Source organism: Acinonyx jubatus, chromosome C2, assembly GCF_027475565.1.
Source record: "Acinonyx jubatus isolate Ajub_Pintada_27869175 chromosome C2, VMU_Ajub_asm_v1.0, whole genome shotgun sequence".
Lineage (NCBI taxonomy): Eukaryota > Metazoa > Chordata > Mammalia > Carnivora > Felidae > Acinonyx > Acinonyx jubatus.
This window is the reverse complement of record NC_069384.1, coordinates 45,550,416-45,622,504: the sequence shown is the minus strand read 5'-3', so window position 1 is coordinate 45,622,504 and position 72,089 is coordinate 45,550,416. Positions and strand designations below refer to the sequence as shown.

Genomic DNA, 72,089 nt, shown 5'->3' with positions numbered 1-72,089 from the left:
AAACAATAATGTCCTCTTTATTTTATTTTTTTTCCAATATATGAAGTTTATTGTTAAATTGGTTTCCATACAACACCCAGTGCTCATCCCAAAAGGTGCCCTCCTCAATACCCATCACCCACCCTCCCCTCTCTCCAACCCCCATCAACCCTCAGTTTGTACTCAGCTTTTAAGAGTCTCTTATGCTTTGGCTCTCTTCCACTCTAACCTCTTTTTTTTTTCCTTCCCCTCCCCCATGGGTTTCTGTTTAGTTTCTCAGGATGCACATAAGAGTGAAACCATATGGTATCTGTCTTTCTCTGTATGGCTTATTTCACTTAGCATAACACTCTCCAGTTCCATCCACGTTGCTACAAAGGGCCATATTTCATTCTTTCTCATTGCCACGTTGTACTCCATTGTGTATATAAACCACAATTTCTTTATCCATTCATCAGTTGATGGACATTTAGGCTCTTTCCATAATTTGGCTATTGTTGAGAGTGCTGCTGTAAACATTGGGGTGCAGGTGCCCCTATGCATCAGTACTCCTGTATCCCTTGTGTAAATTCCTAGCAGTGCTATTGCTGGGTCATAGGGTAGGTGTATTTTTAATTTTTTGAGGAACCTCCACACTGTTTTCCAGAGTGGCTGTACCAATTTGCATTCCCACCAACAGTGCAAGAGGGTTCCCGTTTCTCCACATCCTCTCCAGCATCTATAGTCTCCTGATTTGTTCATTTTGGCCACTCTGACTGGCGTGAGGTGATATCTGAGTGTGGTTTTGATTTGTATTTCCCTGATGAGGAGCGATGTTGAGCATCTTTTCATGTGCCTGTTGGCCATCCGGATGTCTTCTTTACAGAAGTGTCTAGTCATGTTTTCTGCCCATTTCTTCACTGGGTTATTTGTTTTTTGGGTGTGGAGTTTGGTGAGCTCTTTATAGATTTTGGATACTAGCCCTTTGTCCGATATGTCATTTGCAAATATCTTTTCCCATTCCGTTGGTTGCCTTTTAGTTTTGTTGGTTGTTTCCTTTGCTGTGCAGAAGCTTTTTATCTTCATAAGGTCCCAGTAGTTCATTTTTGCTTTTAATTCCCTTGCCTTTGGAGATGTGTGAAGTAAGAAATTGCTATGGCTGAGGTCAGAGAGGTCTTTTCCTGCTTTCTCCTCTAGGGTTTTGATGGTTTCCTGTCTCACATTCAGGTCCTTTATGCATTTTGAGTTTATTTTTGTGAATGGTGTGAGAAAGTGGTCTAGTTTCAATCTTCTGCATGTTGCTGTCCAGTTCTCCCAGCACCATTTGTTAAAGAGACTGTCTTTTTTTCCATTGAATGTTATTTCCTGCTTTGTCAAAGGTTAGTTGGCCATACGTTTGTGGGTCTAGTTCTGGGGTTTCTTTTCTATTCCATTGGTCTATGTGTCTGTTTTTGTGCCATGGATTAAAGATTTAAATGTAAGACCTGAAACTGCAAAAGTCCTAGAAGAATACACAAAGAAAAAGTTTCTTGACATTGGTATTGCCAATGATTTTTTTGGATGGCAGCAAAAGCACAAACAACAAAAGTAAAGTAACTGGGACTATATCAAACTAACAACTCAGTAAAAGAAATAATCAACAAAATTAAAGGAAATCTGTGGAATAGGAGAAAATATTTGCTAACTATATGTCTGATGATGTTAATATCCAAAGTATATGAGGAACTCCTAGAACTTAATAGCAAAAACAAATAATCTGATTTAAAAATGGACAGAAGACTTGAATAGGCACATTTTCCAAAGAAGATGTAGAAATGGCCAACATGTACAAAAGGTATTCAACATAAGGGATGTTGCAAATGAAATGCATCAGGGAAATGCAGATCAAAACCTCAATGAGTCATTGCCTAATACCTGTTAGAATGGCAATTATAGAAAAGATGAGACAACAAGTATTGGTGAAGATGTGGAGAAATTGCACTATTGATAAAAATCTAAGTTGGTTATAGCTACTGTAGAAAACACTAAAGCCATTAAAGAAAATGTGACACACACACACACACACACACACACACACACACACACACACACTGGAATATTATTTAGCCTAAAATAAAGGAATTTCTGCCATCTGCAATAACATGTATGGAGCTTGAAGGCATTATGCTAAGTGAAATAAGTCATACAGAAAAAACTGATATGATCTCACTGATACGGGAAATCTAAAACAAAACAACAAAACCCAAACTCATTGATAAAGAGAACAGATTGGTGGATAACTTGGGTGAGGAGTTGGACAAAATGAGTGAAGGCAGTCAAAAGGTAAAAATTTCCAGTTATAAAATGAATAAATCATGGAGATGTAATATATAGCATGGTGACTATAATTAATAATACTATATTGCATATTTGAAAGTAACTAGGAGAGTGGATCTTGCAAGTTCTCACCATGAGAAAAAAAATTGTAACTATACATGGTGATGGATGTTAACTGGACTCACTGTGCATCACTCTGAAATGTACACAAATGTTACATAATTACATTTTATACCTTAAATTTACATGATGCTATATATCAGTTATATATCAATAAAGCTGGGATAGAAAAAAGAATAAATTTGTCTACTAATTGAGCAAAATGCCATCTAAATAAAAAATAGTGCCCTGACATTCTAGAATGCTGTGAAAGAACCTATTCATTCACATTGGAAAATGACCAGAACATTCAATGTATACATGTAATGAAAGATTCCACATGGTCAAGTACATTTGTTGTGATCCTGTTCTTTGATCTGAAATAGATGCATACACCTAATTCTATGACTTCAATTTTGCCAAGACTATTATAATATTCTAAGTAGCATTTGTTAGGTTCTTTCTATGTGCCAGATTCTGTGTTAAATACAATAATTACTCTTATAAATATTTACAGCTAATCTCTACAGCCAAAGATGTCATTTTCACCAGTTTCCCCTAATTTACAAATGAGGAAACGGAGGCACAGAGTTTGTGACTTAGTCATGGCTCTATGGCTAGTAAGTGGTAAGGCCAAACTTTAGAACCCAGGGTCCAAATTTAGAGTTTATGAACTTTATCACTCTATTTTTCCATCATTAATAATTGAGTATACTGCTCCCTTCATTTCGGCCAGTATCCAATTTCTTCTATATGAATAGTTCAAGGAGATTGGGCAGGGGGTGGGGGTGGAAATATAGTTGACCCCTGAACAACATGGATTTGAACAGCATAGGTCCATTTATATGTGGATTATTTTACAACTACTTTAGAGCACTGCAAATACATTTTCTCTTATGATTTTAGTACCGTTTTATCTAGCTTTATTGTAAGAATACAATATATAATACATGTAACATACAAAATATGTTAGTATATCAGTAAGACTTTCAGTCAACAGTAGGCTATTAGTAGTTTAGTTTCAGGGAAGTCAATAGATAAATGTGCATTTTTGACTATGTGGGGGCTCAGTTCCCCTAACATTCACATTTTTCAAGAGCCAATGTGCTAATGAACTCCTGATGCATATTTCTATTACTGTAATCTGGGGCCAGTTTTGAATTAAGATTAGGAAAAGGAGACAATTTCTTTGGAGTATCTAAGACCCAGAACTACCAAATCTGAGGAATTCCCAAAGGGAATGGAGAATGTAGTTAGAGGGAAAAAGAATTGGTGCTGAATGAGCAGAAAGATGGGTTACAAGAAATTTCAGAGAGCAGTCATTACCATTAGCATCTTGCGCTAATGAGTTAACCTCAGCTTAATAGCAAGTGAGAGGTGGGGAGATGTGCAGTCAGTTTGGCTTTAGGACCAGAGCAGAGAAAAAATATCTGTCCTTAATTGCCAACATTGACTTTTAGGTTTTATCGATGTAATGTAAGCACACTTATAATATCAATATTATATAAAATGAAAATTATGTTTTCTTATTTGATGACACCAGTGTCATCAAAATCCCTATTGATTCCCTAATAATGTCCTCTGAATGTTGCACGTGAATTACAGATACATGTTTGCAATTACATAAATTTCCCTAGTCCCGGTCCCTAAGCATCAAACTTTTAATAGAGTCTCTAGAGAACAGTCTCTGATTCACTATATATCTTCAACAGAGAATATTAATTGCCTAGGTATGTCATCAGGTAACAAGTGAATGAGAGCATTAACCAGAGTACTATCCCCAGTGATTCTTTTTCAAAATGAAAAAGAATTGAATTATTTTTCAAAGACTAAGGGAAATATGTTTGTCATTTCTGAAAAATAGTGAAGAATCCCATCTCCTTTGTTTCATAATAAAATGAGAGAAGAATCTTTGGATTTTCTGTATTAGGTTTGTTGAAGCTGTTATTTTATATTGGTAATGCACAAAAAATCAGTATAAATCTTGGAGTCTAGTCTAATGGTAAACTTTGAGATAATGAACAAAGGGGAAGAAACTCCAGTTTCTTTTGGAAAGTCTTAAATTCATCCATTTTTAATGACATAGATAGTTGTAATGGGTATAAAACATTATGGATTGGCTTCCACTTCTCTTTTCTTCCCTTCTAAATTCTTTCTTTTCCCTTTCCCAAGCTCTAGATATGCATTTATCACTTGTCTTGACCTAAATATTTCTCATCTTCCCCCATTTTTTCTCTCTCCATCTTTTTTCTTGGTTTCTTTTCTTGTACCTCCTATTCTTCTTCTTTGTTCTGCTGACTCATCTCCAGGTGTGGGAGTAGGACTAGGAGGATTCTTTAGTCTTGGTATTCTGCTCAACTCATTCAATCTATATATTGAGCTCTGTGCTGGGTGTTTCATAATTTTTTTTCAAGGACAGAGCTAGCTGTTGTGGATTTGTCTTGGATAAAATCAGATCATCTCTGAAGGGAGGTTGGTCTAGCTTAAGAGAGAGGAGTAGAAACTCTCTATCTCTCTTTTTTTTTTTCAAAACAAAGTTTTGTGCCAGGGAAAACTAAAGCTAGTTCTTCAGTTATAAACTGTCAAATTCATCATGTTGTATATCCAGCTTCCTCCTTGACATTTCTGTGTGTTTGTTAAGCATTTCAAATTTATTATGGCCAACCCTGAGCTTCTTTATTACTATCAATCTCTAATTTTGTTTCTCCTGTGTCATATCTATTTTAGAAAATGGTGACTCCAGTTTTTCAGTTACTCAGGCAAAAAATATGATTAGCCATCAAAAAATGATAGCACTACTATCAAAATATATTCACAATTCAATGTTTTTTACCATCCTAATGCAAACCACTATTTCATACATATTAATGCAAAAGTAATCTAACAAATTTCTCTGCTTTTACCCATGCATCTTACAGTCTTATCTCAGATGAGCATCAAGAGTTATAAGTTTATATAAAGCCACTCTGCTCAAAAACTTCAGTAGATTCCCATTTTACTTAGTGTAAAGGCCAATTGGCTCTGCCCATTTTTCATTAAGAGACTTGTTTTTCTCTAAGTGTATTGGAGGAGCTTTTTATATTTACTTTGTTTACCTTTCTTTTTTCAGATATCATTTTACAAATATTCTCTCTCAGTTTTTGGTCTACCTATTCATTTTATTGATGGTAACTTTTCACGAATAGAAATTTTCATTTTGATGGTCTAATTTATCATTTTAAAAATGGTATTGCTCTCTATGTCCTTTATAAGCACCATTACCTAATCACAATTCTTGAATATAATTTTGTTTTCTCTTAGAAGTTTAACTTTTAGGTCTATGATTAGTCTTGAATTGGTTATTATGTATGATGAGGTTTATTATTTTTTTATAATAGGTATATAGTTTCTCAAGCATAATGTATTGAAAAGACTTTCTTTCTTCATTGGAATGCTTTCAAGTCTTTGTTAAAAATCAGTTTTTTCATGTGTGATCCTATCGCTGTGCTCCGTCTTCCACAGAACTACTTGTATAGTCTTATTTCCATATAAAACTGTATTAACTAGGACAGCTTTATAATTAGTACTGAAATCAGACAGTAAGTCCTTCAATCTTTTTTTTTCAAAAATTGCTTTGGATATTCTAGGATTTTTACATTTTTGGTTAAATTTCAGAATCAGCTTGTAAATTTCTACCCAGGATCACAATATTTTGATTGGAATTGCATTGAACGTATAAATTTGGGAAGAATTAACATTCTAATGATATTGAATGTTTCAATCTATGAACATAGTTTATTTTTTTTATATTCAGATTTCCTTTAATGTCTCATAGCAATGCTGTAAGTATTCAGAATACAGGTCTTCTATACCAAGTTAAAATGTATTTCTTAGTAATTTATAATTTTTATAATACTGTAATAGGAGGCTACTTTTTATTTCATTTTCTAAGTATGTATATATGTGTAATAACCCTTTATACTACAACCTTACTAGGTTAATCTATTAGTTTAGTTACCACTATTTTATGAATTCCTTAAAATTTTCCATATAAACAATAATGTCCTCTTTATTTTATTTTTTTTCCAATATATGAAGTTTATTGTTAAATTGGTTTCCATACAACACCCAGTGCTCATCCCAAAAGGTGCCCTCCTCAATACCCATCACCCACCCTCCCCTCTCTCCAACCCCCATCAACCCTCAGTTTGTACTCAGCTTTTAAGAGTCTCTTATGCTTTGGCTCTCTTCCACTCTAACCTCTTTTTTTTTTCCTTCCCCTCCCCCATGGGTTTCTGTTTAGTTTCTCAGGATGCACATAAGAGTGAAACCATATGGTATCTGTCTTTCTCTGTATGGCTTATTTCACTTAGCATAACACTCTCCAGTTCCATCCACGTTGCTACAAAGGGCCATATTTCATTCTTTCTCATTGCCACGTTGTACTCCATTGTGTATATAAACCACAATTTCTTTATCCATTCATCAGTTGATGGACATTTAGGCTCTTTCCATAATTTGGCTATTGTTGAGAGTGCTGCTGTAAACATTGGGGTGCAGGTGCCCCTATGCATCAGTACTCCTGTATCCCTTGTGTAAATTCCTAGCAGTGCTATTGCTGGGTCATAGGGTAGGTGTATTTTTAATTTTTTGAGGAACCTCCACACTGTTTTCCAGAGTGGCTGTACCAATTTGCATTCCCACCAACAGTGCAAGAGGGTTCCCGTTTCTCCACATCCTCTCCAGCATCTATAGTCTCCTGATTTGTTCATTTTGGCCACTCTGACTGGCGTGAGGTGATATCTGAGTGTGGTTTTGATTTGTATTTCCCTGATGAGGAGCGATGTTGAGCATCTTTTCATGTGCCTGTTGGCCATCCGGATGTCTTCTTTACAGAAGTGTCTAGTCATGTTTTCTGCCCATTTCTTCACTGGGTTATTTGTTTTTTGGGTGTGGAGTTTGGTGAGCTCTTTATAGATTTTGGATACTAGCCCTTTGTCCGATATGTCATTTGCAAATATCTTTTCCCATTCCGTTGGTTGCCTTTTAGTTTTGTTGGTTGTTTCCTTTGCTGTGCAGAAGCTTTTTATCTTCATAAGGTCCCAGTAGTTCATTTTTGCTTTTAATTCCCTTGCCTTTGGAGATGTGTGAAGTAAGAAATTGCTATGGCTGAGGTCAGAGAGGTCTTTTCCTGCTTTCTCCTCTAGGGTTTTGATGGTTTCCTGTCTCACATTCAGGTCCTTTATGCATTTTGAGTTTATTTTTGTGAATGGTGTGAGAAAGTGGTCTAGTTTCAATCTTCTGCATGTTGCTGTCCAGTTCTCCCAGCACCATTTGTTAAAGAGACTGTCTTTTTTCCATTGGATATTCTTTCCTGCTTTGTCAAAGATGAGTTGGCCATATGTTTGTGGGTCTAGTTCTGGGGTTTCTATTCTATTCCATTGGTCTATGTGTCTGTTTTTGTGCCAATACCATGCTGTCTTGATGATTACGGCTTTGTAGTAGAGGCTAAAGTCTGGGATTGTGATGCCTCCCACTTTGGTCTTCTTCTTCAAAATTACTTTGGCTATTCAGGGCCTTTTGTGGTTCCATATGAATTTTAGGATTGCCTGTCTTAGTTTCGAGAAGAATGCTGGTGCAATTTTGATTGGGATTGCATTGAATGTGTAGATAGCTTTGGGTAGTATTGACATTTTGACAATATTTATTCTTCCAATCCATGAGCATGGAATGTTTTTCTATTTCTTTATATCTTCTTCAATTTCCTTCATAAGCTTTCTATAGTTTTCAGCATACAGATCTTGTACATCTTTGGTTAGATTTATTCCTAGGTATTTTATGCTTCTTGGTGCAATAGTGAATGGGATCAGTTTCTTTATTTGTCTTTCTGTTGCTTCATTATTAGTGTATAAGAATGCAACTGATTTCTGTACATTGATTTTGTATCCTGCAACTTTGCTAAATTCATGTATCAGTTCTAGCAGACTTTTGGTGGAGTCTATCAGATTTTCCATGTATAATATCATGTCATATGCAAAAAGTGAAAACTTAACTTCATCTTTGCCAATTTGATGCCTTTGATTTCCTTTTGTTGTCTGATTGGTGATGCTAGCACTTCCAACACTATGTTAAACAACAGCGGTGAGAGTGGAAATCCCTGTCATGTTCCTGATCTGAGGGAAAAAGCTCTCAGCTTTTCCCCATTGAGGATGATGTTAGCTGTGGGCCTTTCATAAATGGCTTTTATGATCTTTAAGTATGTTCCTTCTATCCCCACTTTCTCAAGTGTTTTTATTAAGAAAGGTTGCTGAATTTTGTCAAAGGCCTTTTCTGCATCGATTGACAGGATCATATGGTTCTTATCTTTTCTTTTATTAATGTGATGTACCACATTGATTGATTTGCAAATGTTGAACCAGCCCTGCATCCCAGGAATGAATCCCACTTGATCATGGGGAATAATTCTTTTTATATGCCGTTGAATTCGATTTGCTAGTATCTTATTGAGAATTTTTGCATCCATATTCATCAGGGATATTGACCTGTAGTTCTCTTTTTTTACTGGGTCTCTGTCTGGTTTAGGAATCGAAGTAATACTGGCTTCATAGAATGAGTCTGGAAGTTTCCCTTCCCTTTCAATTTTTTGGAATAGCTTGAGAAGGGTACGTATTATTTCTACTTTAAACGTCTGGTAGAACTCCCCTGGGAAGCCATCTGGTCCTGGGCTCTTATTTGTTGGGAGATTTTTGATGACTGATTCAATTTCTTCGCTGGTTATGGGTCTGTTCAAGCTTTCTGTTTCGTCCTGATTGAGTTTTAGAAGCGTGTGGGTGTTTAGGACTTTGTCCATTTCTTCCAGGTTGTCCAGTTTGTTGGCATATAGTTTTTCATATTATCCCCTGATAATTGCTTGTATCTCTGAGGGATTGGTTGTAATAATTCCATTTTCATTCATGATTTTATCTATTTGGGTCATCTCCCTTTTCTTTTTGAGAAGCCTGGCTAGAGGTTTATCAATTCTGTTTATTTTTTCAAAAAACCAACTCTTGGTTTCATTGATCTGCTCTACAGTTTTTTTAGATTCTATATTGTTTATTTCTGCTCTGATCTTTATTATTTCTCTTCCTCTGCTGGATTTAGGCTGTCTTTGCTGTTCTGCTTCTATTTCCTTTAGATGTGCTGTTAGATTTTGTATTTGGGATTTCTTGTTTCTTGAGATAGGCCTGGATTGCAATGTATTTTCCTCTCAGGACTGCCTTCGCTGCATCCCATAGCATTTGGATTGTTGTATTTTCATTTTCATTTGTTTCCATATATATTTTAATTTCTTCTCTAATTGCCTGGTTTACTCATTCATTCTTCAGTAGTGTGTTCTTTAACCTCCATGCTTTTGGAGGTTTTCTAGACTTTTTCCTGTGGTTGATTTCAAGCTTCATAGCATTGTGGTCTGAAAGTATGCATGGTATGATTTCAATTCTTGTATACTTATGAAGGGCTGTTTTGTGACCCAGTATGTGATCTATCTTGGAGAATGTTCCATGTGCACTCGAGAAGAAAGTATATTCTGTGGCTTTGGGATGTGGAGTTCTAAATATATCTGTCAAGTCCATCTGATCCAATGTCTCATTCAGGGCCCTTGTTTCTTTATTGACCGTGTGTCTAGATGATCTATCCATTTCTGTAAGTGGAGTATTAAAGTCCCCTGCAATGACCACATTCTTATCAATAAGGTTGCTTATGTTTGTGAGTAATTGTTTTATATATTTGGGGGCTCCTGTATTTGGTCCATAGACATTTATAATTGTTAGCTCTTCCTGATGGATAGACCCTGTGATTATTATATAATGCCCTTCTTCCTCTCTTGTTACAGCCTTTAATTTATAGTCTAGTTTGTCTGATATAAGTATGGCTACTCCAGCTTTCTATTGACTTCCAGTGGCATGATAAATAGTTCTCCATCCCCTCACTCTCAATCTGAAATTGTCCTCAGGTCTAAAATGAGTCTCTTGTAGATAGTGAATAGATGAGTCTTGTTTTTTTATCCATTCTGATACCCTATGTCTTTTGATTGGTGCATTTAGTACATTTACATTCAGTGTTATTATAGAAAGATACGGGTTTAGAGTCATTGTGATGTCTGTATGTTTCATGCTTGTAGCGATGTCTCTGGTACTTTGTCTCCCAGGATCCCCCTTAGGATCTCTTGTAGGGCTGGTTTAGTGGTGGCGAATTCCTTCAGTTTTTGTTTGTTTGGGAAGACCTTTATCTCTCCTTCTATTCTAAATGACAGACTTGCTGGATAAAGGATTCTCGGCTGCATATTTTTTTCTGTTCATCACATTGAAGATCTCCTGCCATTCCTTTCTGGCCTGCCAAGGTTCAGTAGAGAGATTGGTCATGAGTCTTATAGGTCTCCCTGTATATGTTAGAGCACCTTTATCTCTAGCTGCTTTCAGAATTTTCTCTTTATCCTTGTATTTTGCCAGTTTCACTATGATATGTCATGCAGAAGATCGATTCAAGTTACATCTGAAGGGAGTTCTCTGTGCCTCTTGGATTTCAGTGTCTTTTTCCTTCCCCAGATCCGGGAAGTTCTCAGCTATTATTTCTTCAAGTACACCTTCAGCACCTTTCCCTCTCTCTTCCTCTTCTGGAATACCAATTATGCGTATATTATTTCTCTTCAGTGCATCACTTAGTTCTCTAATTTTCCCCTCATACTCCTGGATTTTTCTATCTCTCTTTTTCTCAGCTTCTTCTTTTTCCATAATTTTATCTTCTAGTTCACCTATTCTCTCCTCTGCCTCTTCAATCCGAGCCGTGGTTGTGTCCATTTTATTTTGCAGCTCATTGATAGCATTTTTTAGCTCCTCCTGGCTGTTCCTTAGTCCCTTGATCTCTGTAGCAATAGATTCTCTGCTGTCCTTTATACTGTTTTCAAGCCCAGCGATTAATTTTATGACTATTATTCTAAATTCACTTTCTGTTACATTGTTTAAATCATTTTTGATCAGTTTGTTAGCTGTTGTTATTTCCTGTTGTTATTTTCCTGTTATTTTCTGAGGGGATTTCTTCCATTTCGTCATTTTGGATCGTCCCTGGAGTGGTGCAGAACTGCGGGGAACTTCCCCTGTGCTGTCTTGAATAACTTGTGTTGGTGGGCGGGGCCGCAGTCAGACCTGATGTCTGCCCCCAGCGCACTGCTGGGGCCACAGTCATACTGGTGTGTGCCTTCTCTTCCCTTCTCCTAGGGGCTGGATTCACTGTGGGGTGGCGTGGCCCGTCTGGGCTACCTGCACACTGCCAGGCTTGTGGTGCTGGGGATCTGGCGTATTAGCTGGGGTGGATAGGCAATGTGCACGGGGGCGGGAGGGGCAGGCTCAGCTCGCTTTTCCTTTGGAGATCCACTTCGGGAGGGGCCCTGTGGCACCAGGAGGGAGTCAGACTCGCCGGAGGGACGGAACCGCAGAAGCACAGCTTTGGGTGTTTGCGCGGTGCAAGCAAGTTCCCTGGCAGGAACTGGTTCCCTTTGGGATTTTGGCTGGGGGATGGGTGAGGGAGATGGCGCTGGCGAGCACCTTTGTTCCCCGCCAAGCTGAGCTCTGTCGTCTGGGGCTCAACAACTCTCCCTCCTGTTGTCCTCAAGCCCTCCCATTCTCTGAGCAGAGCTGTTAGCTTATAACCTTCCAGATGTCAAGTCCTGCTTGCTGTTAGAACACACTCCATCCGGCCCCTCCGCTTTTGCCAGCCAGACTTGGGGGCTCTGCTTGGCCAGCGGGCCGCCCCTCCGCCCCGGCTACCTCCCACCAGTCCATGCAGTGCGCACTGCCTCTCCGCCCTTCCTACCCTCTTCAGTGGGCCTCTCGTCTGCGCTTGGCTCTGGAGACTCCATTCTGCTAGTCTTCTGGTGGTTTTCTGGGTTATTTAGGTAGGTGTAGGTGGAATCTAAGTGATCAGCAGGATGCGCGGTGAACCCGGGGTTCTCCTAAGCCGCCATCTTCCAAATACCAATCATGTCCTGTTTAAATAGAGAGAATTTTGCTCCTTTTTTTTTTCCTTTATGCCTTTTATTTCTTTATCTCCATTATTATGATGACTAGGACCTCCTATAAAATATTGAATAGGAGTGGTAGAGTAAACATTCTTCTAATATTCTGAGACTCCAAGCATGTCATTGCAAATGGCAAGATTTCATTTTTTTAGTGGCTGAATAATAATCCATTTTGTGTGTGTGTGTGTGTGTGTGTGTGTGTGTGTGTGTGTGTATTACATTTTCTTTATCCATTCATCAATCGATAGACACGGGCTGTTTCCATAATTTGGCTATTGTAGATAATTCTGCTATAAACACCAGGGTGCATGTATCCCTCTGAATTAGTATTTTTTCATTCTTTGGGTAAATACCTAGAAGTGCAATTGATGGATTGTAAGGTAGTTTTATTTTCAACTTTTTGAGCTTTAGTTTTTTTATCTTGTGACAGTTTGAAGAAGTTGTATTTTTCAAAGAATTTATCCATTTATCTAAGTATTCTAATATTTTGACGTAAAATTGTTTATATTTTTCCTATTACAGTAAAATCTTGGATTGCGAATAACTTGTTCTGTGAGTATTCCACAAGACAAGCAAAGATTTCTAATAAATTTTAACTTGATAAATGAATACTATCTTGTAATATGAGTAGTATGTGATGGCAAACATCACATGATCACAAGTGAGCCAATGGTTCTTCTCTCTCTCTCTCTCTCTCTCTCTCTCTCTCTCTCACTGTGGGATTGTTGGTGATCATCTTCCATGCTTGATTGCTCAGTCTCAGGCTGCAGTGTTTGGCAGAAATCAGTGATTTTTCAGAATGTTGGAAGGTGCCCACCACACCTGCCACTAGTGTTTTGTGGGGTTTTTTTTGTCACTTCAAAGCCCCTGTGGATATTTGCTTTCTATACAAGAGTAAGCTTAGGAATGCTTTGCTTCATTCTAAGTCAGACTGCCTACAGATAGAGACTATTTCCTCTGCTGCCTTATTGTCAGTTACATTAAATACAGTATATGACAAGAGTTTATTAGTACTGTACTGTAGTCAACATCCATGTGAGATATACAGTGGCCCCTATGTAGAAAAAGGTTGAAAAGGAAGGTGGTAAAAAGGAGATGATTGCAGTCGAAGTCAAGAAGGCAATCATTGAGAAGTATGAATGAGCTACACGAGTGCCTGAAATTGCAAGATTTTATGAGAAGTCTATGTCTGCATCTCATATGCAGAGGAGGAGAAAAAGGTGGAAGAATCCCTAACTTCAAATGAGATTAGGGAGATATGGGAAAAATGTGGGAAGCTCAAAATTTTGTAGAAAAGCACCACCAAAATAAGGCTGTAGCAGTGTGAGCAATGAATGTTTCCAACAATCATGTCACATTTCCATGAAATCCTCAAAAGGAGGCAAAACCAAGTGTCATTGGATAGGTTCCTTATTAAAGTTGCATGAAAAGAAAAAGATTCCATTGCGCCAGTAGATAGTGATTCCATTAGTGACAGTGAAAGTCATCCTATACAATAACCCTCCTCTCCCTTGTCTCTCTCACACCAGCTACAAAGATTTTCCAAGGTAAGTACAGGTTAATTTGTTTATTTCTCTTTCTTTTTTTTAAAGTTTATTTTTGAGAGAGAGACAGAACACGAGTGGGGGAGGGCAGAGAGAGTGAGGGACACACAGATTTTGAAGCAGGCTCTAGGCTCTGAGCTGTCAGCACAGAGCCCGATGCAGGGCTTGAACCCACAATCCATGAGATTATGATCTGAGCTGAAGTCGGATGCTTAACCAACTGAGCCATCCAGGCGCCCCTGTTTATTTTTCTTTCTATTTTGTATTTTCTTTAATATTTTGTATTGTAGTATTCTATTATTTTTATTTATTTTAATTTTTTTAACGTTTATTTTTGAGACACAGAGAGACAGAGCGTGAATGGGGGAAGGGAATAGAGAGTGGGAGACACAGAATCTGAAGCAGGCTCCAGGCTCTGATCTGTCAGCACAGAGCCTGACATGGGGCTCAAACTCCCAAACTGCGAGATCATGACCTGAGCCACAGTTGTATGCTTAACCAACTGATCCACCCAGGTGCCCCATAAATTACAGTATTGTAGACATTTTTATATGAATATTTTTGGGTTGTGAAACGAATCATTTGAGTTTCCATTATCTCTTATGGGGAAATTTGCTTTCATATACAAGTCCTTTGGATTACAAGCATGTTTCTGGAATGAATTACACTTGCTAACCAAAGTTTTACTGTATTTTAATACTATAGAACCTATAGTAATAGTCCCTTCCATTTCTTATGTTGATGATTTGTGTTTACTCACCACATCTATTTAATTCTCACTAGAGCTGTATCCAGAAAAAGCTGTATCAATATTATTGGTATTTTCAATGATCTAATTTTTAGTTCTGTCCATTTTCTCTATTGTATGACTATTATATGTTTTTAAAAAAAATTTCCTCTCTTTATTATTTTTTCCTTCCATTTACTTTGGGTTTATTTTACCTCTCTTTAAGTTTTTAAGGTGAAAGTTAAGATACTTGATTTTAGACCTATCTTCTTTCCTGATATAAGTATTTAAAGCTATACATTTTCCTCCTCACATTGATGGATTATTTAGAAGTGCCTTTTTTGATTTACAAGTATTCACAATATGTCTACATATCTTATTGATTTATTTTTTAAAAATATTTATTTATTTTTGAGAGAGAGAGAGAAACAGTGTGAGAGGGGGAGGGGCAGTGAGAAAGGGAGACACAGAATCTGAAGCAGGCTCCAGGCTCTGAGTTGTCAGCACAGAGCCCCACACAGGGGCTGCGAGACCATGACCTGAGCCGAAGTCAGATGCATGAGCGACTAAGCCATCGAGGTGCTACTCTTATTATTGATTTCTAATTTAATTTCACTGTGGTGAAGGAAAATATCCTGTATAATTTTACTTCTCTTGAACTTAAGAAGACATTATAATGGTCCAGCATATGATTATCCCAGTGATACAGGATACATACACTTGAATATATTTTCTGTACATATTGGTTGTATTGTTCTCTGGGTATCAGCAACATCAGAAATGTTGATAATGTTTTTCAGATTTTATCTCAACTAAAGTTTTATCTAGCCGTTCTATCACTTGTTGAAAGAAGGGTGCTAAAATCTTCAACAAAGAGGATTGGTTTATTTATTTCTCTTTCATTATGTCAGTTTTACTCCATTATTCTGAATCTCTATTATTAAGGTCAGACACACTAAGGACTATTACGTCTTTTTGACAAATTGACCCCTATATTACTATGAAATGTCCTTTTTTGTTTCTGGTAATATTTTTTGTCTTATTATCTATTCTACTGATAGTAATGTAGTCACTCCAGTTTTCTTGTGGTTACTTAGTACCTGGTATGTTTTTTTTCCCCCTTTTTTACATTTAACCTATATCTATCTGTATATTTATAGTACATTTCTTGTAGAAAACATGGTTGTATCTTCTTTTTTTTTCCTTTTAAAAATCACTTTTATTGAAATATAATTTATATATAACAAAATGCACCCATTTTAAGTATACATACAGTTCAACTAATTTTGGCAAATTTTGACCCCTGTAACTGTCAGCAAAATCAAGATACAGAAAATTTGCATCACCTTGAAATTTCCTCCTACCCCTTCCCAGTCATTCTGGCTTTCCTACCACTATATGTAAATTTGTCTTTTTTAGGATTTCACACAAATAAAATGATACAGTACATAATTTTTTTGTCTGGCTTCTTCACTCACCATAACTGTTTGGAGAATCATTCATGGTATTGTATGAGTCATAATTCATTTCTTTTTATTACTGAGTAGTATTCCATTGTATGTCTTTGCCACAATTTGTTGGCCTATATACTTGTTGATGGGTATTTACATTGTCTCCAGTTTAAGGTTACTCATAATAAAGCTACCATGAACAATAGTGTACAAATCTTTAGAAGGACATATGTTTTCATTTCTTGGGGTAAATATCTAAAATTGTTGGGTCATAATGGTAAGCATATGTGTAACTTATTAAGAAAATACCAAGCTTTTTGAATAGTTGTACCATTTTACATTCCCACCAGCAATATATGAGAATTTCAGTTGCTTCACATTCTGGAAACACTTGATGTTGTCAGTCTTTTCACATTTAGCCATTATGACAGGTGTGCATGTAGTTTGCATTTCTCTGATGATTCATGATATTGAGATTCTTTTCATGTTTTATTGGCCATTCATATATCTTCTTTTGTGAAATATCTGTTCAAATCTTTTCCTCATTAAAAAAATTGGATTATTTGAATTCTTATTACTGAGTTGAAAAGTCCTTAATATAATAACATATAGACTTGTCAAATCACTGTGTTGTGCACCTGAAATTGATGTTGCATTCTGTGTTAACTATACTTCAATAAAAAAATTTGTAATGAACTTCTGATGGCAGAGGAAAACAAACAAAAGAAGTCATTTATATATTCTGGATATAAGTCCTTAGACACATATATTGATTATTTTCTCCAAGTCTGTGGCTTGGCTTTTTGATTTCTAACATATGCTTTTTAGGAGTAGGTGTTTTATATTTTGATGAGGTTCATTTATCAAATTTTCTTTTATGGTTATTATGTTTTGTGTCCTCTTAACAAAAAGTAGTGACTACCCCCAAAGTCATAATATTTTATTTTATATTAGGATTTTTACAGCTCAGCTTTTGTGTTTTGGTCTATGATACATTTTAGTTAATTTTTATGTGTGGTGTAAAATAAGAGTTGAGGTTCATTGTTCTTATATGAAGGAAGAACATAGAGCCAAAGAGGATTATTCTTAAGCTTTAATAACTCATGAATGTTGCCTTGCTAGGTTTAGGCCTTATTTGAAACATGTCATCTCTTATTTCTTTCTTATTTCTCCCATTCTGAACAGGAATGTCTATCCTATACCCGTCCCATCATTGTGTTTTGGAAAAACATAACTTATTTTGTTTTATAGAATCCCAACTGGAAAGGAGTTTTGACTCAGGATGACTCATACCTTGAGTCCGTATATGTACCTGAGTATGAATCGTATTTTGAATCATACTTTAAGTCACCCATATCTGATTTAGATGATATTTCTATGAGATTTTGGACTTTACATTTTAGAAATTATGCTGGAATGAGTTAAGACTTTGGGGGGTTGTTGTGATTTAATGAATGTATTTTGTATGTAAGAAGAACATGAATTTGGGGGGCCAGGGACTCCCCTTGTTATGAACTGGTGTTCAATAATAATTGTACACATGTTCCCCAATGTTATGAACTCAGTGTGTGTGGTCTCCTCTCCAACTCATATATTGAATTCATAACTTCTAGTGTGTATTAGGAGGTAGGGCCTCTGGGAGGTAATTAGGTCATGAGAGTGGTGTTTTCATAAATGGTGTTAATGCTTTTATAAGAAGATACAGGAGAGAGATTTCTCCCTGTCTCTGCTCTCTATGAGGAAGGATACAATGGAATCAAGGATACGAGCAGCCACCTATAAACCAGGAAGCAGAAATTCACCAGAGCCCTATCATGCTGACACTATGATCTCTGACTTTTAACCTCAAGAACCATAAGAAATAAACTTCCATTGTAGAGAAACCACCCAGTTTATGGCATTTCACTATAGTGGCCCAAGCTGATTAAGATATAATCCTTTCACTTTCCACTGATGTGTGTCTTTAGATCTAAAGTGAGTTTCTTCCAGACAGCATATAATTAGACCCTGTGTTTATATACATTCGATCAAGCTGACCTTTTGATTAGAGAAATTAATTCATTTACATTTAAAATAATTATATAGGGAAAGACTTACTTCTATTCTTTTCCACTTGATTTATATATGCCTTATAGCTTTTTTTGTTTCTCATTTCCTGCATTACTGTTTTCTTTTGTAGTTTGTTGATTTTTTTTTGTGGTGAAATACTTGTTTCTTAGTAATTTCCTTCCTTGTATATTCTTTAGCTATTTTCTTTGTGTTTTCCATGGAGACTACGTTTAATATCCTAAAGTTATAGCTCTCTGATTTAACTTTAATAACACAAAACTACTTTAATAACACAAAACTACTTCTTTAACAGCTCCATCCCTACCCTTTTCAGTTGGTTATATCACAAAATTAATTTTCACACATTGTGTCCAAAAACATAACTTTTTTAATGCATTAGTCCCTTCAGTTATGTAGAGAACAAAATGTGAAGTTACAAACAAGTTAGTGAAAACAATACTTGTTTTTAGACAAACAATTTTTTTAAATGTGGTAGTATCTTAAATCATGTAGAAAAAAAAAGTAGGTTACACGTGATTGTTATAATAATAATAGCCTTCATAATTGTTCATGTATTTACCTTTACTGAAATCTTTATTTTTTCATATGGCTTCAAGTTATTGTCAACTGTTCTTTTACTTCAAACTGCAGGACTCCCTCTAACATTTTTGGTACTGCAGATCCAGTGTTAATGAACTCCCTCAATTTTGGTTTATCTAAGAATGTCTTAATTTCTCCCTCACTTTTAAAAGACAGTTTTGCCAGATGTAGAGTTTTTGGTTGACAGGATTGTTTTGTTTTGTTTGTTTTTTTAGTTTAATGTTGTTGTCATACTTGGAATATATTGGCCCATTGTGTTCTGGTCTCCACAGTTTCTGATGAGAAATCTACTGATTATCTGAGAGAAAATCCCTTCAGTGTGATGAGTCAGTACTCTCTTGCCACTTTCAAAATTCTCTTTTCTTCTTCTTTTTAAAATTTTTTTTAAAAAAAATTTGCCTTCTTTTTTTAAAAATTTTAATTAATTAATTTTTTAATTTACATCCAAGTTAGTTAGCATAAGTTGCAACAATGATTTCAGGTCTTTTCTTTTTCTTTTGACAGTTTAATTATGTATCTCAAAATGAACTCTTTAACCTCATTTTACTAGGAGTTCTGTGAGTCTTGGATGTTTATATTCATGTCTTTTATAAATTATCAGAAGTTTTCAGCCATTTTTTTCTTCACATATTCTCTGTGCCCCTTTCTGTCTCTCTTCTGGAATTGTCACATGTGTATGTTGGTCTGCTTGATGGTGTTCCACAGATCTCTAAAGCTGTATTCACATTTTTAAAATATTTTTTTCTTTCTCTTCTTCAGCCTTAGTTAATTTCCATTGTCTTATTTTCAAGTGCACTGATTCTTCTGGCTATTCAAATCTGCCTTTGAATCCCTCTAGTGAATTTTTTATTTCAATTTTTGTTCTTTTCATCTCCAGAATTCCTTTTTTAAAAAATTTTTAAGAGCGAGATGGAGAGAGAGAGAGAGAGAGACAGAAGCGGAGGGAGGGAGGGAGAGAAAGAGAGAGAGAGAGAGAGAGAGAATCTTAAGCAGGCTCCACACTCTACACAGAGCCTGACACAGAACTTATCCCATGACCCTGGGATCATGACCTGAGCTAAAATCGGAAGTTGGACACTCAACCAACTGAGCCACCAAGGCACCCCTCTAGAGCTTCTTTTTCATTTTTTTTTTTGTAGCTATCTGTATTTTTAGTAATATTTCCATATTGCTCATAAATTATTTTCTTGACTTTCTCCACATCATTCTTTAGTTCTTTGGGGCTTATTAAGGCCGTTGTCTTTGTCTAGTAAATCTACCATCATGTCTTTCCGCCAGGCCTCCCCTCCCCCCACCCCCCCGGCCCTAGGGACACTTTCTGTTGATTTCTGTTTTCTTTCAATAGATCATACTTTCCTGTTCATTTGTATGCCTTAAGTTTTTTGTTGTTGTTGAAAACTGGACATTTGAATCTAATAACATAGTAACTCTGGAAACAAAAATCTCTTTTGGGTTTGAGTGTTTGTTTTTCTTTAAATTGCTGTAGGCTGTGTCTGTGCTGAGGATCAACCTAGGTGTGAATTTTCAGGTCTGTGTTTTCAGGTTTTTTCTTCTGAGCCTGCACATTTTTCGTGGCACACATGGTGACTTTCCAATTTTCCCATTTATGTGGTTGCTTTGGGATATGCCAGTCTTTAGTAGGTTGGCTCAAAAAAGGGGGGAAAGAGAAACATGAAGAGAGAATAAAGGGTACCACCCCTTTAAATTACCTGGAAGTCCTCAACTGGAGGAAGGGGAGCTTGCAACAATGATAGGAGTTGCAACACTGGCCAACTCTGCTTTGTCTGCATCTCTGTGAACAAAATCAGGAATCAGTGCACAAATTCCTAATATTTGGATGACTGGATCCATTTTGCCTTCTCTGGCTTCTGTGGCATGTGTGCAAGCAGCTCCAGGAACATGTGAGCTTCCTGCCTAGGGGTCATGGATTGGGTGATAAGTAACTACCACGGTGCTAAGAGCTGAAATTGACTGTAATTAACCATATTTTACTGTCCAAGCCTTCCCTGGGAGTTGCAAATCTTCATAGACTCTAGAGTTCCAAAATGTTCTATTAGATTCTACTAGTGAAGTGTTTTTTTTTTTTTTTTTGGTAGAGACAAAGATTTTCAGTGCTCTCTACTCTTGTTTTCCCAGAAATCTCTCCTGCTTTTTAAAAATCTATTCAAAGAATCTATAATTTAATGAGCGTGCTTAGTTCCTATTTTTATTTAATGTAATATATTTTTTAATTTGTATTTAAATTCCAGTTCATGAACATATAGTGTAATATTTGTTTCAGGTATATAATTTAGTGATTCAACATTTCCATACAACACCCAGTGCTCATCACAGCAAATGCACTTCTTAATCCCAATCACCTATTTTACCCATCTCCCCACCCCTCTCCCCTCTGGTAACCATCAGTTTATTCCCTATAATTATGAGTCAGTTTCCTTGTTTCCATTCCTCTATTTTTTCTTTGCTTGATTTGTTTCTGAAATTTCTATATATGAGTAAAATCATATGGTATTTGTCCTTTTATGACTTAATTTCGCTTAGCATAATACTTTCTAGCTCCATACATGTTGTTGCAAATGGCAAGTTTTCATTCTTTTTTTATGGCTGAGTAATATTGTATATGTATTGATAAAGTGGGACTTAGGTCAAACATATTACTATTTGTTTTATGTTGCTAACGTATGTTTTATACCTCTCTGCTTTGTATTTATGCATGTATGGTTGTTTCAGGATTATAATATATATTCTTAGCTTTTTTCAAAATTTGCTTAAAGTTAATAATTTACCATTTCACACAAAACTGAACAATGTACAATTCATATAAATCTATTTGTATAGCTCCTGTCCTTTACGGCATAATTGTCATGTGTATTATATCTACATATATATGGCCCCAAAATAAATCATAATTTTTGCTTTTAACATTCACATATATTTTAAAGAAATTAATAGAAAAAATACTCATTTCTATTTATCTACAAGTTATTATCTTCACAGTTCATTTCTTCCTAAAGACCTGAGTTTCCATACAGGCACATTTTCTCTCATTCTTAAGAAATTCCTTTATCACAGTGAAACTAAGGTAGATTTCCTTAGTTTTTATTGTCTAAAAATACCGGTACTCTGCTTTTATTCTTGAAATATATTTTCACCAGATATAGAATTCTTAGTTGACATATATTATTTTCCTTCATCACTTTAAAGCTGTTGTTCCTACTGTCTTTGGGGCTCTATTTCTGATGAGAAGTCAGTGATCTGTTGTTGTTGTTAGTGATACTTTCTGTCTTAGTTCCCTCATAGGTGTCACTGTTGTAGAATACAATTCAAAGTTGACTGCATCTTCCACAATCAACATATTTAAATTTTCTTAAGTTTATTTATTTGTTTTGAGAGAGAGAACTTGCATGCAAGCAGAGGGGAGGCAGAAAGAGAGGGAGAGAGAATCCCAAGCAAGGTCCATGCTGTTTGTGTGAAGCCTGATGTGGGACTTGATCCCATGAACCATGACCTGAGCCAAAACCAAGAGTCTGATGCCTAACCGACTGACCACCCAGGTGTCCCTAAATATTTTAATTATATATTTCATGTGTAAATTTTCTTAGCTTTTCATTAAGATGTCTAATATTATTATAAAACTTACCTAAATGTAAATACTTCAGAAAAAATAATGTAAGCCATCAATGTCTTCAAAGTGAAGAAACATTTGTTTATACAAATTCTTTATGTGTATAATTAAAATAAAAGAAGTTTCTGTTAAATGTGTCTTTATTGGGGCACTTTAGTAGCTCAGTTGGTTAAGCATCGGAATTGGGCTCAGGTCATAATTTTGCAGTTTGTGAGTTTGAGCCCTGCGTAGGGCTCTGTCCTGACACCTCAGAACTTGGACTTGCTTTGGATTCTATGTCTCCCTCTCTGCCCCTATCCCACTCACACTTTGTTTGTGTCTGTGTCTCTCTCTGTCTCAAAAATAAACATTAAAAAACGTGTCTTTATTATTATGAAATTTAGTTGGGTATAATTAAACATACAGAGTGGTTTTTGCCCCTTATTTTGGTATATATTATTATACAATATTCTTTGATGCAAAACATAAGAGGGAAGAATTTTTCCAAGTTTGGTATCTCAAAAGAATGATTGTGCTTATATAAAACAAGTTTCATCTTCCACTGATTGACTATGCCAAACTCAGAATCAATTAAGAGAGAAGAGCCATGGACTCAAGAGATCAAAACAGATCACTACATGGGAATTGTGAAATTTGTGGGTTTAAAATGTTTTGTTGAAGAATGACTAGAGATAAAATGTGAAATGTGGAGTATTTTTGTTTACAAAACATTTTCTCATATATTACCTCCTTTAACTGTCACAGTAGTTCTTGAAGGATATAGTTATTTTCCCCATTTAGCAGATGAGGTAAATTGTTTAGACTTTCCCCAAATCATACAACTAATTATTTCTAGGTATTCAGACTCTAAATGTAGTTATCTTTCTATCATTTCACAAACTTTTAAGAAATTTCTAAGATAAAAGTCAATTTTAAGCAGCTGTAATTTGTTGATCAGCTGTCTGCTTTCCGGAGTCTGTGGTACTTACATGATGGTGTTGCAATTCACTGGGAGTTCCTGAAGACGACCCTTTTCCAATAGTATTAATGATAGACTGATCCAGTGCGGTATCTTAAAATCCATTTGTGCTCTAATTTGTGCTTGTAGAAACTTGATTTTCTACAGTAAGTTTTCTTTACTATGAGGTACTCTTTATTTTTCAGATATCTCTCTATTTTGTTGAATCAGGATAGTCACTTAGATAACTAAATTTGTAATTTTATATATTTATATATATGATTTTTACCAATTATATATATGTAAAAATACATGTATATCTGTATATTTATATGTATTCTAACAAAAACTCATTAGATATTAAAATAGTTTCAAAAGTCTTCTAGTATTAGAAAGTTATAGAAAGGAGTTCTAAGAGACTCTGTAACATTTTGATGCAGGAAATGGAAACCACTATTTAAATGTCAAACAGAAGTGTAGGGAATTAGGTGCCTTAAGAACAACACTGGCAAGACTAGAGGAACAGAAGCCAGGATTTGACCATTGGGCTTTATTTTCAAGGTCACAGCTCTACTGTTGCATCTACAGGTCAGGAAACTGCTACTAGCACCACTTCCACAGTGACTGCAACTGTACCCTCCCATTCCCACAAAGCTGATTACTAGACAGTGGAACATGGAGGGTATCTGCTGCCCCACTCGTGTCATATTGAGCCTGCTTATTCACTTGCACTGTGAGACAAAGGGGGCATCTGCCCTATTTTGCTTTACAAATGTTACATGAGTTGGGGCACCTGAGTGGCTCAGTCTATTAAGTGTCTGACTTCAGCTCAGGTCATGATCTCACAGTTCATGAGTTCTAGCTCCATGTAGGGCTCTGTGCTGACAGCTCAGAGCCTGGAGCCTGCTTTGGATTCTGGGTCTCCCTCCCTCCCTACCCCTCCCCTGCTCATGCTCTGTCCCTGTCTCTCAAAAATGAGTAAACGTTAAAGAATTTTTTTTAAATGTTACATGAGTTTGTCAAATTGGAAGATCTAATCCATATATAAAATTCTATTTATCAGTAAATCTACATAGAGAAAATTGTTGGAAACCAATAGGTTTTGTATTTTAATTATGCTTCAAAAGACTTCAATTTTTAAAAAATTTGTCAGTTTTTTAATAGCTCACTATAGGGAGGAAACAAGAAGAAAGCAAAGAAGAAGGGAAGGGAGAAAATAAAGAAAAGGAAAGAAAGGGAAGAAAAGGATAAGAAAAGAAAGAAAGAAACCAAAAAAAAGAGTATAAGAACTTTACTCCTGGGGCGCCTGGGTGACTCAGTCAGTTAAACGTCCAACTTTGGCTCGGGTCATGATCTCACGGTTTGTGGTTTTGAGCCCCTCATCAGGCTCTGTGCTGACAGCTCGGAGCCTGGAACCTGCTTCGGATTCTGTGTCTCCCTCTCTCTTTCTGCCCCTCCCCTCCTCATGCTCTCTCTCTCTCTGTCTCTCAAAAATAAGTAGATGTTAGAACTTTACTCCTTTGTTTTAGGGCATTGTTCTCTGGTAAAAGTAAATTCTTTGGGGAGGCATAAATTGTCTGGCTTTAGTCAGCAATTTTTTTCTCCAGTGAGGATAGTGAGTTTGAGATTCTTTCTTAAGAAAAAATTGGTGTAACAAGTTAACAATGTCCTTCCATGCTTTAAAATATCTCTCCAGTGTAATTTATTTCAAGGGAGAGTGGAATGCAATGGAATATTTCAAGCAAAAAAAAAAAGTACACATAAGTAACATATCCAATTCAGTAATTTATTATGTCTTGATAGATATTAATTGTGTACTTTTTAAAATGTTATGTATTCTGCTGCTGTTTGGTGAAGTGTTCAATAACGTCAATAGTATCAAGTTGGTTGATACTGATATTTTTTTCTAATATTTGCATGATGTGTTTTCTTCCCATCTTTTTATAACTTATTTGGGTATTTACATTTCGAGTAGGTAGGTAAAAATTGTATAGTTGGGTATCAGTTTTTTTGTTTGTTTTGGGTATTGGTTTTTGTTTCAATTTGCAACCTCAGACATCTTGAAATCTCTTTTAACACTCATTGTACCTTTAGTAAATTCCTTCCTATTTCAAAATACAGGAAATATAAGATCATTAGTTATTGCTGTCAAATAAGTCTCACTTAAAGGGTATCTCCTCAGAAGAGATAAACATCACATTATTACAGTAAGTGGAATATCTTAAAGATGAAATTATTTGAGAATGATTGTACAAAAGTCGTTTCAACTTGACAAATTTTTCTAATGGACAGATTTCCCTCCTATTAACCTTATTGAAATGAAGCAGTGGGGTTTTAATTGGCTACCATCACTGTCCATCATGGTTCCCAAGAAAAAGTTATAAAAATATCCACAGTTCAGGACACCTGGGCAGCTCAGTCAGTTAAGCATCCAACTCTTAGCTTCAGCTCAGGTCGTGATCTTTGATGGTTCGTGGGTTTGAGCCCCACACCAGGTTCCACACTGACAGCATGGAGCCTGCTTGGGATTCTCTCTCTCTCTGACCCTCCTCCACTTGTGCGCTCTCTCTCTCTCTCTCTCTCTCTCTCTCTCTCAAAATAAATAAACTTAAAAAAATATATTCCCAGTTCTTCACCTTGACAATAGATGTTCTATTGAAATCTATAACTACCTGTCCAAAACAAAGAAAGTAGAATACAGAGAGTGGAAACTTTTAAAATATTTACATAGGGCTATTTAAATAGGAAATAGAAGGTATGTGGAAAGCTCCATTTTGATTGGTCTCTAAATATCTTGATATAACAATTTTGTTTCTCTGATTATGTTAAAACAGAAGTTGTTTTAGTTTGACTGCTATAAAAATATCGAACACTGGGTAACTTAAACAACAGACATTTCTTACAGTTCTAGAGGATGGGAAATTCAAGATTAAGGTGCAAGCAATATGGTACATGATGAGATCCTGCTTCTTGGCTTATACACAGTTGCCTTCTCAGTATGCTTACATGTCATTTCCTGGGTGAGTACTCATGTAGAGATAGACCTCTCTTCTTTCTTTCTCTTCTTATAAGGACACTAATCACATCGTGAAGGTCCCACCCTTATGATGACATAATTTAATTACCTCTACATATATAAACACACACACACATACACACATATGTATACACATACACATACCATTCTTCTTTATCCATTCATCAATTGGTGGACATTAGAGGCTCTCTCCATAGTTTGGTTATTATTGATAATGCTGCTATAAACATCAGGGTGCTTGTCCCCATTTGATACTGTATTTTTTTTTATCCTTTGAGTAAATACCCAGTAGCGCAATTGCTGAATCATAGGCTACTTCTATTTTAATTTTCTGAGGAACTTCAAACCTTTCTCCTGAGTGTCTGCACCAGTTTACATTTCCACCATCAGTACAAGAAGGTTCCCCTTTCTCTATATCCTTGCCAACACCTGTTGTTTCTTGTGTTGTTAATTTTAGCCATTCTGACAGGTGTGAGGTGGTATCTCACTCTAGTTTTGATTTGTATTTCCCTGATGATGAGTGATATTGAACATCTTTTCATGTGTCTCAGCCATCATGATATCTTCTTTGGAAAAGTGTCTATTCATGACTTCTGCCCATTTGTTAACTGGATTGTTTGTATTTTGGGTATTGAGTTTGATAAGTTATTTATAGATTTTTGGATACTAACCCTTCATCAGATATGTCATTGGCAAATATCCTGTCCCCTTCTGTAGGCTCGCTTTTAGTTTTATCCATAGTTTCTTTCACTGTGCAGAAGCTTTTTATTTTGATGAAGTCCCAACAGTTTATTTTTGCTTTTGTTTCCCTTGCTTCCAGAGGCACATCTAGTAAGAAGTTGCTCCAGCCGATGTCAAAGAGGTTGCTGCCTGTGTTCTCCTCTAGGAATTTGATGGTTTCCTATGCCACATTTAATTTCTTTAAATCCATTATGAAAGTGTTCTACTTTCATTGTTCTGCATGTCACTGTCCAGTTTTCCCAACACCATCTGTTGAAGAGACTCTTTTTCCATTAGATATTCTTTCCTACTTTGTCAAAAATTAGTTGAAAATACAGTTATGGATTCATTTCTGGGTTTTCAGTTCTGTTCCATTGATCTATGTGTCTGTTGTCATGCCAGTACCATACTGTCTTGATGACTAAAGCTTTGTAATATAGCTTGAAGTCCAGAATACAGATGCCTCCAGCTTTGTTTCTCTTTTTCAGAGTTGCTTTGGCTATTTGGGGTCTTTTGTGGTTTCATACAAATATTAGGATTGTTTGTTCTAGCTCTTTGAAAAATGCTGATGGTATTTAGATGGGGATTTCATTAGATGTGCAGATGCTTTGGGTAGTATGGACATTTTGACAATGTTTGTTCTTCCAGTCCATGAGCATGGACTGCTTTTCCATTTCTTACATCCTCTTCAATTTTTTTCATAAGTGTTCTTGATCTTTTACCTCTTTTGTAGGTTTATTCCTAGGTATCTAGTTGTTCATGGTGCAATTCCAAATGGAGTCAATTCCTTTATTTTTTTAGCTGTTTCATTTTTGGTGTACAGGAATGCAATAGATTCCTGCATTGATTTTATATCCTGCGACTTTGCTGAATTCATGTATTGGTTCTGGAAATTTTTTGGTGGAGTCTTTTGGGTTTTCTATGTAGAGTATCATGTTGTCTGCAAATAGTGAAGGTTTGAATTCTTCCTTGACAATTATCCAAATTGCCTTTTCTTTCTTTTTGTTGTCTGATTGCTGAGGCTAGGACTTCCAGCACTATGTTGAACAACAGTGGTAAGAGTGGACATCCCTTCATATTCCTGACCTTAGGGGAAAAGGTCTCAGTTTTTCCCCACTGAGGATGATACTAGCTGTGGGTTTTCCTTAAATGGCCTTTATAATGTTGAGGTGTGTTTCCTCTAAACCTACTTTGTTGAGGGTTGTATCAAGAATGGATGCTGTGCTTTGTCAGATGCTTTTTCTGCATGTATTAAGAGGATCATATGGTTCTTATTTTTTCTTTTGTTAACGTGGTGTATCACATTGATTGATTTGTGAATTCTGAATCACCCCTGCACTCCAGGAATAAATCCCACTTGAATGTAATAAATAATTCTTTTAATGTGCTATTATATTCAGTTTGCTAGTGTCTTCTTGAGAATTTTTGCATCCATGTTCATCAGGGATATTGGCCTGTTACTTTCCTTTTCATTGAGGTCTTTGTCTGGTTTTGGAATCAAGGTAATGCTGGCCTCTTAGAATGAGTTTGGGAATTTTCCTTCTAGTTCTATGTTTTGGACCAGTTTGAGAAAATAGGTATTAACTCTTCTTTAAATGTCTGGTTGGATTCCCCTGGTGGGCCATCTGGCCTTGGACTCTTTTGTTTGTTGGGATATTTTTGATTACTGTTTCAATTTCTTTGCTGGTTATGGATCTGTTCCAAATTTTCTATTTCTTCCTGTTTCAGCTTTGGTAGTTTGTATGTTCTAGGAATTTATTCATTTCTTCCATATTGCCCAGTTTGTTCACATGTAAGTTTTCATGGTATTCTCTTATAATTATTTGTATTTCTGTGGTGTTGGTTGTGCTCTCTCCTCTTTAATTTGTGGTTTTATTTATTCTGGTCCTTTTTCCTTTCTTTTTGATACATCTGGCTAGGGGTTTATCAATTTTATTAATTCTTTCAAAGAATCAGCTCTTAGTTTTGTTGATCTGTTCTGTTGGGTTTTTTTGTTTCTATTTCATTTGTTTCTTCTCTAATATTTGTTATTTCCCTTCTTCTTCTGGCATTAGGCTTTATTTGCTTTCCTTTTCCAGCTCCTTTAGGTGGCAGATTAGGTTGTGTATTGGAGGCCTTCTTGCTTCTTGAGATAAGCCTGCAGTGCAATATACTTCCCTCTTAGGACTGTCTTTGCTGCATCCCAAATATTTTGGACTATCGTGTTTTCAGTTTCATTTGCTTCTATGTACTTTTTAATTTCCTCTTTAATTTCCTGGTTAACCCTTTCATTCTTTAGTAGGATGTTTTTGACCTCCACATATTTGTGGTCTTTTGGAATTTTTTTTTTTTTTTTTTTTGGTGGTTAACTTCAAGTTTCATAGCATTCTGGTCTGAAAATGTACATGGTATGATCTCAATCTTTTTGTACTTGTTGAGGTCTGATTTGTGGCCCCAGTATGTGATCTATTCTGGAGAATGTTCTGTGTGCACTCAAAAAGAATGTGTATTCTTCTGCTTTAGTATGGAATGTTCTGAATATATCCGTGAAGTTCATCTGTCCAGTGTGTCATTCCAAGCCATTGTTTCCTTGTTGATTTTCTGCTTAGATGATCTGTCCATTGTTGTAAGTGGGGTATTAAAGTCTCCTACTATTATTGTATTATTGTCAATGAGTTTATTTATGTTTGTTATTAATTGATTTCTGTATTTGGGTGCTCTAAAGTTGGGGGTGTATTTTCGATTATTAGATCTTCTTAATATATATGTAGACTCCTTAATTATGACATAATGCCCTTCTTCATCTTCTGTTATAGTCTTTGGATAAAATCTAGTTTGTCTGATATAAGTGTAAGCACTCTGGGTTTCTTGGCCTCCATTAGCATGATAGATTTTTCTCCATCCTCTCACTTTCAATCTCCCAATAACTTAAGGTCTAAAATGAGTTTCCTGTAGGTAGCATATAGATGGGTCTTGGGGTTTTTTTGTTTTTTGTTTTGTTTTTTAATATTTCTTATACCCTATGTTGTTTGATGGGAGCATTTAGTCCACTTACGTTCAGGGTGATCATTGAAAGATAGGAGTTTTATGCCATGTGTTACCTGTAAACTTTGTGTTTCTGATGATGTTCTCTGTTCCTTTCTAGTCTTTGTCGCTTTTGGTCTTTTTTTCCCCCACTCAAAGAGTCCCCTTTAATATTTCTTGCTGGGCTGGGTTAGTGGTCACGAACTCCTTTAGTTTTTGTTTGGGAAACTCTTTATCTTTCTTTTTATTTTGAATGGCAGCTTTGCTGGATAGAGTATTCTTGGCTGCATATTTCCCCCATTGAACACATTTAATATATCCTACCTCTTTTCTTGGCCTACCAAGTTTCTATGAAAAGATCTGTTAATCTGATCTATCATCCCTTGTTAGTTAAGGATTTTTTTTTCCCTTGCTACTTTCAGCATTCTTTCCTTGTCTATTTTGTAAATTTGACTATGATATGCCTTGGCAATGGTCGGCTTTTGTTGAATTTAGTGGGAGTTCTCTGTGCTTCTTGGATTTATGTCTGTGTCCTTCTCCAGATTAGGGAAGTTTTAAGCTCTAATGTGCTCATGTAAACCTTCTACCCCATTGTTTCTCACTTCATTCAGTACTCCTATTATGCAAATGTTATTCCGTTTTAAAAGTTGCTGAGTTCCCTAAGTCTACCTTCATGATCCATTATCTTGTTTCCTTCTTCTTTTCAGCTTCATTATTTTCCATAATTGTGTCTTCTATATCACTAACTCATTCCTATGAGTCATGGCATTCTCACTGTCATGGCATTCATTTGGGTTTGCATATTGGTTATAACATTTTTAGTTTTGGTTTGACTAGATTTTAGCTCTTTTTCCCTGCAGTAAAAGATTCTCTAGTGTTTTCTATGCTTTTTTCAAGCCCAGCTAGAATCATTACAATTGTTTTAAATTTTAGTCTGACATCTTTCTTATATCTGTATTGATTAAATCCTTGGCTTTCATTTCTTCCTGTTCGTTCTTTTGTCATGAATTTCTCTGTCTTGCTATTTTGCAGAAAAAATAATAAAACAGAAATTTAAACAAAAAGTAAGTGAAGGAAGCTACGTCCTAGATGTGTTTTGGTCTGCTTTTAAGAGAAGCTTCATAGGAAAATAGAAAAAAAAGAAAAAAAGAGAAAAAATTAAAAAAATAAGATAAAAGAAAAAAATTTGCTCTTTCTGTATCCACAAAAAACAAAAACAAAAACAAAAACAGAAGGAAAAAAAAACCCAAAAGTAAACAAACAAAAAAAAATCCAAAGGAAGCTAGATCCAGTTTCCCCTAGAGCTGAAACTTTGCAGCAATCTATGATCAGTAGATGGTAGCACACGGAAGGGGTTTGTGGGGGTCTTCTTCTGGAGGAAACTGCAGATTTGATTCTCATGCCGACTTGCTCTAGTGGAGAATGGCTTGGAGGGTGCAGGGGGACAGGGGTTTGGTGTAAAGGTGGCACTGTTTAGCTCACTGAGGTAGATCAGTACTGTTGGGCTAGTGGTGAAAATGTCTTCACCCCACTCTCTGGTCTCTGGAGTGGAATGTTTGCACCCTCATAGAGTGCAGGCACCCCTCTTATTTTCCTGGCTTCTGTTAAATCTCTGCCTTTACCCTGGTCTGTGCCTGAGCTGTGCACCTGCAAGGTAGCACCACCCTCCTGTGTTTTATTTCACTCACAGCTGTATTTCAAAACCTCCACCCTCAGAGATCCCCCACTGCTTGGACCCATGCTGATCCTCTGGAGGAGGGTCTCACTGCACTGTGGCCGGTGCCAGTTTGTCCCAGAAAACAGTCATACATCTGCAGAGCAGCTTCAGCTTGGAGTGTATGGTAAATTTCTTTCTCTCTAGCTACTTTCAGGGGGATTGCTTTTCTTGTGGTAACCCAACACACTGCTCTCTCTGTGAAAAGGGCTCCCATCCTCTGCAGCACCAAGGCTTTTCTTTCCCTTATTTCCCCTCTCCACACCACATACCTACCATATTCTCTCCCTCAGATTATACAGATTGTTCTCTTAACTCTCACATCAATTCCCTAGGTGTTCAATGATTTGATGTTGGGGCTCCTGGGTGACTCAGTCAGTTGAGTGTCTGACTTTGGATTTTGGCTCAGGTCACAGTTGCATGGTCATGGGATCAAGCCCTACATTGGGAGCCAGATGAAGATTCTCTCTCTCTCTCTCTCTCTCTCTCTCTCTCTCTCTCTCTCTCCCTGTACCCCTCTCCCCTGCTCTCTCTCTTTCTCTCTCAAATAAAAAAAAATCTTACAAAATGATTTAATGTTGGGGTGTCTGGGTGGCTCATTCAGCTGAGTGTTGGCCACTTGATTTTGGCTCAGGTCTTGGTCTCACAGATTCAAGGGATTGAGCCCTGCATTGGGCTCTGCCTGACAGCATAAAGCCTGCTTGGGATTCTCTCTCCCCCTATCTCTCTGCCCCTCCCCTGCTTACATGTGCTCTCTCTCTCTCTCAAAATAAATAAATTTTAAAAAATGATTTGATGTTGATCTACTTATGCTGGAAGGGTGAGACAAGCCTGGGATCCCTCTTATATTCCACCATCTTAACTCCTCCTCCTATAGTTTCTTTTAAAAGAAATCAGCAGCATATCTTGTTCAAACTGTGGGTTGGTTTTTTGTTTTTGTTTGTTTTTTTTGCACAGGTATATATTTTACCTCTTTCCCAACATGGCACTGAAATGACAAAAATGAAGTAGGGAAATAGAAATATCTAACAGAGAATGGGGTCACATCAATGGTCTAGGTATTTTGGTGAATTTCTGGAAGGCATAGAGTAATTCATATTGCACCAAAGGTCAGACTAGAACAGAAGAATCCATAGACCAGACATGCACAAGAGGAGGCTGCAGAGAAAGTTTGAGCTTTGAGAAGCCCCCAACTTTTTGTCCCATACTCATAAAACCTAAAGCAAGACTTGACAGCATACTACACTTATATACTCAGCTTGATGTGAACCTTCTCACTCAAGGAAAATACTTAGGGAACTGGACTGTTATGATGGCAGTAGATGCTAATTATTTTATTATCAGGCTAGTCATTGGGTCGTGATAGTGAATGAACAAGTAAAGCTCATGACAATTAAAGGAAGCTATCAGTACACTGAGACAATTATACAACAACAAAAAAAATTTTAAACTACAGAAATATGCAATAACATGGATTTTCTCAGGGAAAAGCATAAAAACAGCTTGACTGTTATCTACTACTCTCCTTCCTAAGGCTTGGGGATATCCTTCAGGAGTGAATGACCTGGTCTAATCTTATGATACGGACCCCCAGATTATAGAATAATTATATCTTTTGAATGCTTCTGTATTTTAAAATATCTTTTAAGCTAAACAAATGTTTAAACCAAACATCAAATTAAATAGCTTCTCCCTGATATTTTGTCAAAGTCTATCCCAGGAGCCAATCCTACCTAGCAACAAAAACAAGAATAATTCACTTTAGGTGTGTTATATTTGAGATCGTCATTAAAGAAACAGGAAGGTGAGCTGGCCTGCAGCAGCCACCCTAGGACTGGTAATCAGCCAGTGATAAGTCAGGACTCATTGCAAGACTGAAAATGAGTGATGCTCTCTTACTGCATTCTGTGTGTTTGTGCTCTCAAATTCAATTCACTTTTACATATAGTCTGCAAATACTTATTTAGGACCTTGTGTGTAAGATAGAGAGACTAGGACATCTAATTTATAATAATAATTTTAAAAAACTTGTAGCTCCCAAATAAATATCATACAAGGCCAAGTATGACCTAAGAAGAATACACTGCTAAATGATTCAAATGTGTAAACTAAATGTTTCAAGTGAGTATTACTATTCTCTTCAAGATAATCTGGAAATGCATCATAAAAGCTGTAACATTTGACATAGATCTTGAAGAAAAGGCACCATTTCTCTGTGTCCTTTCTCTGTTGAGAGACCTGTATTAGCAAAAGCATGTACTTGAAAGAGAAAAGAGTCGTTAGAAAGCTTTCTGCAACTTATTTTTGGGTGTAACACAGGAGAATAGGGAGAATTGTAGAGGGAGAGACTTCAGAGTTAACTAAGGTTTTATTTGTAAGGACCTCAAATAATGCCATGGTGAGTAAACCAGGGTGAGGAACCTAGAGAGAGAGAGAGAAGGAGTAAATGGATGTGAATATCTGGAAAATATATATATAATCTAGACATACTCATGAACAGATAAACTTACACATGTGTATATATACAGATCTACATATATACTGTATTTACATATAATTTGTTAATAATGACAACCCATTAAAAGTTATTGAAAAGGGATATGATTTAATCAGAGTTGTTTATGAAGAATAACCTGGTGGCTATGTTCTAAAAGTAATAGTATCAATGGGATGTAAACGATAAGCAGAGTTTTGCAAAACACAGAAGCAGGGTCAGGGCCTTAGTGGTATCAGTAAGAATGTTTATGGAACTTCAGTGTTGAGAAAGGAAGAGCAGGAGTGGACTTGAAGATAGGACACTTATTACACTTTCAGTATGGAGTAGAAGGAACCTAATATTTAAAAACTCTTAAGACAGAAAACATCCAAAATCTAGTTCATTTTCTTGTCTTTCCCAGCCACCAAGTTAGTGGTCTGACATCATATTATCTTAACGTTATCTGAATTTTGGAAACATGCATTTGAAGCCCACGTGTCAACAACGCATTAAAAAAATACATGTTACTGATTTCTTTATCTTATAGCTTCATTCTTTAAAAAAAATTCTAGGAAGATTGACCATGTCCTTTTCTTCTCCATGACCATCCCACTTAACTTCTACAGTCTCCTCTCTTAGCTTTATGAATTAGTGAAACTTTTCAGATTACCCTGCAACATACAAACACAGCTAGAAAGGGCCTATAGAAAGCATCCTAGACAGTAGGAGGCAAATCCTCCCATCCAGTTTCTCATAGGTGCAACCTAGGCTAAGAGCATCTCTTACAACTTGGCTCGACCTTCCCTGTTTTAACTCCCTTCTCATATTTTCCTCATTGCTCCCCTGTTCCTTTTGATCCCTCAGTGATATGAGAGTTGAATCCCCACATGAAGTGAAATTCATCATGCCTCAAATAAAGTGGAATGAAAGATCTTTTGATGGCTAGCAGAATTTCTGGGATTTGTCTCTGTTCAAACACAAACCTGCCTCCACTCTAGAGTTAAATGTAGATGAGCCTCCAGGCTATATGGCTGTATAAGTATCAAATCATCATAATGAAGACCTATTCAGAAAAACTATATGATTATAGTACTTAATGATTTTATGAAACTATAATAAAGAGTATAGTATACAATACAGTATAAAATATTTTTGTCTTATGTTTCAGTTATTCTAGCATGAAATGAACACATTTAATAAACCATTAAACACTAGGCAATTACAATTGCAAAGTCTTTGCATACTAACCCATACAGAGCCACATCTAATCTGCATAATTTTGTGATGGTTTTAATAAAAAATAGATAATAATATGAGATCTAAACATTTCTTTTTAACATTTTTCTTAGTGAATCTATGACTTTTTTATTTCTTAGACTATAGATAATTGGATTTAACAAAGGAATTATGACAGTGTAAAATAGAGAGTCCATCATATCCTGATCATGTGATTGTGCAGATCCTGGGTGCACATACATGAATAGAAGAGGGCCATAGTATAAAGAAACAGATAAGAGATGGGCTCCACAGGTGGAGAAGGCTTTTTTTATGCCTTGCAGAGACTTCTTTTTTAAGATCATAAAAAGAATAAGTGTATAAGAAACCAGAACAATCAGAATGGTAAATACCTGTATTGACCCAGAGAAAATAAAAATCATCAGAATATTAATTGAAGGATCAGTACAGGAAATCTTAAACAATGGCATGATGTCACAGTAAAAATGATATATTATGTTAGAATTACAAAAGGTTAATCTAAATAAAAAACCTATATGAACTACAGAATGAATAAATCCACTTATAAATGATGAAACTAACAGCCAGATGCAAAGTCTATAGGTCATAATTACCGGATAAAGTAATGGTTTGCATATGGCTACATAGCGATCATATGCCATTGTTGCCAAGAGAAAACATTCTGTGGTGGCACCAAATGCAAAGGAAAACAATTGTGTCACACATTCAGAGAGAGTTATCATCTTACTCTTGGCTAGGAAGTTGACCAGCATCTTTGGGGTCACTGTAGATGATATCCAAGCATCCACAAAGGCTAAACTCCCAAGGAGAAAGTACATGGGAATGTGAAGGTGGGGGTCATTGTAGATGAGAGCAGTTAGTCCAAGGTTTCCCACAATAGTGATGATGTATATCACCAAGAACATCAGAAACAGAGGGATTTGCCACTCTGGTTGATACGTGATTCCTGTGAGAACAAATTTTGTCAACATTGTTGCATTCTTAGTATCCATATTGTTACTGGATGACCCCTGAAATGAAATGCCATAAATGTAAAAAGAACATTCACTAAGATTGTATTAAAAGAAAACTGGAAGAAAGTAGTTGAAATAAAGCCATACACTAACCAGAATGCATTTAATTTTATTTACTACTATTACTATAATATATGAAAAGTAATTTGGGGAATTGAGGTAATGGAAAATGAAATGATTTCAGTTCAAAAAAATGTACAGGAATTAACAGATTTAGAAACAAGGAGCTCCAGGCTCTGAGCTGTAAGCACAGAGCCCGACATGGGGCTTGAACCCACGAACCATAAGATCATGACCTGAGCTGAAGTCGGATACTCAGTTGACTGAGCCAACCAGGGACCCCAAGGAAAAACATTCTAAACATGATTACTAAATTCATGGGGATACCTGAGTTTCTGTGTCTGAAACATGGTTGAGGGTGTAGGGAAAAGAAGTTTGAATTATGATGAAATTAATTAAATTCCATGTGGAAGTCCTTGTCAAACTTTATTCCTCAGACAATAGGGATATTTTTAATTTTTAAATTAAATATTCTGTAATGTAAAAAATATGCTGCAGGGAGGGGAAACTAGAGTCAGGAATACTAATTAGGAAGCTCTTACTGTTGTTATTCAGTGACTCTCAAACCAGATTACACATCAGAATTTTCTGAGGAACTTCTTGTACAAAATACAGATTGTGAGGTATTACTCATTGTATTGACTTGGTGGGTAAAGAATGAAGTCTGATAATCTGCATGTAAAAAAATCCCTTCTAGTTGATTAAAGTGTAGGTAAAGTTCTTAGTTTATGTGTAATGTAATACTGGCAATGATGAGGAGGACAAAGAGATAAAAATAAATTAGAATGTAGTCCCTAGGACTCAGTGACATACTAGATGTGAAGGAGAGAGTAGACACATGATGACCAGGTAGATGGTCATTAAACTTGAGTTTGAACAATTCAGTTGGCCTGTTTGTGGAGAAAGAGCCCTCTGAATATCCATACTTAGTAGTATGAGTCTACTAAAGCTTAATAGAAACAATTGTTTGGGTGTCATTTGGGTAGCTGAAGGCATACTTACAGATGACCTATCCACTGAAGAGTAGATAAGGTAAAAAGAAGGACATGGAAAGAAACTTGAGAAATATATTAAAGAGGTTATAAAGTAGATACACATCACTTTCAGGTAGCTAAAAACTGAGGCTCTTTACCACATGAGTCTTGGTATCAGTCAAACACTACCACTATAGAAGTCAAAAGAGCCAGAAACTTAGTTTCCCATCCTCATAATACCTAGCTCAGGACTTGATCTAAGTTTGAATAGTTAGACTCACCCACTGACTTTGTCTAGAAATTCTGCTGGTTTTACTTGGAGTACATTTTTCTATAAGTTTTTTCAGCAGAATAAAATTGAGCCAAACTCTGGAACCTAGTACAGAAGACATAAATAACCAATAACCAACCAATGCCAAAATTCCAGTTGTTAAGTATATTTTTATATAGAATGGATTCCCTTAAGTGAAATCTAAAATCATTAGATAAGTGAACATTCTCAAATTTAATTTGTGTTGTGTACCTTTTAAGCATAAAGTAGGAAGAGCAGTGGAGGGGCATTTTCTATAAATCTCCTGCTATATATATATTTTTAAATACTCAGTGAAATTGTCAGGAGTGGGAGAAAGTTTAGAGGAGTTAATATGTATATGACTTCCCTTAAAACTTAAATCACAGAATGTGATCCAAAGAATAGATCATTTAATCAGGATAAACAGAAACATTTTCTTATGTAGTAAACATGACCTGATATTGAAATTCAGTTGAAATTATTTAACATTCTAGTTCACCAAAAATTTTAAAGTCATTATATTTATATTAGAAAGTCAATAAATTATGTTAAGATAAAAATTCCAGTTTTACAAGTATTTTGCTTATCCAGATTTAGTCACAAAAATAAATATACAGATAGCTAAGAGTTTTACATTTTTTTGTCTGCCATTTTGGCATCTGGTAAATTAATGTAAAATTATTATATATTGGGGTGCCTGGGTGGCTCAGTCAGTTGGGCGTCCAACTTCAGCTCAGGTCATGATCTCACAGTCTATGGGTTTGATCCCCGTATGGGGCTCTGTGCTGACAGCTCAGAACCTGGAGCCTGCTTTGGAATCTGTGTCTCCCTCTCTCTCTGCCCCTCCCCCACTTGTGCTCTGTCTCTCTCTGTCTCTCAAAAATAAATAAATGTAAAAATTTTCTTTAAATTATTCAGTATTTTGAATTTTTATATAAAGAATAATGAATGTTATAGAATTCATTTCTCTCTTACCCACATCCTTTAAGAAATGGCAGATGCTTTCTAAAGTAGAAAAAAATATGGTAGCACTGGAATGACAAAACATAGGTAGGAACACTGATTCATTTAAGAGACTTCAATTACCAAGTTCAGGAAAATGTTGTTTATATTAATTTGCCTTGAGTACAAGAGTCAACCAATTGTAGGGCTGTGTGCTTTTGCCAGAAGAGAAAGGAGTGAAGAACTAAAATTCCCTTAGTAGCAACCAAGGATTCCCTTTAGGACAAAGTTAAACTATTCTTCTGGGGGCATTGTAGATTTGAATTTGGATGAGAAGTCCAGGTGTCCCATAGGGCATTACAGACTCCGAAATCATAAACATCAAGTCATTGTATACAGTTCTAATTTTAACAGTTGAAATTACACTTTATGCTACTGTTTTCTACCACAGATGACACTTATGACAGGTTTATGCAAACTTCAATTTCTCTATAAATTTGGATGTTAAGAGTGCTTTGATTAGTATAGTCTTCATACATGATTTTAATAAGGCTAAAGTTCTGGATTCCCTTCAAGAGCTAACTCCAAACAAAATTGTCCTCATGCAAAATACAGCTGAGATTCCAGACCTACATATAACTTCCCACTTTAATGTGAAAATACATGAGAAATTTTACTAGGGAAAGGTCAAAGAGCAAAAGGAGAATGAAACAAAGGACCACAGTGGGATGTGGCATATATCAGTACTTTTCAGACTGTAATACAGTTGAATCGTGTGTGTGTGTGTGTGTGTGTGTGTGTGTGTGTGTGTGTTCTGAAAATGCAGATTTTGCCTCAATAGGTCAGGAGTGAGGCCAAGAGTCTTCATGTCTGAAAATGTGATGCCTCTGGACATGGCTTTCCATCATTGGAGGGTCTAGATGATCTCAGAGCTAGAAAATTGAAGAAACAAAAAAAAATAGATTTGCAGTGCTGAGTAAAATGGTTCTATCAAAGCCTTATCTGTGGACTTACAGAATTCCTTATCGACTGTCGTGATATTCCATGCCCATTGCTTCTAATTAAGCAACTGACTTCATAGCAAATACAGTGTGGCAATGTCCCCCTGATAATAAATTACCTCATCTTACTATTTTCCCCACCATCCTGATACAGGTAGCTTGCTAGATAGATGGGATCATCTTTTGAAAGTCAGTTACTGCACCACCTAGATGGCATTACATGCATAGTTCAGCAAGACTCTCCAGAAGCCTGTATATTTTCTGAATCAATGTCAAATACATAGTACAGTCTCATAGCTAAAATTCATGAGTCCAGGAATTGCATAGTGAAAATTGGAATGGTACCACTCGCTATTACCACTAACAACACACTAGCATAATTTTTGCAAGTCTTCTTATGCCTTTATGCTCTGCTAATATAAAGGTCTTAGAGCCAGAGGAAGGAATGCTTCCACTAACACAGGCAACAATGATTCTGTTCAGCAAGAAGCTAAGACTGGCACTGGGCCACTTTGTGTTCCCCCTTCTTCTGAATCATCATGTAAAGAAGGGAGTTACTCTGCTGTCTGGTGAGACCACTGAGAAATTGCACTACTTTTCCACAGTGAAGATGAGGACAAGGAGGTTGTTCTTTGGTAGTGCCATTCCCTGTAATTAAGGCCAATGGAAAACTCCAACAAACCAATCCAGGTGGCATTTCTAATAGCCAGACACTTAAGGAGTAAAGATAAAGAAGTTTAATCAATGAGTTGTTTGCTATAGAATAAGGGATTGTGGAATGGATAGTGGAAGAGATAATTGTGAACACCAGCTATGACTACATGACTAGTTACAAAATGAGAAGTGTAATTGCCGTAAATATTTACTTCTCAGAATATATTTGTGTATGTGTGTCTGTGCATGTTTACATACCAACATCTTTGTCTATTTATATCTGTGTACATGTATATATAACAAACATTTTTGCTTTCTTTTCACTCATATTCTCTTATCCTGTAAAATAAAATGAATTTATATCATGGTAATTAATTATTGTTAATTTGACATCATAGTGTTTAAGTTACCAGATATCAAAGAAAAGAGTAAGCATCACTCAAGGATTTTAACTCATTTTCTAGAGAAGGGGTTAGTGCATTTTCAGTTTTACGCAGCATAGTTAAATTATGTTAGGTGGAATTATGACTTTGCTATTGTCCTTACTTGGAGTTTAAGTATGGTTTAAGAAATTGTGTGTGGGTGCCAGGTTGACAGTGGGTGGACTTGTGACACAGTTTGTTGTATGTGCCAACATGACCAGTCCACAGGATGTCTAGATAACTGATTAAATATTATTTCTAGTTGTATGCATGAGGGTGTGTCCAGAAGAGATTGGTATCACATCAGTGGACTGAGTAAAGTTGATGGCACTCCCTGATGCTGGTGGGCATCATGTGATCCATTGTGGGGCTGAATGGAACAGAAAGGCAGAGGAAAGTTGAATTCACTCTGCCCAACTGGGTGATCTGTGATATTTACCTCCGTTCTCAGTACTTCAGACTTGATGTAATCTATATTATCCATAGGTTCTCCTATTCTCACATTTTAGAACTAGAGCATTGTCTTTCCTGGCTCTCAGCCTTGCAGACAGAAAATCATGGGACTTCTCAGGTTTCATATTCATGTGATCCACTATCTTATAATAAAGTCTTCAGATATTGATAAGATATACGTACCTTATTGGTTCTGTACTCTGGACAACCCTGAGTAATACCAATAATAACTATACACTTCGTGAACTTTTTTCTTTATTTTGCAAAATAGAGGTAAATATGATGCAACTGTTAACCGTTGTCCTCAAATAAGTCTGACTTAGAAGGTACCTTCTCAGAAGAGATATTGCATTATTACATCATGACTATTATTTTGTATATAAAATGTCATTGAGAAGGATGGTTCAAAACTTAACCAGCTTGACAATTACATTCTCTATTAAACCGGTATCCCTGGAATTAACCTCATTGACATGAGGCAACGGACTTTTAATTGCCTGTCATCACTGTCAATTATGTTTTCAAGAAAAAGTTATAAAGTTATCCACAATACTTCATCCTTTGGAACAAATGCCCCATTGAAACCTGTATCCAGCTGCCTAAATATGGGAGGAAGGTACAAAACTGAGAATGGAATTCTGTACATGTTTGCATAGTGCCATTTAAGTAAGGAACAGAGGATGTGTCTCTATTTCCCAGCTCCAACATCTTTATTTTTAAAAATTTACTTCACTTAATTATTTGAAAGAATACTTATCTAGTGTGGTCCAACTCACAGCATAAACTTCCTGAAGAAGAAACTCTATTAATGGGACCCATCAAACTTTGTTCCCATAAGCCCTCAACTTATTCTGAAGCCACTAAAGACTGCAAACACTGTTTTGACAGAGAAACAACAATAAAAAGAAAGTCTAGACTAGAGAGTTGTTCACACATACATAATATATTTCTTACCAAGATTCTACCCTAACTAGTCCACAACTCAGATTGAGAAATACTGTTCTAGATTTGATTGGTGTTTGTTTTTACCTACGTAAACATTGATTCTTTGAGCACAGTCTAGGAGAATATTGTCAGTGACTTTATTAGCTAGGTATTATAAAATGATGAGAAAAAATTTATAAACACGTACAAGAGTGAGAATCTATGAATTCTTTAAATTAATATGTTCCTAATAAAGGGTATTTATATTATTATATTATATTATATTATATTAATTATTATATTATTATTATTATTTTATTATTATTTTCAAAGTGTAGTTTAATCCATATTCAGGAGTGGTCCAGACAACTGGATTAACTTAGCATTGTGCTGTCATCTTTTACCTATAAATATTCATTAAATAATACATAATGTAACTTCATAGTTTACTTTTTAAAACTTTGCAGAACATCTTGTCTAAAATGTGAGCTTTGCAGAGATGTGTATTTTAGGTCTTTCCCAACATGACACCGAAATGAGAAAAATGACGTACAAAAATAAAAAAAAAAATGTGTAACAGAAATGAGAATGGGAACACATAATGGTTTCAGAATGGGAACAGGAGATTTTAGGGAATTTCTGGAGGGGATAAAGTAGTTGGAAGTTTAATGAAAGACACATCAGAGCAGGGGACTGTGTAGATGAAACATGTATGAGAGAAGGCTGCACAGGAAGTCTGAGTTTCTGAGACCCCCAAAGCTTGTCTGCACATACCCAACCTAAAGTAGGACCAGACAGTGTATATTCCACACTCATATACTCACGGATTGATGCCAACATTTTCATTCAAAGAAAAGCTCAGGAATGGAAACAAATCCTTATGATTACAGAAGAAACACACACCAGTTGTTGATATTACCAATATACCAGTCTTTGAATTGTAACATTGTATGAGTGAGCAAAAACTTATATAATTTATAGAAATATCAGAATGATGAGAATATTATAAAGCAGCAAAAAATAACAGAGAAGGAGTTATTTGACAGAGGATAAGGTGGATCCAAAGCTTGTCTCCTCCCTTGAACACAGCTAGATAGTTATCAAATCATTCTGAACACCCAAGAATTCAATTGTAGATCTGAGAGAACAAAAATTGTAAGTCTAGAATTAGAAAAGTGACCACTTTTGGAAGTTCAGAGAGTTGACTTGAGGGAGATAGGACTATGCATACAGCCGTGGGGAGGGAGGCTGCTTACTGAGGGCTACTGCAAAGTAGTATAAACAGCAGAGTACAAAATCTGAATTTTTAGAAGGGGGATGTGCCTGGCTTAAACATGCTTAGGTGGCAAAGTAGGGTGGAGTCCCAGGACTGACAGCATGGTCTGAGGATCCCCTGGGTCACAAGAAGAATGGATGGTGCCAACATGCTACACTGTTCCCAAGCATAGGAGCAGGGACTCCTACTGAGGAAGCAAGCTGGGGTGCTGGCATTCTTCTCTGTTGCACTGTAAACTTCCAACTGCTGTGGGGTTGTGTGACCAATTACTTTGCACAGGCTGGAAAATGGTAAAAGTGTGGTGAGACTCTACTCAAGAGGAATAGCACAGGTCTGCACTTCAGGAGTCCCTTCAATTTGGAGTTTTGAAGCTCAGTCAAGTGCATGAGAAAAAAAGCTCAGACACAGGCAGAGTGAACACAGGGTTCTGATGAAAACCAAGGACACAAGAGGGATGATTGATTGCTCTTCTTTGAGGTTCCTAGAAGAGTGGGGCGTGTACACTTTAAGCTCTGAAAGTCTTAGAGGTTGCAATCTCTGATGATCTCATGAGAGAAGGAGGCTCCAAAAACTCTAAAGATAGAGAAAGTGTTCCCCAGTTTTTCAGCGATCTGGTGTAGTTTGTATCGTGTGGAAACTATAATTTCTCAGAAAGATTAAAGGAACCAACCTGGCATGTCAGCTGGACAAGGAATTCAAGTGCTTTCTCTTCATCTTAACACTGCTTTTCTTTCTGTTGGCGTTGCTCTGGGGCAGGCTTTCCTCACATGTTATCCCTAGGTGCTCGGAGCCTTGTGAAATGGGGAAATAACTCCTTCCTCACAGGGCTGTGGGGAAGACAATTAAAGGAGATAATGTGTGGCAAGGGTTAATTCTTTCTGTTCAGATAAGGTGTGTCATTTCTGTCTCCTGCTGGGACCCTGACTGGTGCAGTGAAGTAAATATTGTTGGGGTATCACACTGCAGCTCAGTCCTCAGACAATTCTGGGACCCGTGCGAGGTTTCCCAGATGGAGAACGGATTCTGCTGAGAGGAGATTGAAGCTGAGACAGCAGACGAGGGTATGGACCATGTCTTTTTCCTCTGGCTGCTTTGGAGATTTAATCTTTTTCAGTGGATTTGAGCAATTTAATGATGATGTCTCTGCAGATTTCTCGCCGTGCCCTGCACGAAGTGCACGTGCATGACGGTCTTTGAGCCCCGTACTCTGGCCCGTGCTTTGTGTCTGAATTAAAGACTTACAGGAGACAAAAATCAACAGGAAGATAGAATTCCTTTGTTCACATGAGAAAACGGAGAACACGACACGAGCGAAGGCATGAAGACTGGAAAGTGGAGGGTGCTCATAGGAGGACAGCATATTAGGGCCAGGACACTCTCTCCCTGGGGCTGGCCCTGGGAAACCCACTTCCAGAGCAGGAGAGAGAGAAACAAACCAGGTGTTTCAGAAATTGTTTTATGTGATTTGTTAATAAAATAATTTATTAATTCTTTATTAATAAAGAGGAAAAACCCTTTCCTGATTTCTGGCATCATAGGTTCATTTTGCCTGCTTTGGGACTCTATGTCCCATGTGGAATCACATGGCAGATAATCCTGTGTGTCCGGCTTCTTCCATGCAACATCAGGTGAGCAATCTATGCCGCCCATCTGGGGGAGGACCAAAGCTGGCTGTTGGAGGTGATGAACTGGCTTAGCCTGACTTTGTAGAGTGGAGGCAAAAAAACTGATTTAATGAGCCTGATCCAGTGATACAACACCTGGGCCAAACAGCCATCGACTAGAACATCGTGTTTCACCATGAGCTGTTTACCTGGTGAGTTCACAAATTAGAGGATGAAATAAAAGGATTTGAAAAACAACCTTACTGCAGCCAAAGGAAGAAGCGCTGTGGGTGTTTTGATCACCCAAGTCAACTATCTCTCCTTCCCTGTACCCTGACGAGATGGGAGGGACCAGATCTGGGTGAAGGTCTGGATGGGGGGAGAGAGAGATGGAGGGAGGGAGGGAGAGATGCTGGAGCCAGGAACACCGGTGTCATAAGGGAGTCAGGGTGGAAGGAGCAGTGGACGATTCTCTCAATAGATGCTGAAAAAGCATTTGGCAAAATACAGCATCAATCCTTAATAAAAGCCCTCAACAAAGTAGGTTTAGAGGGAACATACCTCAGCATCACAAAGGACATTTAAGAAAGATCCACAGCTAATATCATCCTCAATGGGGAAAAACTGAGAGCCTTTCCCATACGGTCAGGAAAAAGGCAAGGATGTCCACTCTCACCATTACTATTTAACATAGTATTGGAAGTCCTAGCCTCAGCTATCAGAGAACAAAAAGAAAGAAAAAACATCCAAATCAGCAAGGAAGAATTCAGACTTTCACTGTTTGCAAATGACATGATATTCTATGTAAAAAATTCAGAAGACTCCACGAAACAATTTCTAGAACTATTACATGAATTCATCAAAGTCGCAGAATGTAAAATAAACATGCAGAAATCTGTTGTATTTCTATACACCAGTAGTGAAGCGGCAGAAAAAGAATCAAAGAATCAGTCCCATTTGGCGATTGTACCAAAAATAGTAAAACCCCTAGGAATAAAACTAAAGCGATAAAAGATATATACTCTGAAAACTATAGAAAACTTATGAAAGGAATTGAAGAGGACACAAGAAGTCGAAAAACATTCCATACTCATGGATTGGAAGAACAAATATTGTTAATATGTCTATACTACCCAAAGCATCTACACATGTAATGCATTCCTTATCAAAATACCACCAGCATTTTTCACAGAACTAGAAAAAACAATCCAAAAATTTGTATGAAACCACAAAAGACCCCACATAGCCAAAGCAATTCTGAAAAAGAACAACAGAATTGGAGGCATCATGATTCCAGATTTCAAGCTATATTACAAAGCTATTGTCATCATGACAATATGGCACTGACACAGAAATAGACAGATAGATCAATGGAACAGAAAACAAAACCTAGAAATGGACCCACTACTATATAGTGAACTAATCTTTGACAAAACAGGAAAGAATAGCCAATGGACAAAAGACAGTCTCTTAAATGCTGTTGGGAAAACTGGACAGCAACATGCAGAAGTATGAAACTGGACCATTTTCTTACACCATACACAAAAATAAATTCCAAATGGATGAAAGACCTAACTGTGAAACAGGAAACCATCAAATCCTAGAGGAGGACATAGGCAGCAACTCTTTTGACTTTGTCTATAGCAACTTACTAGACTCGTTGCTGAAGGCAAGGGAAACAAAAGCATAAATGAACTATTGGGACTAAGATAAAAACCTTTAGCAGAGCAAAAGAAACAATTAACAAAACTAAAAGACAGGGTATGGAATGAGAAAAGATATTTCCAAATAAGTTATCTGATAAAGGGTTAGTATCCAAAATCTGTAAAGAACTTATCAAACTCAACACCCCAAAAACAAATGACCAAATTAAAAAATGGGTGGAAGACATGAATAGTCGTTTTCTCCCTGAAGACATCCAGATGGCTAAGAGACACATGAAAAGATGCTGAACATCACTTATCATTAGGGAAATACAAACCAAAACCATAATGAGATACCACCTCACATCTGTCAGAATGGTTAAAATTAACAATGCAAAAAACAACAGGTGTTGGTGAGGATGCAGAGAAAGGGGGACTCTCTTGCACTGTTGATGGGAATGCAAAGTGGTGCAGCCAGTCTGGAGAACAGTATGGAGACTCCTCAAAAAGTTAAAAATAGAAGTATCCGATGACTCAGGAATTGTACTAGTAGGTATTTACCCAAAGGATACAAAAATACAGGTTCAAAAGGGTACATGCACCATGATGTGCAGCATTATCAACAATAACCAAACTATGGAGAGTCCAAATGTCCATTAACTGATGAATGGATAAAGAAGTGTGTGTATATATATATATATATATATACACATATATATATATATATATACACACATATATATATATACATATATATATATATATACATATATACACACACACACACGCACACGCGCACACACACACACACACTTACACACACAATGGAATATTACTTGGCCATCAAGTAGAATGAAATCTTGCCATTTGCAATGATGTGTATGAGCTAGAATGTATTATGCTAAAGGAAGTAAGCCAATTACAGAAAGACAAATACCATATGACTTCACTCATATGTGGATTTTAATGAACAAAACAGATGAACATATGGAAAGGGTGTAAAAAAGAAGAGAGGTAAACAAACAACAAGAGACTTAATGATAGAGAACAAACTGAGGGTTTATGGAGGACGGTGGGGGGGTGAATGGGCTAGATGGGTGATGGGTATTAAAGAGGACACTTTTTGTGATGAGCGGTGGGCGTTGCATGTAAGTGATGAATCACTGAATTCTACTCCTGAAACCAATATTGCACTCTATGTTAACTAAAATTTAAATAAAAAGTAAAAAAAATTAACAAACTACAGACCTATGCAATAACATGGATTTTCAGAGAAAATCAGTGTCTAGACTCTAATGTATTCAGTCCCTTTCCTGGCCCTTGAGGATATCCCTAAGGGAGGAAAAAATAGAGGACAGATGACTTGGTCTAATCTTGTGACCTGCACCTCCAGAAATACATAGTAATATTTGTTTTTTTTTTTTTTTTTAACGTTTATTTATTTTTGGGACAGAGAGAGACAGAGCATGAACGGGGGAGGGGCAGAGAGAGAGGGAGACAAAGAATCGGAAACAGGCTCCAGGCTCTGAGCCATCAGCCCAGAGCCTGATGCGGGGCTCGAACTCCCGGACTGCGAGATCGTGACCTGGCTGAAGTCGGAGGCTCAACCGACTGCGCCACCCAGGCGCCCCAGTAATATTTGTTTTAAATACTCATGTGTTTTGTATCTTTAAACAAACATCTAATTAAAGGGCTTTTTTCTGGTATTGTGCCATATAAGAATAATTTGCTTTAGGTGTATGATACTTGTGATTGTCTTGAAAGGAACAGGAAGGTGAGCTGGCCTGCAGCAGACACCCCAGACCCAGTAATCTCTTGGGGCTCATTACAGGATTGAAAATGAGTGATGCACTCTCACTTCATTTGAAGTGTTTGTGCTGACGGATTCATTTCAAATGTATATATATTTCCTAAGTACTTATTTAGGACCTCATGTGTGTAAGCCACTGTGCTAACACTGCAAAAGATTGGAAGAGTACTAGGACTATTGAATTATGATCTAAAAAAATTTATGGGTCAAAAATAAGTACTAATAAAGGCCATTTGTGACCCCCAAAATAAATAAAATACAGTGTTTCAAACGAGTGAGCATTTCTACCCTTTTCAAGGTAATTAGGAAATGCATCATAAAAATCTTTGAAGAAAGGGCACCATTTCAATTGTAATGAAGATGGGTGCACTTGGGGAAGCATTCTTTGTGGAGAGACCATATAAACAAAACCGTGTACCTGAGAAGGTGTTCACAGGCTTTCAGTAACTCATTTTGGTGATAACACTGAGTCTATAAGAATTGTGGAGGACGAGAATGCAGAGATAAATCAAGATTTTCTTGGATGGACCTTAAATAATGCCATGGTGAGATACTGCAGGGATATATACACACACACACACATACACACACATACACATACACACACATTTAAGATGTTTATTTTTATTCCCACCTGAGGTCATTAATGTTAGGTCATATATAACTGCTAAAATTTTTGAATGCTGATCAACACATAGCAAATATGTAATCTGAACAAGAAAGATAAATAGATTTACATGTGTTTACATATCATGTAATATATACATATAAAGAAGAAATAAACATGGATATGTGTATAGAGAGTTCGCTTCTTTGAAATTCATATTCTGTATTTATTTAATGTTTATTTATTTTTTAATATGAAATTTATTATCAAATTGGTTTCCATACAACACCCAATGCTTATCCCAACAAGTGCCCTCCTCAATACCCATTATCCAACCTCCCCTCCCTCCCACCCCCCATCAAACTTCAGTTTGTTCTCAGTTTTTAAGTTCTTATGTTTTGGCTCCCTCCCTCTCTAACCTTGTTTTTTTTTTTTCCATCCCCTCCCCCATGGTCTTCTGTTAAGTTTCTCAGGATCCACATAACAGTGAAACCATATGGTATCTGTCTTTCTCTGTATGACTTATTTCACTTAGCATAACACTCTCCAGTTCAATCCACGTTACTACAAAAGGCCGTATTTCATTCTTTCTCATTGCCACATAGTATTCCATTGTGTATATAAATCACAATTTCTTTATTCATTCATCAGTTGATGGACATTCAGGCTCTTTCCATAATTTGGCTATTGTTGAAAGTGCTGCTATAAACATTGGGGTACAAGTGCCCCTATGCATCAGCATTTCTGTATCCCTTGGGTAAATTCCTAGCAGTGCTATTGCTGGGTCATAGGGTAGGTCTATTTTTAATTTTCTGAGGAACCTCCACACTGCTTTCCAGAGAGGCTACACCAATTTGCATTCCCACCAACAGTGCAAGAGGGTTCCCGTTTCTCCACATCCTCTCCAGCATCTATAGTCTCCTGATTTGTTCATTTTGGCCACTCTGACTGGCATGAGGTGATACCTGAGTGTGGTTTTGATTTGTTATTTCCCTGATAAGGAGCGACGCTGAACATCTTTTCATGTGCCTGTTGGCCATCCGGATGTCTTCTTTAGAGAAGTGTCTATTCATGTTTTCTGCCCATTTCTTCACTGGGTTATTTGTTTTTCGGGTGTGGAGTTTGGTGAGCTCTTTATAGATTTTGGATACTAGCCCTTTGTCCGATATGTCATTTGCAAATATCTTTTCCCATTCCGTTGGTTGCCTTTTAGTTTTGTTGGTTGTTTCCTTTGCTGTGCAGAAGCTTTTTATCTTCATAAGGTCCCAGTAGTTCATTTTTGCTTTTAATTCCCTTGCCTTTGGGGATGTGTCGAGTAAGAGATTACTACGGCTGAGGTCAGAGAGGTCTTTTCCTGCTTTCTCCTCTAGGGTTTTGATGGTTTCCTGTCTCACATTCAGGTCCTTTATCCATTTTGAGTTAATTTTTGTGAATGGTGTAAGAAAGTGGTCTAGTTTCATTCTTCTGCATGTTGCTGTCCAGTTCTCCCAGCACCATTTGTTAAAGAGACTGTCTTTTTTCCATTGGATACTCTTTCCTGCTTTGTCAAAGATTAGTTAGCCATACTTTTGTGGGTCCAATTTTGGAGTCTCAATTCTATTCCATCGGTCTATGCGTCTGTTTTGTGCCAATACCATGTTGTCTTACTGATTACAGCTTTGTAGTAGAGGCTAAAGTCTGGGATTATGATGCCTCCCACTTTGGTCTTCTTCTTCAATATTACTTTGGCTATTAGGGATCTTTTGTGGTTCCATACAAATTTTAGGATTGCTTATTCTAGCTTCAAGAAGAATGCTGGTGCAATTTTGATTGGGATTGCATTGAATGTCCAGATAGCTTTGGGTAGTATTAATATTTTAACAATATTCTTCCAATCAAAGAGCATGGAATGTTTTTCCATTTCTTTATATCTTCTTCAATTTCCTTCATAAGCTTTCTATAGTTTTCAGCATACAGATCTTGTACATCTTTGATTAGATTTATTCCTAGGTATTTTATGCTTCTTGGTGCAATTGTGAATGTGATCAGTTTCTTGTCTTTTTGTTGCTTCATTATTACTGTACAAGAATGCAACTGATTTCTGTACATTGATTTTGTATCCCACAACTTTGCTGAATTCATGTATCAGTTCTAGTAGAATTCTAGTAGAATTCATGTATCAGTTCTACACTCTTTGGTGGAGTCTGTCAGGTTTTCCGTGTATAGTATCATGTCATCTGTAAAAAGTGAAAGCTTGACTTCATCTTTGCCAATTTTGATGCCTTTGATTTCCTTTTGTTGTCTGATTGCTGATGCTAGAACTTCGAAGACTATGTTAAACAACAGCGGTGAGAGTGGACATCCCTGTCATGTTCCTGATCTCAGGGGGAAAGCTCTCAGTTTTTCCCCATTGAGGATGATATTAGCTGTGGGCTTTTCATAAATGGCTTTTGTGATGTTTAAGTATGTTCCTTCTATCGCGACTTCCTTGAGGGTTTTTATTAAGGAAGGATGTTGAATTTTGTCAAATGCTTTTTCTTCATCGATTGACAGGATTATATGGTTCTTTTGTTTTATTTTATTAATGTGATGTATCACATTGATTTGTGAATGTAGAACCAACCCTGCATCCCAGGAATGAATCCCACTTGATCATGGTGAATAATTCCTTTTATATGCTGTTGAATTCACTTTGCTAGTCTCTTATTGAGAATTTTTGCATCCATATTCATCAGGGATATTGGCCTGTAGTTCTCTCTCTCTCTCTCTCTCTCTCTCTTTTTTTTTTTTGCTGGGTCTCTGTCTGGTTTAGGAATCAAAGTAATGCTGGCTTCATAGAATGAGTCTGGAAGTTTTCCTTCCCTTTCTATTTTTTTGGAACAGCTTGAGAAGGCTAGGTATTATCTCTGCTTTAAATGTCTGGTAGAATTCCCCGGGGAAGCCATCTGGTCCTGGACTCTTACTTGTTGGGAGATTTTTGATAACTGATTCAATTTCTTCACTGGTTATGGGTCTGTTCAAGTTTTCTATTTCTTTCTGTTTCAGTTTTGGAAGTGTGTGGGTGCTTAGGAATTTGTGCATTTCTTCAGGTTGTCCAATTTGTTGGCATATAGTTTTTTATAGTATTTCCTGATAATTGTTTGTATTTCTGAGGGATTGGTTATAATAATTTCATTATCACTCATGATTTTATCTATTTGGGTCATCTCCCTTTTCTTTTTGAGAAGCCTGGCTAGAGGTTTATCAATTTTGTTTATTTTTCAAAAAACCAACTCTTGGTTTCATTGATCTGCTCTACAGTTTTTTTAGGTTCTATATTGTTTATTTCTGCTGTGATCTTTATTATTTCTCTTCTTCTGCTGGGCTTGGGGTGTCTTTGCTGCTCTGCTTCTAGTTCCTTTAGGTGTGCTGTTAGATTTTGTATTTGGGATTTTTCTTGTTTCTTGAGATAAGCCTGGATTGCAATGAATTTTCCTCTCAGGACTGCCTTCGCTGCATCCCAAAGCATTTGGATTGTTGTATTTTCATTTTCATTTGTTTCCATATATATTTTAATTTCTTCTCTAATTGCCTGGTTGACCCATTCATTCTTTAGTAGTGTGTTCTTTAACCTCCATGCTTTTGGAGGTTTTCCAGACTTTTCTCTGTGGTTGATTTCAAGTTTCATAGCATTGTGGTCTGAAGGTGTGCATGGTATGATCTCAATTCTTGTATACTTATGAAGGGCTGTTTTGTGGCCCAGTATATGATCTATCTTGGAGAATGTTCCATGTGCGCTCGAGAAGAAAGTATATTCTCTGGCCTTGGGATGTGGAGTTCTAAATATATCTGTCAAGTCCATCTGATCCAATGTATCATTCAGGGCCCTTGTTTCGTTATTGATTCTGTGTCTAGATGATCTATCCATTGTTGTAAGTGGGGTATTAAAGTCCCCTGCAATGACCACATTCTTATCAATACGGTTGCTTATGTTTGTGATTAATTGTTTTATGTATTTGGGGGCTTCCGTATTCAGTGCATAGACATTTATAATTGTTAGGTGTTCCTGATGGATTGACCCTGTAATTATTATATAATGCCCATCCTCATCTCTTGTTACAGCCTTTGATTTAAAGTCTAGTTTGTCTGATATAAGTATGGCTACTCCAACTTTCTTTTGACTTCCAGTAGCATGATAGATAGTTCTCCATCCCCTGACTTTCAATCTGAACGTGTCCTCAGGTTTAAAATGATTCTCTTACAGACAGCAAATAGATGGGTCTTGTTTTTTTATCATTCTGATACCCTATGTCTTTTGGTTGGAGCATTTAGTCCATTTATATTCAGTGTTATTATTGAAAGATATGGGTTTAGACAGCAAATAGGTGGGTCCTGTTTTTTTATCATTCTGATACCCTATGTCTTTTGGTTGGAGCATTTAGTCCATTTATATTCAGTGTTATTATTGAAAGATATGGGTTTAGACAGCAAATAGATGGGTCTTGTTTTTTTATCATTCTGATACCCTGTCTTTTGGTTGGAGCATTTAGTCCATTTATATTCAGTGTTATTATTGAAAGATATGAGTTTAGATTCATTGTGATGTCTATAAGTTTCATGCTTGTAATGATGTCTCTGATAATGTCCTTGCAACATTTCACTCACAGAATCCCCCTTAGGATCTCTTGTAGGGCTGGTTTAGTGGTGATAAATTCCTTCAGTTTTTGTTTGTTTGGGAAAACCTTTATCTCTCCTGTTCTGAATAACAGACTTTCTGGATAAAGGATTCTTGGCTGCATATTTTTTCTGTTCATCACATTGAAGATTTCCTGCCATTCCTTTCTGGCCTGCCAAGTTTCAGTAGATAGGTCTGCCACTAGTCTTATGGGTCTCCCTTTGTAAGTTAGAGCCTGTTTATCCCTAGCTGCTTTCAGAATTTTCTCTTTATCCTTGTATTTTGCTCATTTCACTATGATATGTCATGCAGAAGATCGATTCAAGTTATGTCTGAAGGGAGTTCTCTGTGCCTCTTGGATTTCAATGCCTTTTTACTTCCCCAGATCAGGGAAGTTCTCAGCTATGATTTGTTCAAGGACACCTTCTCTCTCTCTTCCTCTTCTGGAATTCCTACGATACGGATATTGTTCTGTTTGATTGCATCACTTAGTTGTCTAATTTTCCCCTCATACCCCTGGATTTTTTTATCTCTCTTTTTCTCAGCTTCCTCTTTTTCCATAATTTTATCTTCTACTTCACCTCTTCTCTCTTCTGCCTCTTCAATCTGTGCTATGGCCACCTCCATTTTATTTTGCACCTCATTTATAGCATTTTTTAGCTCCTCATGACTGTTTCTTAGTCTCTTGATCTCTGTAGGAATAGATTCTCTGCTGTTCTCTATGCTTTTTTCAAGCCCATGGATTAATTTTATGACTATTATTCTAAATTCTTGTTCCGTTATATTGCTTAAATCGTTTTTGATCAATTCGTTAGCTGTTGCTACTTCCTGGAGTTTTTTTTGAGGAGAGTTCTTCCGTTTCGTCATTTTGGGTAGTCCCTTCAGTGGCTCCAAACTGCAGGGCACTTCCCCCGTGCTGTCCGGAGTAACTTGTGTTGGTGGGTGCGGCTGCAGTCAGACCCAATGTCTGTCCCCAGCCCACTGCTGGGGCCACAGTCAGACTGGTGTGTACCTTATCTTCCCCTCTTCCAGGGGCAGGACTCACTCTGGAGTGGTGTGGCCCCTGTCTGGGCTACTTGCACACTGCCAGGCTTGTGGTGCTGCTTCGATGGGCTCTTGCCAAGGGTGTATTATTAACCGGGGTGGATCCTCAAGTTGCACAGGGGCAGGAGGGGCAGGCTTAGCTCACTTTGCAGTTGGTGGTCCCGTGGGGGAGGGGCCCTGCAGCACCAGGAGGGAGGCAGGCCCATCAGAGGGATGGATCCACAGAAGCACAACACTGGGCCTTTTGCGGTGCAAGCAAGTTTGGTGATGGAGAACTGGTTCCCTTTAGAATTTTGGCTGGGGGAGAATAGTACTTTCCAGGGCCTTTGTTTCCCTGCTGAGCTGACCTCTGTCTTCTGGGGCTCAGCAACTCTCCCTCCCGGTGTCCTCTCACCCTCCCCTCTCTCTGAGAGCAGAGCTGTTGACTTTTAATATTCCAGATATTAAGTCCTGCTGGCTGTCAGAACTCACACAGTCTGGCCCCTCTGCTTTTGCAGGCCAGATTTGGGGGCTCTGCCTTGCCAAGCGGGCTGCCCCTCCACCACCCTGGTTCCCTCCCACCAGTCCGTGTAGTGTGCACCTCCTCTCCGCCCTTCCTACCCTCTTCCATGGGCCTCTTGTCTACGCTTGGCTCTGGAGAGTCCGTTCTACTAGTCTTCTGGCAGTTTTCTGGGTTATTTAGGCAGACGTGGGTGGAATCTAAGTGATCAGCAGAACAAGGTGACCCAGCATCCTCTTACACTGCCATCTTCCCCTCTGTCCATCTGTGTATAGAAAGTTCTAGTCATGCCCGCCATATATACACATAATCTGGTAGCAATGGCAATCCATTAGAAGTTATTGAAGAAGGATATTATTTAATCAGACTTCTGTGTATAAAGAATACTCTGACAGCAATGTTTTTGAAGTAAGAGAATATCAACAGGATGTAAGAAAAGAAACAAGACTGTAACAAATGACAGATATGAATAGTTTTAGCGTGAGAACCTCAGTGGTATCAGTAGACTGTGTACAGAATCACTGGTGAGGGAGGAAGGGCATGGGTGTCCTGAAATTGGATGACTCATACGTTTTGGGCTTTGTTCACTCATACGCAACTGTGACTCTACTGTGGAGTAAATGTGATGTGAGTCTTCAGGCTGCATGACTGTAATGGCTGTCAAAGACATGATATTCAAATTCCTTTCAGAGGTGTTAAACTGTTACAGGGCTTAATGAATTTATGAAGCCACATTGAAAATATAAAAACATGTAAAATAATTTGTTTTCCTCTTTAGTTTAGTATGACATGAACACTTGGTTAGAATTCTATTTTTGAATAATAGACATACATATTTAAGAAAGCAAATTGTATGCCTACCTTAGTCATTAAAATGCTAATGCAATTATACCTACAAAAGACTTTGATAGCTAATCAACACTTAATAACATCTAATCTGTAATTTTGTGTCATTTTAATGAAAGGAGAGTAGATACTATTATGACTTCTAAGTATTTCTCTTTAACATTTTTCTCAGTGAATCTATGACTTTCTTATTTCTCCAGCTATAGATAATTGGATTTAAGAAAGGAAATATGATAGTATAAAATACAGAGTCCATCATATCCTGATCATCTGATTGTGCAGATACAGGGTGCACATACATTAAGATAAGAGAGCCATGGTACAAAGAGACAGTTAAGAGATGGATCCACAGGTGGAGAAGGCTTTTCTTATGCCTTGTAGTGACTTCTTTTTTAAGATTGAAAAGAGAACTAGTGTATAGGAGACAAGAACTATCAGAATGGTGAACATCTGTATTGACCCAGCAAAAATGAATACCATCAGAAAATTAATAGAAGGGTCAGTACAAGAAATCTTAAACAATGGCATAATGTCACAGTAAAAGTGATGTACTATGATGGAATCACAGAAGGTTAATCTGAATAACAAAGCATTGTGAATTATGGCATGAAGAAGGCCACCTGAAAATGACAAAACTAACAGCTGGATGCGTAGTGTATTGGACATAATCACTGGGTAAAGTAGTGGTTTGCATATGGCCACATAGCGATCATAAGCCATTGTTGCCAGCAGAAAACATTCCGTGGTTATACTGATTGCCAAGGAAAAAAACTGTATCATGCATTCAGGAAGAGATATCATTTTGCTCTTGGCAAAGAAGTTGACCAGCATCTTGGGGGTCACTGTGGATAATATCTAAGCATCCACAAATGCCAAACTTCCAAGGAAAAAGTACATGGGGATGTGAAGCTGAGGTTCATTCCATATGAGAGCAATCAGACCAAGGTTCCCCATAATGGTGAGAAGATAGATAACCAAGAACACCAGGAATAGGGGGATTTGCCACTGTGGTTCATATGTGAGTCCTGAGAATTAACTCTGTCAGCAATGTTGCATTTTCCTTTCCCATGTCCTCAGTGGGTGTTGCCTGAAATGAAATGGAATAAGTTTTTTGAATGTCAATAAGAATTTATATGTGAAAATATGGGGAGGAGATTTGAGATACAGTTGTGCACATCAGAATCGCCTCTTAATTTTATTACATATTTAGTGGAATCTATTTTGGAGCTAAGGAAAATAGTACAATTATTTAAATATTAAAATGCAGCAATAAACAGATTTTGGAAAATGGAAGACATTATACATATGTGCTAAATCTATGGTACAAGATTCAGTATGAAACAGAAATTCTGTGTCTTGAATGTCTTGAAAGGGAAAGAAGCTTGAAGGCCCAGGTTAGTAAAGTTAATTAAATAGCTTATGAAAGATCTAGAGTATTATTTATCAGGGGATAAACATGCACTGAAAACAAGAGGAAGGAATAGCACTCTAAGGCTCTCTTTTAAAGTGAATATATGGTAGTATAAAAAATAGGCTGAAGGGAGGAGAAACTGGGCTCAGAAATACCAGGCAAGAAGAAGTTACTACTGTCTAGCTGTTCTCAAATCAAAGTACACATCAGAATTGTCTGGGGAAACTTTTGTGTAAAATATAGATTTGAAACTTTACTGTAGAAATTAATTTAGTGTGTCAAGAACTAAAGCTAATAATCTGTATTTTAAACTTGCTCCACGGTGATCTACATACATGTGACTTGGCTAGTCCACTAGCAAATTGACATTGAAATTAACAAGAAGATTAAGACATGGATGCCGAAGAATTCGGAATGTAGAGGCACTTACTACCTCTGTGATATATTGGAGCTGAAGGGGTCTTCAGTGAGGAATAAAGAAGAACCTGGGTAACTGGGTAGATTTTCCTCAAAACTGATTAAGAACTAGAAGGCAGTGGCCAGTTTGTGGATATCTAGGTGATATATACTTTGTAGTATGAGTTACAAGAGCTTAATGGAAATAATGACTTGGAAATCATTGGGGTAGGGGGAGGCACACTTATGTATGATCTATCCATTAGAGAATACACCCAATGTCAAGAGAAGGGCAAGGGACTAAACTGACAAAAGTATAGTAAAGTGGCACTGAAGATGTATGCCATTTTCAGAAGCCAGTCCAATCCTCTTTTCTCCCACATAATGTTGGTGACAGGCAAAGTCTACCACCCACTCTAGGAGCCAAAAGTTGTGCCACTAACAACTAGAGTGAGGGCACCTGATGTAAGTTTGGCAAATCTAACTTCCCCACACTGGTTTAGAATTTGGAGTGCGGGAGTAAAAGGGACAAGGACAAAAGAGAATTTGGGTTGCTAAGGCAGCCAAGCTATAAAATGAAGTTTCCAGAGGTGCCTGTGTGGCTCAGTTGGTTAAGTATCTGACTTCATCCCAGGTCATGATCTCGTGGTTCGTGACTTCGAACCCTGTGTCCACCTCTGTGCTGGCAGCTCAGAGCCTGCAGCCTGCTTCAGATTCTATGTCTCCCTTTCTCTCTGCCCCTCCCCCTCTCGTGCTCTGTCTCTCTCTCAAGAGGAAATAAACATTAAAAAAATTTAACAAAAAAAAATAAAATGAAGATTCCAGCAAATACATCCTGCACCCACACCAATGACCCACCCTGTCAGTGTGAACAGTGGCATTCCCATACAGCCAGTGTGACAACAACCCTCGTGGATACAGTGTTGGGACATGATTTTGGCTGTTCACAGATTGCCTTCCTTCCTTCTTTGCTATCTATTTTTTTCAAGCTGGTTCCTAATCTCCCTCACATTTCTATGTTAGAGAAAATCCATTCAAAAACACCATTTCTTGTTGAAGCTAATAGTTCTGACTGACAGCAATGAAAGATGGGCAGAGACTGGGAAATGATACTGAGCAGAATGATCAAGAAGAGAAGGGAAACAGGGCAGATGAGTGCCATGAACATAAGGAAAGGAAGATATTCAAGAAGGACAAAGAAAGTTATGGCACCAGTCACTAAAATAAATGCTCTAGTAGGACAAGGAGTGAACAGATGTGATGGAGCATGGAAGCTAAGAGATTTTCAGTGGCTTTAGTGAGAGCCATTTCTGTTATGTGATGCAGTGGAGGCCAGAGAATAATGAGAAGTGAATGGGAAACAAGTTACACAACAATGAACCGGGAAACAAAGTTGAGTCCTCCAGGAATGTGGAGGACAGTTATTGTATGTCTGCTGTGGTAGACAAATACAAAATATTTTTCCTATATATCATTTAATAAAAGTGTTCAGAAGAGAGAAGCAGAGAGGATGTCATCACAAAGAGGAAGAAGACAGTAGAAGGAGAAATTTGGGTGGGTGGAGATCACAAGATGTACAAAGAGTAATACACAGAGAATAATAGACATGTGGATGAATAAGTATGGGAAAGACAAAGAAGGATTCAGAATATATCAGAGAAAGTTTATGGACAACAAAAGGGAAAAGCTCAGAATTAGGGAATACATATTTATCTTAACCTTTGTTTTACTTAAAGTTGTCAACTTTCAAGCTCCTGCATGGCTGTCAGTTAAACATCTGACTTTTGATTTCAGCTCAGGTCATGATCTCATGGTTCATGAGATCAAGCCCAACATTGGACTCTATGCTGACATTGCAGAGCCTGCTTGAGAGTCTCTCTCTACCTCACTCTCTCAAAATAAATAATAAACTTAAAAAATAATAATAAAGTTGTCAATTTGGGGAAACTTGTTTTATTCAAATTTCCTTGTTTAATTTTCTATGGAATATGTGTATGCAAGAGATTTTCATTTTAAATTTTACTTAGCAAATTTTGTGCTGTTCATAAATACACTAGCACTGCCTGAAAGTTCTTTTCATATTTAAAAGTGGCTTTACATTTGTTATTACAGTGATTAGAACTGACTTTTTCTAGAAATCCTTCTGGTTTTACTTGAGAGTATTTTTTTTTTGCCACCAGTTATTTAGCAGAATAAAACTGAGCCAAAGAGTGGAGTGGAATACAAGTGATGTAAGTAACCAAAGCCAATAATTGCAGTTTTTAAATGTACACTTATTTGAAAGAACTTCTTCCATGCAATCCCAAATCACTAACGAACTGAAGATACTCAAATTCAGTTTATGTGTGGGTACTTATTAAGCTATAAATACTAGAAAGAGCATGAAGGAGCACTTACTGCCTATTTCCTCCTACATGTATATAAATAGTCAATGAAATTCTTGTCAGAAGTTGGATAAAGGATAGAGGTAATATGCAAATGACTTACTTTAAAAGTTTTATCAGAAAGTGTGATCAATTAAACATAAGGGAGGTTTTAATCAGAGTAACCAGAAGATTTCTTATGTAGGAATTGTTATGAAATTATTTTTTAAGATCATTTATTTATTTGAGAAAGAGAGAGAGACTGAGGGAGGGACATACAGAGAAGGAAGAGAGAATCTCAAGTGGGCTCTGCACTGTCAGTAAGGTGCCTGATGTCTGGCTGAAACACACGAATGGTGAGATCATGACCTGAGCCGAAACCAAGAGTCAGACACTTAACTGATTGAGCCACCCAGGTGTCCCTGAAATGATTTTTTTTAAGGGAGAGTGTGTGAGCAGAGGTGAGGGGCAGGGGGAGAAAGAGAGAATCCTAGGTAGGCTCCATGCTCAGCATGGAGCCCAATGTGGGACTTGATCACACAGCCTTGGAATCATGACCTGAGCCAAAATCAAGAGTCAGACACTCAACCTGCTGAGCCATCCAGGTGCCCCTCTTATGAAGTGATTTCTAAGTGCAGTTTAAATTGTTTAACATTTTAGTTCACCAATACCTATAAGTTATTATAGATATGTTGAGAGAAATAAAACATTGTTAAAGTGAATAATTAAGTCTCACAGCTATTTTGCTTATCTAGATTATAATCATTAGAATTAAATATATAAATTATTCACTAGCAGTTTTCTATTACTCACCTGGATTTTTTGGCATCTTGTAAACCCACAGGTTTCTACCACAGGTGACACTTCTAACAGGTTTATGCAAACTTCAGTTTCTCTATAAATTTTGATGTGCTGACTGCTTTAATTAGTGTGATCTTCTCTGAGCTAATCAACCATATATGATTTTATTGAGGCCAAAGTTTTGGATTCCTTTTGGGAGCCAATCTCAAATACAGTTGTCAACCTTCATGCAAACTACAGTTGATGGAATTTATACCTTTCATCAACTCTTCTATTCTCATGCTTTAGAACTAGAGCATCATCTTTCCTGGGTCTCAAACCTTATAGATAGCAGATCATGGGACTTCTCAGCCTTCATATTCACACGAGCCAACATTTTATAAGAAATGTCTTCACATATACATATTTCACTTATAGATTGATATATCTTATTGGCTCTGTACTCTGAAAAACTATGGCTGTTAGAACCACTAGATGTACATTTAGTGACTTCTTCATATGAGAAAGAGGGAAATATAACTCAATTGTCAGCTATGGACCTCAAATAACTCTGTTTTAAAAGGTAACTAGTAAGAAGAGGCTTATTTACATATTACATCATTAGTATTATCTTGTATATACAATTAATTTGAGAAAGATGGTTCAAAGGCGAGCCAGCATGACATTAAATTTGAAGTCTGGAATTGTGATGTCTCCAGCTTTGCTTTTCTTTTTCAAGATTGCCTTGGCTATTCAGGGTTGTTTGTGGTTCCATACAAATTTTAGGACTGTTTGTTCTACCTCTGTGAAAAATGCTAGTGGTATTTTGATACAGAGTGCATTAAATATGTATATTACTTTGGGTGCCATAAACATTTTAACAATATTTGTTCTTCCTATCCAGGAGGATGGAATGTTTTTCCATTTCTTTGTGTCTTCTTCAGTTTCTTTCATAAGTGTTCCATAGTTTACCAAAGTACAGATCTTTTACCTCTTTAGTTAGGCTTATTCCTAGGTATCTTACGGTTTTTGGTGCAATTGTAAATGGGATTGATTCCTTGATTTCTCTTTCTGCTCCTTCATTATTGGTGCATAGAAATTCAACAGATTTCTGTATGTTGATTTTGTATCCTGTGACCTTGATTATTGATTTCTTGTATTATTGTATTTTTGTATCTTGTATTATTCTATGTTGATTTTGTATCCTGTGACCTTAATGAATTTGTGTGTCAGTTCTAGCAATTTTTGGTGGAATATTTTGGGTTTTCTGCATAGAGGATCATGTCTTCTGAAAAGAGTGAAAGTTTTACTTATTCCTTGCTGATTTAGATGCCTTTTATTTCATTTTCTTTTGTTTTCTTATTGTCTTTTTCTCTGCTTTTGATTGCTGAGGCTAGGACTTCTATGTTAAATAACAGTGGTGACAGTGGGTGTTCCTGACCTTAGAAGAAAAGATCTCTGTTTTTTCCCCATTAAGGATGATATTAGCTTGGGTTTTTCATTTATGGACTTTGTGATGTTGATGTGTGTTCCCTCTGTTGTTACTTTGTTGAGGTTTTGTTTTTTTTTTTATCAAGATTGTATGCTGTACTTTACCAAATGCTTTTTCTGCAGCTATTGAAAGGATCATATGATTCTTATCCTTTCTTTTATTAATGTGGTATATCATATTGATTGATCATGATAATGAACCACCCCTTTAACCCAGGAATAAATCCCACTTGGTAGGGAGTGATTCTTCTAATGATCTGTTGGACTCAGTTTGCTAGTATTTTTGCTGAGAATTTTTGCATCTATGTTCATCAGGGATATTGGCCTGTAATTCTCTTTTTTAGTGAAGTCTTTGTCTCACTTTGGAATCAGGATAATGCTGGCATCATAGAATGAGTTTGGAAGTTTTCCTTCCATTTCTACTTTCTAGAATAGCTTGATAAGAATAGGTATTAACTCTTCTTTAAATGTTTGGTAGAATGCCCCCATGAAGCTGTCTGGCCCTGGACTTTTGTTTCTTGGGAGATTTATTACTGATTCCTTTGCTGATTATTGGTCTGTTCATGTTTTCTATTTCTTCCTGTTTTAGTTTTGGTGCTTATATGTTTCCAAGAATTTATCCATTTCTTCCAGATTTCCCAATTTGTTGGCATATAATTTTTCATGATATTCTCTTATAATTGTTTGTATTTCTGTGGTATTGGTTGTGATTTCCCCTCTCTCATTAGCGATTTTACTTATTTGGGTCCTTTCTCTTTTTGATAAATCTGGCTAGGAGGTTATCAATTTTATTAGTTCTTTCAGAGAATTGACTCCTGGTTTCATTGATCTGTTCTACTAAGGTTTTTTGTTGTTTCTATATCATTTATTTCTGCTCTAATCTTTATTACTTCCTTTCTTCTGGGAAGAAGGCTGACTTTAGGCTTCCATTTGTTCTTTTTCTAGCTCTGTTAGGTATAAAGTTAGGTTGTTTATTTGAGATTTTCTTGCTTTTTGAGGTAGACCTGTATTGTTATATCTATATACTTCCCTCTTAGGGCCATTTTTGCTGCATCCCAAAGATTTTGGACCATAGTCTTTTCATTTTCATTTGTTTCCGTGTACTTTTTTAATTTATTATTTAATTTCCTTGTTGACCCATTCACTCTTTAGTGGGATGTTCTTTAGCCTCCATGAATTTGTGTTCTTTCCAAATTTTCACTTCTGATTGACTTCAAGTTTTATAGTTTTGTGGTCTGAAAAGATGCATGGTAGGATCTCAGTTTTTTTGTACTTGTTGAGTCCTGATTTATAACCCAGTATGTGATCTATTCTGGAGTATGTTCCATGTACACTTGAAAAGAATGTGTTTTCTGCTGCTTTAGAATGAAATGTTCTGAATATATCTGTTAAGTCCATCTGGTCCAGTGCGTCATTCAAAACCATTGTTTCCTTGTTGAATTTGTGCCTAGATGATCTGTCCATTGCTATAAGTGGGGGTATTAAAGCCCCTTACTATTATTGTGTTATTATCAATGAGCTCCTTTATGTTTGTTATTAATTTCTTTATATATTTGGGTGCTCTCAAGTTGGGGACATAAATAATTACAATTGTTAGATTTTCTTGTTGGATAGATCCTTTTATTATGATGTAGTGCCCTTCTTAATCTCTTGTTACAGTTTTTGGTTTAAAATATAGTTTGTCTGATATAAGTATGCTACTCTGGCTTTCTTTTGTATTTGTATGGTAAATATTTGTCCAACCCCTCACTTTTTTTTTGTCTAAAATGAGTCTCTTGTAGGCAGCATATACATAAGTCTTGTTTTTTTATTCATTCTTACATTCTATGTCTTTTGATTGGAGAATTTAGTCTGTTTACTTTCAGAGTGATTATTGATAGATATGAATTCAGTGCCATTTTATTACTTGTTTGTCATGGTTTTGGAAGATTTTCTTATTTCTTTTCTAGTCTTTGCCACTTAAAAATTTTTTTTTCTTAATGTTTATTATTTTTGAGAGAGAGAGAGAGAGAGAGAGAGCCAGAGAGCTAGCAGGGAAGGGGCAGAGAGAGAGGGAAACACAGAATTGGAAGCAGGCTCCAGGCTCTGAACTGTCAGCACAGAGCCCGACACAGGGCTTGAACTCACAGACAGCAAGATCATGATCTGAGCTGAAGTCGGCTGCTTAACCAACTGAGCCACCCAGGCACCCCTCTAGTCTTTGTCACTTTTGATCTTTCTGTCCCACTCAAAGAGTATCTAATATTTATTGCAGAGTTGGTTTAGTGGTCATGAAACCCTTTAGTTTTTGTTTGGGAAATTCTTTATCTCTGGTTCTATTTTGAGTGATAGCCTTGCTGGATAGAGGATTCTTGGCTGCATATTTTTCCCATTCAACATGTTGCATATATTCTACCACTCCCTTCTGGCCTGCCAAATTTCTGTGGAGATCTGCTGCCAACCTCATTTGTCTTACTTTATAAGTTTGGGACTTCTTTTGTCTTGCTGCTTTTTGGATTTTTTCTTTATCCCTTTATTTTGCAAATTTAATATTTGCAAATTTGCTATTTCTTGATGTTGGCCTGCGTTAGCTGATTTTGAATGGAGTTCTCTGTCCTCCTGGGTTTGGGTATCTGCTTTCTCCCCCAGATTGGGTTGTTTTGGTATAATTTGCTCAAATAAGCCTTCTGCCCCCTTTCCCTCTTTTTCTGGGATTCCTATGATATGAATGTTATTACTGAATTCCCTAAATCTATTTTTGTGATCCAGGATTTTCCTTTCCCTATTTTGTGCAGTTTCATTATTTTCCATGATTTTATCTTCTATATCACTTATTTATTCTTCTGCTTCTTCCATGCTGTGGCCATAACTTCCAGTAGGTTTCAAGATTTCATTATTCCATTTTTCACTTTGGCCTGGTTAGTTTTTAGCTCTTCTGTCTTTGTGGTAAGAGACTCCCTGCTGTCTTCTATGCTTTTCTCAAGTACAGTTAGTATCCTTATGATTGTGGCTTTAAATTCTGGATCAGGCATATTACTTATGTCTTTTTCCATTAGATCCCTGGCCATGACCTTTTATTGTTCTTTCTTTTGGGATGAATTCTATCTTGACATTTTGTCTAGGTCTTTGTCTGTGTGTTAGGAAAGACTGTTATATATTTCCTGCTCCTGAGAGTAATGGCTTTATGAAGAAGAAGTCATATACTATAGTGTTTCTGGTGTATGCTTTGTGTATTCTGCGGCTGTGTTTTGGCTGCTCTTTCCCTCAGGTCACTCTTATGCAGAATTTTTCCTTGCCTATAGTGGGGAGTGTCCAGATTTTGGCCAGAGTGTGGTGAGTTTTAGCTAGGTGTGCTCTGGTTTCCTCTTTAAAATAGACCTGATTCTATTTCTACTGGAGCTGAAGTTTTGCAGAACTCTATGGTCAGTAGACATGGTGTGTTTGGGCATTTGTGCTGGTCCTCTGGGGGAGGGCACCACTGCTCTGTGTGCCAGGGACACTTGCCCGAGAAAAGCAATACTGTCAGAGCACAGGGGTTGAGCCTTTGTGTAAGTGGTTTAGGCTACCAATGTTAGCACTGTGCTGTTTACTGAATTAGTTTATACTGAGGGGTGGGGAAGAGAAATGGTGTCAGCCAACTCCCTCGTCCCCAGAGAGGGAAGTTCATGCTTGCTGCTGTCCAGTGAGCCCTCCCAGAAGAGCAAACAATCTCCCCTCCTGTGTTCCAGATCACTGTTTCACACTGTGTTAGGGTCTTCTGCCTGCCTAGCAGCACAGTGCACCTTGGGCTCTATTGTAGGCAGGCTCACTGTATTAAACCCCCAAACTTTATATGCCTGGCATGGTGTAGACCCACTCTGGTTCTCTGGGGGAGGGTCTTGCCATGCTGGGACTGATGCAGGTTTGACCCAAGAGGGAAGTCACACCAAAGCACAGGAGTCTAGGTTTTGGGGGAAAGCACAGCAAATAGTCTGTGTCCAGGTTAACCACCCTCAGTAAGTGTCTCTGTGCAGAGAGGTGGGAGAGGGAAACAGCACCCCTGCCAGGTCTTTTGTCTCTGGAGAGACAATGCCACCTATCCCAGATGCACTATAACAAGGGGGAATACCTCTCCCAGCTTATCCTAGGGGATCCTCAGATTGCACCACCCACCCTCAGACTCTATGCCCACCTTCTCCATAAGACTGCTGTGGAGCCCTTAGGGCTCCACACTAGCCACACTGAGGATGTCTAAAACTTCAGTCTTTGAGCCCTGCTGGTTATAAAACCCATGCAAATCATCTCCTCTCATTTTCCGAGTCATTGGCTTTGGGGAAGTATTTTCCTTGTGTTTCCCTGTGAACTCCTCAATCTCTCTCCCTCTCTCTCTTTCCCTCTCTCTCCTCTGTCCATGACCAGGCTTCCCTCTCCTCTGCAGCACTCATGATCTGTCTCTCCCCTAACCCATGTCTCTGCACTTCCTACCTTTGATGATATGGCCTCTTCTCTCCCTCTAGTTGTGCAGTTGTTCTGTCAGTCCTCAGATCAATTTCTTGTGTAGTCAGAGTGATTTGATTTTTATCTAGCTGTGTTTGAGGGTCAAGGCAATTTTAGGGTTCTCCTACTACTCCGCTATCTTAGCCCCCATAGTTGGTGTTTGTTTTTAACTAACTCCTAAGTGTGTTGATTCCTTGAATACAGTCTAGGATAATGTCAGCAACTTCTCAATAGGTATTACAAAGTGATGAGGAAAAAACGTATGTACATGTACATTGAAGGAGGAACTATGAATTATTTTAAAGTAAGAAAATCAATATGTTTATAGTAAAGGGTATTTATATTATTATTATTAATATTAATTATTATTATTATTTTAAAGATAATCACATTTAGCCATGTTCCAGACAACTGGATGAACTTAGCATTGTGATCTCATCCTTTACATCTAAATATTCAACAAATAATACTATGTAACTTCATAGTTTACTTTTTAAAACTTTGCAGAACATCTTGTCTAAAATGTGGACTTTGCAGAGATGTATGTTTTAGGTCTTTCCCTACATGACACTGAAATGACGAAAATGATGTACAAAAAAGAAAAATTTTGTAACAGAAGTGAGAATAGGGACACATCAGTGGACAGGAGACTTTTTAAATTTAAATCTTAATTTTAATTCCAGTGTAGCTAACATACAGTGTTATAATTCTGTCAGGTGTACAATATAATGATTCACCAGTTCTATGTATTACTCAGTCTTCATCAAGGTGAGTGTACTCTTAATACTCTTCACCTATGGATCCCCCTACCTACCTCCCCTCTGGTAACCCTCTGTTAGCCCACTAAAGTAATAGTCTGTTTTTTGGTTTATCTCTTTGTCTCCCCTTTGTTTCTTAAATTCCACATATGAGTGAAATCATATGGTATTTATTTGTCTTTCCCTGATTGACTTATTTTGCTTAGCATTATACTTTCTAGACCCATTCATATTTTGCAAATGGCAAAATTTCATTCTTTTTATGGCCGAATAATATTCATTATATATATACATACATGTATATATATAGCCACATCTTCTTTATCCATTCATCTATCTATGCACACTTGACTGCTTCCACAATTTGCCTGTTGTAAAATAATGCTGCAATAAACATAGATGTTCATGTATCTTTTCAAATTAATCGTTTTGTATTTTTTGGATAAATACCCAGTAGTGCAACCACTACATTGTAGAGTATTTGTGTTTTTAATCATTTGAGGAACTTCCATACTGTTTTCCACAGCGACGGCAAGAATTTGCATCCCACCAACAATACACAGGGTTCCTTTTTGTTCACATCCTTGCCAAAACTTGCTGTTTGTTATGTTTTTTTTTAATTATTATTGTTATTTTAACCATTCTGACAGGTGTGAGGTGATATCTCTCATTGTGGTTTTGATTTACATTTCCCTGATGCTTAGTGATGTTGAGCATCTTTTAATGTGTCTGTATTCCATCTATATGTCTTCTTTGGAGAAATGTTTTGTCAGGACATTCTGGTCATTTTCTGAAAGGCATAAATTAGTTGACATTTTAATGAAAGACACATCAGATCAGCGGAATCTGTAGATGAGATATGTACAAGAGAATGTTGCTAGAAAGTCTGAGTTTCTGAGACCCCCAAAGCCTGTCCACACCTGCCCAATCTAGAGTAGAACCAGACAGTGTATACACCACACTCATATACTCATGGATTGATGCCAACCTTTTCATTAAAAAAGAACCAATTTGTGAAATAAATCTTTATGATAGCAGAAGAAATACCCACCAATTGCTTTTATTGTAATACAGTCTTTGGGTCATAACATCATGTGAATGAGCACAAGTGTAGATAATTTACAGAAAAAAATCAGAACAGTGGGAATGTTATACAGTAACAAACTACAGATTAATTCAATAACATGGATTCTCTAGTGGAAAGTAATAACAATGTCTGGACTCTGATGTATTCACTTCCTTTCCTGGGCCTTAGAGGTACCCTCAGAGAAACAAAAAGAGGGCAGATGTCCTGGTCTAATTTTGTGATCTGCACCTCCAGAAATACATAGTAATATTTGTTTCAAATGCTTACATGTTTTGTATTTTTAAACAAGCATCTAATTAAAGGGCTCCTCCTTGTCCCCAGGAGCTAATCGTAATGATAAGAAGAATAAGAATAATTTACTTTAGGTGTATGATACTTGTGATTGTCTTGAAAGAAACAGGAAGTTGCTGGCTTGCAGCAGACACCCCAGGCCCAGTAATCTCTTGGGGCTCATTACAGGATTGAAAATGAGTGATACACTCTCACTTCATTTGAAGTATTTGTGCTGCCAGATTTCCTAAGTACTTACGTAGGACCTCATGTGTGTAAGCCACTGTACTGACACTGCAAACAATTGGAAAAGTACTAAGACTTCTAAATTATAATCTAAAAGAGCTTGTAAGCTAAAACCAAGTATTACACAAGGCCATTTGTGACCTAAAAGAATAAATAAAATATGTAATACATCAAACAAATGAACATTCCTGTCTTCTTTTGGTAATCTGGAAATGCATCAAGGAAGCTGTAACATTTAAGATAGATCTTAAAGAAGCGACACTTAAATCTTAAACAATGGCATAATGTCACAGTAAAAGTGATGTAATATGATGGAATTGCAGAAGGTTAATCTGAATAAGAAAGCATTGTGAATTATGGCATGAAGAAGGCCACCTGAAAATGACAAAACTAACAGCCAGATGCATAATGTATTGGACATAATCACTGGGTAAAGTAATGGTTTGCATATGGCCACATAGCGATCATAAGCCATTGTTGCCAGCAGAAAACATTCCGTGGTTATACTGATTGCCAAGGAAAAAAACTGTATCATGCATTCAGGAAGAGATATCATTTTGCTCTTGGCAAAGAAGTTGACCAGCATCTTGGGGGTCACTGTGGATGATACCCAAGCATCCACAAATGCCAAACTTCCAAGGAAAAAGTACATGGGGATGTGAAGCTGAGGGTCATTCCATATGAGGGCAATCAGACCAAGGTTCCCCATAATGGTGAGAAGATAAATAACCAAGAACACCAGGAATAGGGGGATTTGCCACTGTGGTTCATATGTGAGTCCTGTGAGAATTAACTCTGTCAGTAGTGTTGCATTATCTTTTTCCATGTCCTCACTGGGTGTTGCCTGAAATGAAATGGAATAAGTTTTTTAAATGTCAATAAGAATTTATATGTGAAAATATAGGAAGGATATTTGAGACACAGTTATGCACATCAGAGTGTCCTCTCAATTTTATGTGTTACCTAGGTAATAGATAGGATCTATTTCAGGGGCATGGAAATAAATGGAATTATTTCAAATTTTTAAATGTGCAGCAAAGAACATATTTGAAAAATGAAAGAATTGTAATATGTCCTAAATTTATGGGATAGGATGGGTATGATATGGAAATTCTATGTTTGGGATGTGGATGTATGGTGAAGGGAAAAGAAGATTGAAGAGCCTTGGTAATGAAATGAATTGAATTGCATATGAAGGATCTTGAACATTATCCATCACAGAATAAGAATACACTAAAACTTAAGAGGAGGGAGTGGCACTGAAAGATTATTTTTTAATTGAATATATGGTAGTGTGGAAAATAGACTGCAGAGTGGGGTAATTGGGGTCAGGAGTACTAGTCAGTAGAGGTTACTACTATTTAGTGTTCTTAAACCAGATTACACGTTGGAATTGTCAGAGGAATGTTTTGTTCAAAATATAGATCTGAGATATTACTGTAGACATTGATTTAGTGGGTCAATAATTAAAGCTAATAATCTGTATTCTGTTTACTCCATGAGTGATTCAAATACATGTGGCATGCCTAGTACATGTGTGCAGTGACATTGAGATTGACGGGAAGATGAAGAGACAGATAGAAAAGAGTTCAGAATGTAGATGCAGTACTTCTCTGATACATTGAAGGTGAAGGGGTAGTCAATGAAGAATAGAGGAGTCACTTGATGACTGTGTAGATTCCCATCAAAAATTGATTGAGAACTCGGAGGCGGTGGCCCATCTGTGGACATCCCATTGATATATTCTTTGTAGTATGAATCTACTACAAATAATGACTTGGAAGTCCTTGGGGTAGTTGAAGGCATACTTATCTATGATCTATCCCTTGGAGAAAACATCAAGTGTGAAGAGATGGTGAGAAACTAAACTGACAGAGTATATTAAAGTGGCAGTGAAGATGTATGCCATTTTCAGATAGCCAATCTGATCCTCTTTTCTCCCACTAGATATTGGTGGCCCGCAAAGTCTATCACCCACTCTAGGAGCCAAGAGAGCTGCAAACTGACTTTCCTATCCCTCCAACAACTAGAGTGAGGGCACCTGATGCAAGTGTGGCAAATCTAACTTCCCCACACTGGATTTGGAATTTGAAGTGACGCATTAAAAGGGGCAAGGACAAAAAAAAAAAAAAAAGGGACATGGACAAAAGAGAATTTGGGTTGCTAAGGCAACCAAGCTATAATATGAAGGTTCCAGCAAATGCATCCTGCACCCACACCAATGACCCACTCTGTCAGTGTGAAAAGTGGCATTCCCATATAGCCGGTGTGACAACAACCCTCGTGGAAACAGTGTTGGGGCATGATTTTGGCTGTTCACAGATTGCCTTCCTTCCTTCTTTGCTATCTATTTTTTTCAAGCTGGTTCCTTCAATCTCCCTCACATTTCTATGTTAGAGAAAATCCATTCAAAAACACCATTTCTTGTTGAAGCTAATAGTTCTGACTGACAGCAATGAAAGATGGGCAGAGACTGGGAAACGATACTGAGCAGAATGATCAAGAAGAGAAGGGAAACAGGGCAGATGAGTGTCATGAGCATAAGGAAAGGAAGATATTCAAGAAGGACAAAGAAAGTTATGGCGCCAGTCA

The 72,089-nt window shown here is 37.1% G+C and overlaps 2 protein-coding genes, 1 non-coding gene and 1 pseudogene across 3 annotated transcripts; 1 reads left to right on the top strand and 3 right to left on the bottom strand.

The window, feature by feature from the left end:
* Window positions 1-35,605: 35,605 nt before the first annotated feature.
* LOC106982909 (olfactory receptor 5H2-like) lies at window positions 35,606-36,535 on the bottom strand. The gene has a single exon (XM_015081084.2). The coding sequence runs from the start codon at window positions 36,533-36,535 to the stop codon at window positions 35,606-35,608; it is 930 nt and encodes a 309-aa protein (XP_014936570.1).
* Window positions 36,536-45,229: 8,694 nt separating this feature from the next.
* On the top strand, window positions 45,230-45,301 carry LOC113604829 (small nucleolar RNA SNORD57). Its single transcript, XR_003426853.1, has one exon. It is a non-coding gene; the product is annotated as a small nucleolar RNA SNORD57 (small nucleolar RNA).
* Window positions 45,302-56,382: 11,081 nt separating this feature from the next.
* Window positions 56,383-57,327, bottom strand: LOC106982920 (olfactory receptor 5H2-like; annotated as a pseudogene).
* A 12,432-nt stretch (window positions 57,328-69,759) lies between these two features.
* On the bottom strand, window positions 69,760-70,326 carry LOC106982931 (olfactory receptor 5H2-like). Its single transcript, XM_015081100.2, has one exon. It carries the CDS (start codon window positions 70,321-70,323, stop codon window positions 69,760-69,762), a length of 564 nt encoding a protein of 187 aa, XP_014936586.2. The 5' UTR covers window positions 70,324-70,326.
* Window positions 70,327-72,089: the final 1,763 nt, after the last annotated feature.

What these genes read in the sequence shown, in the direction of transcription:
- LOC106982909 (XM_015081084.2), bottom strand. Translation starts at nt 36,535, where the DNA reads ATGGATACTAAGAATGCAACAATGTTGACAAAATTTGTTCTCACAGGA.
- LOC106982931 (XM_015081100.2), bottom strand. Translation starts at nt 70,323, where the DNA reads ATGGAAAAAGATAATGCAACACTACTGACAGAGTTAATTCTCACAGGA.